This window comes from Miscanthus floridulus, chromosome 7 (assembly GCF_019320115.1).
Source record: "Miscanthus floridulus cultivar M001 chromosome 7, ASM1932011v1, whole genome shotgun sequence".
Classification (NCBI taxonomy): domain Eukaryota; kingdom Viridiplantae; phylum Streptophyta; class Magnoliopsida; order Poales; family Poaceae; genus Miscanthus; species Miscanthus floridulus.
The window spans coordinates 114420370-114474945 of NC_089586.1; the positions used below are offsets into that span (position 1 = coordinate 114420370).

Consider the following 54576-nt stretch of genomic DNA (forward strand, 5'->3'; position numbering starts at 1 on the left):
TCCTCTGCTTGACTTCCTCTCAGGTAATCGGCTCGGGCACCTCACGGGTCCCATTAGTATCCCCCCCTGAATTCATATGTAGGGTGTGCCCTCTCCTTGTTGGGCTCGCATCACTGAAAAGTAAAGTTTGTCGCCACTATGACCCCATCTACTCTCCTTCGGTCAATCAATGCCAGGAGCTCCCTCACTTGCTCCATTCCACTAGCACTAGGCCTCTCCGACCACCTGGCGTTGCTCATGGGAATCTGATCAATGTCGCATGCCACATAATATTCCCCTATGGCATGTAGAACCATCGTTGTGCCCAATACTTCATGTTTGTGTTCAACGAGGTAGTGATGTACTGCCCAACCATCCCATCCCGCAACTGCAAGTATGCGCTACCCACAACTCTAGATCCAGATCCCCCATGAGATTTCAAACAGAAAAAGTGGCGGAATGCCAAGATATGCTTCGTAGAAATGGATGAAGACAGAAATGTGGGAGAATGCCAAGATATGCTTCATAGAAATGGATGAAGACAGAAACATGAAGGATGGAGTTCAGGCCCAGATTGCAAAGACTAATGGCGTAATACTCAATCAATCCACGGAGGAACAGATGGATCGGAACACCAAATCCGCGATAGAAATGATCTTCAAACACGACCAATTCATCACCGTGGGGGTAGGAAAGCTCCCACCGCGAGCAGGACGCCATCATGCCATCACCATATCCGGCAGCATGCTGTCCACCACCAACTGATTGAGCATCACCTCGTTGCTAACGAAACACCCATTCCTCAGTGTGATTGAGCTCGCGCGATGCCCTGCTCGAGCTCCTGCGGTTTCTCATGGGCGCCATCTCACAGATCTGAGGAATGGTGGGAGATTACGAGCTTGCGGATGCTAAGATGGCGGAACGGTTGCTAGATGATGTGGTGCGGGCACATGGAAGAAGACGAAGCGGCGAGAGCAAGGTCGGGAATGTGTGCCAGGGCTGAGGCACTTTATAATAGTTTGACCCCGACCCTTTGCCTTCTAGGGATTTTGGGAAACCATGCCCAAAACGCCGCATTCCCTCCTGAAACCGCCGCACGCCGATGGGCTACCAAATGCGCAAGGTGGGCCACGGTGTTGAATCGCGTTAAATACGGAATGACAAAATGAATCTCCAGACTCGGCACTGGATCAATGGAATTCGTTATGCATCTATGCCAAGATATTTTTCCTTCACCCTGCTACAAGATTTCTTCATCATCTTCCAGCAGGCTTGGGAACTAAGTGTGTACACTTCACCTCGCGGTGAATATATTGGTTCCCTGATTACTCGATCTTTCGGCAATGATGGGGATTGCATAATTTTCTTTAAGCCTACTACAAGATTCCTTTATCATCTTTCAGCAGGCTCGGGGACTACATTGTGTACAATGCACCTTGCGGTGCATGTACTTTTTCTTCTTCACGGTGTTTCAACTTTGTCAAGTCTCCTCCTATGCTCTGCCCTGATGACCACGTCGTCAGGACCATCGCAATTAGCACTTAAGTGTGTACACTTCACCGACCAAGACTTCAATTTTTTACTTAAGCTCCTTACATCCTTATGGCAAACCACGACGTCGAGTGAGTCCGAGCTTGACGCCCAATTAAACTAGTCGGATGCCTATCTCAGTTGCTCGGACACCCACTTCGACAGCTCGGACGCTTGTTTGAACTGCTTGGACGCTTGCTTTAACAGCTCGGCCCCTATTCAATCTGGTTGGAAGACTGATCCCGATGAGTTGCTGCAAGTTGGACAGCTCAGATACGATGCAAGATGGTGTTGCACAACGGATGCAGGGTGCTCGGGGACTAGCTAGGGGAGGCCCAGCCCACAAAACTATGCACGGGTCGCTCCACTGGTCGAGGCCTAGCTCACAAGACAACGCCAAGTGAAGTATGCTATAGGACGACGTGCTTCACAAGGCAACATAAAGATTCTTGGTGATCTACGAAATCTGCTCGGATATGATATATATTGTACGATCTGTAACTTCCTATCTTGTAAACCGATCAGAATGGAAATAACCGATCTGTAACCCTACCCCCCAAGCTATATAAGGCGGGTAGGGACCCCTCGTTTTGACCTAGTCATACGCAATACAATGCATAAAGACACGGGACGTAGGGTATTACATTGAGCTGACGGCCTGAACCTGTCTAAATCATTGTCTTTTGCGTTCTGTGTCACCGTCCAATTCCCTCACGCGCACCTCCACCGATTCATCTATTACCGTGGGCATACCTCTCGATAGCCTGCCGACCAGATTCCATCGACATGATCCAGTGGGCTGATTCATTCGCCGAGCTGGCTACTTGGGAAGATGAAGATGACTTGCTCCGTAGGTTCTCGAAGTTCACGGCTTGGGGACAAGCTGTTGCTAATGGAGGGGGTGATGTCACGGTCCGGCACATCAACAAGCTACCTATCTCAAAGTGTCCAAGGCTGAAGAGGAAGAGGAGGCCCAATACAAGATACGATGGCCCTAAATGGGAGACCATCAAGCCCGTTGCATCGGGTGAGCCTGCTGTGTGACAACAGTCATAATCGAGAGAGGTTAAAAGACAGGGGAGGAACACAGATTCGTTTTGTCTTGGTTGGCGTCGGCAAACTGGCGGCGAGCTGCGGCTCGAGAGATCGCCGGCGACCTCCATTTCCACCATATCTGTAACCGAATACACATACTCGTTCTAATCCATACCTGTGCTATCTGCATTCCTAGTATCGTTACATGTGGTTGCTATCAGGCTATGTGAAACTCATATAACCCACCCCCTAGCTCCTCCCCATCCACTTCCAACTGTCTCCTATCGCTCTAATGGCTGCCTCGTGGCTATGTTGGCGTGCTCGGTTGCCCTCTGCAGGTGGCAATAGAACTGACAAAAGAGGGATGGACTACAAGGGGAGAGAGATGGAGAGAAGTTTTTTTTACAACTTTAACCTCAACGACCACCTAGGCAGCTGGCGGCTGGCGGTTGGCGGTGGCGGGTTTTGGACCTTTTAATCAAGCGCGGCAGTAGATTGAGAATTCAAATAATCACTTTTTTAGTTTAAAAATACAAGTGAGAATTAAAAGCAGATTGAGAACCTAAATGATCATCTTGTCCCAGAACATATCCATGTGAAATTTTAAAGAACTTTAGTCGGGTTCATTTTACTCTTTTACATTCTCAATATAACGTGGAGACTACTCTAGAATTTCTACGGTTACAATGACGAGCGATGTATCTTACTATATTACAATCATGAGCGATGTACCTAGACGCATCGTTGATCGAAGTGGACAAACTCTGGGATGATCCATCTATACATGGATCATGGATGACTAGAGCGTGTTTGATTGAACATTATTCACTGAAGTTTCCTTCAGGGGAAAGCCCTTCTTCCTGACAGTGATAGTGTACGTGTATAGTCAGTGACGGATGCAAAACATGATTAAAGAGGCTGGTCTCTTCTTCTTCCCTCCCTCTCTCTGTTTTTCTTCTTTCCTCCGCTTCTTCTTCTCCCTCACCCTCTCCATTTTGCAAAAGTCCTTCTTCCTGACCGTGATAGTGTACGTGTATAGTCAGTAACTGATGCAAAACATGATTAAAGAGGCTGATCTCTTCTTTTTCCCCCCTCTCTCTCTTTTTCTTCTTTCCTCCGCTTCTTCTCCCTCACCCTCTCCATTTTGCATCGATACACCAGCTGTAGGGGTCTAGAGCCTCCCCCTGTGTATAGTGACTAGTTAGCAGTGTGACTTCATCATACAACTGGAGTACGGAGTAGCAGTACACAACACGGACTTTACATGATGCGCCCGATTCATCGCACCTGGACAGAAGAACCTTTATACGATGATGAGCCTGGACACGTTTGCAGTCAGGTTCTAGCTACGCCTCGGCACGCCCACCGAAACATATATACTGCACGCCTATTGCCAACCGCAAGAGGGACCTGCTCGCCGGCACACACAATCCGCCACGGCCATAAAATTGGTTCTTGTCGTTCCACCAAGGCCTCGATCGGCATGGTGACAACGGAGTTCTCGGGTGCGTACAAGAAGGCAACAGCGGCGCTGGACGAGGCGGCGAGGGCGCGGCTACGGGGCCCGTTCATCGGCGACATCGCGCCCTCGTCCGGCCGTGCGGATGCCGACGACGATCTGATGAATTTGGTCGACGAGTTCTACAACGGATACGGCGAGCACGGCACGGACAGCGGCGGCGTCACCAAGGATGCTGTGGCGTCCCGGACCACGGAGTGGAACGAAACGGTGCGCTTGACACTGGCGGAAGCGGCCGCCGACGCGGCGGCCGTACGAATCCGCGCCGAGGCGGAACGCATTGTCCGAGGCGCTGGGCCAGCCGTCGCTGGCGGCGGCGGTACCAGGAAGCACCTTGTGGAGCGGCTCCGTGCGAGGGGTTACGACGCCAGTAATGTTCTACTGCTCTTCCGTTTTCAATAGCAAAATAGTGGGCACTCTAGTTTCCACCTCCCAATTCGACACGATAGATTAACAGCGCAAGATTACCAACTGGAGGCTGGAGGGGTCATTAACATTTATGCTGCTGTGATTGGGCATACATCCAGGTCTCTGCAGATCATCGTGGGAAAGAACCAGCAGCATCGCCGCGCCGGGCACGTACGAGTACGTGGACGTGACACTGGGTTCGCCGCCGCTGCCGTCTCGCTACATCGTGGAGGTCAGCGTTGCAGCCGAATTCGAGATCGCGAGGCCGAGCACCGAGTGCCAGGACCTGCTCTCCTCCCTGCCGCCGGTGCTCGTGGCGAGGCCGGGAGCTCTGAAGGAACTCGCCGCGGCAATGTGCGCCGCAGCGGCGGAGTCTATCCGCGGCGCGGGCATGCACGTCCCGCCGTGGAGGCGCGCGCCGTACGTGCAGGCCAAGTGGTCGGCGCAGTTCGAGAGAATGGAAGCCGCGGCGACGGTGGCGGCGACGGAGCCACGACCTGAAGGAGGACCGAGGGCGGCAGTGCATGCCCGGCGGCCCGGCGTGGGGAAGAATTGCGGAATGGAGATGGGACGCCGGCAGGGGGCCATGGGACGGGAGGCACTGGTGAGTGTCAGGCCTTGTTCAGAGGATTGTGAGTAGTGTGTGACTTGGGCAGGATCGCGGGAGGGAGGATTGTTCAGGCTTTCAGAGGCCACTTTGCTTTCCGCAGGCCGTAGCAGTATTCTTTTGGTGATTGTGCTCAATTTGCACGACTCATATTTTGGGGTGAGGGTTACAGAAACCATATTGAACTTACTGTACATGGCTGTACATTCTGGAACTGAATTTTGGTTCATTTGAAATGAAATGGAACTTTACAAAGATTGTACTTGTAGGTAATGCCAACCTGTATATGGGCTATGGTAAGGCATCTTTATATCCATTCTATTTGATAGAAATAGAAATTTTGATGAAAACTACCCTCTAATAAAAAGGTTCTTTAGTTATTTTCCACATATAGCCATTCTTATTTCGGATTTTTCACTAACCAAATATGAAGAACGAGAGTAAGCTTTATAGACTATGCACAAAATATAGATAAGCTGTCGGAGGAGAAAATATAAAGAACTATTTTATTTAAATGACTCTCTAAATAATGATTTATAGAGTGAGTTTAAAAAAACTCTTAAGGTTTCTTTGGAAAAACTCTTAAGGTTCCTTTGGATTGCAGTTTTTATCAAAACCAGCCTCGGTAAAACCTACCGCTAAAATCATGTTTGGATCTCCCAGCAAACTCCAGCACAAGATAAACTTCTTTTTTGCGCGAAACTAAAAAAATGAGTATTAGTAAAAACAGGTCCACATGGTTTTTAGTAGAATTGGTTTCTGATATCCACGATTTGGCAAGCCAATGTTACTTTGGGAACTTCTTTCAACATCACGCTTTCGAACCAGGCCTTGCCGCTAAACACGATATAAGAATTAGTGCCTAATTAATCAATCGAGATTGGAGAAATATTAGCACCAAACGGGATTTTATATGTGTTAACCAAATCCTCTCAAAACGTGTCTTTGGTAAAACCTTATTTTAGTTTAAGATATCCAAATAACCACTCAGACCATCTCCAAAAGTTTTCAAAAAAGCAATAGGTAAAACAACGAGTTTTTCAAGTGGCTAAAAAAAGGTTAAGAGCACATTTGTTGTGTTCTCCGGTCATTTTCAAAATTTCACTCCTAAAAATAAAAGATAATTTTGCATCAGAAATCCTGGCATGTTTCCAAATTACGCCTAACAACTTTTATACTTTATTTCTCTCTTATACATTTACACTGAGAACCCTATCCTTACTCTTCTACACGTCCTTCCACCTCTAGATTGGCCATTTGATATACACGCGTATATTTTTGCGTGATTGATTGATTTTTTTTCAAATGCGGATAGATTGGGAGTTAAGATAGGAAGTTGTTGGAGAGTTTTTTTTTAATCTTATCAAAAGATCGAGGGTCACTTTTGGAATTCTTGGAGATGTTCTTAGAGATGCTTTTAGTCCTGGTACTAGGACACGTCACGTGTAAGGTTTCACACGCTAACAACAAACTTACTACCGGGTGCGTTCCAAATTTATTATAATATATTTTGACTAATAATGTAGATACTTATTTTTACTATGTATTAGACATAGTGTATATCTAAGTGTACAAAAAAAATGTTATATACATAAAAAGGTCAAAACATACTGTAATTTAGAGCTACTGTAATTTAGAACTATAAAGGGAGTATTTTACCGGTTGACTCCGAGACCGACCGCCACGAGTACGCAGGCCTGGCCTTGGGGGGGTTCGAGTTGTGCCCACGCACAGGGCCCTTGAAGCCTAGGCCCAATCTCAAGTATGTGAGCTAGTTGACAATACTCTGGTGCAATAGGAAATATATATATATATATATATATATATATATATATATATATATATATGGCTCATAGGAAATACCAGGCGCGTAAGAAAGAGTCTGTCGATTTCCCTTCCGTCGCGGCCGCTCTCCTTCGTGGTTTTATCACGGCGCGCCTTCGCGTCTGCCGTCCGGCGTCACCGTCGCCGATCGGCCGTGCGCAGCGCACTGGCTACTCCGCTTGCTCGCTCCATAACTTCGTTCCCAGCCAAGGGAGTACGGCACTACGACTATACGAGACGTCCTTGTGTCCAGACGTGTTCAGGTAAAGTGCCGTGCCCAATTGCCCCTATTCCCTAAGCCCCTTTGTTGATTGTTTAATCAATGTTTAATTTGCCTAATTGCCTTTGCCCCCTGTCGTTATTCTTCAGAATATAAGACTCAGATCTAATTTGGGATTAGGGAATTCCTAATGGTGCAGGGCAGCGAATAATTATTATCCATGTTCTCCACTTGTCTCTCGCCAAAAAAATCCTTGGTAATTTATTAACACTCATTTTTATTTTAACGTTAAACTGAATCTAGTATTTCTAAAATTCCAGTGCACTCATGTTGACAAAAGGCACGCATTTATATAGAAGTGAAAAAAAATAGAGATGAATAGAATTTTTATGCATATTATTATAATTATAATAAAAGGCCCATCTCCCAGGCTTCACTCTAGATTTATAAATTGACAGGACCGGGCCTGCGAGTATGCAATTGGACTCTCGTGACTCTAGCCTCTTTAGATAACTTTATCTACACCAAACAAAACGGCGAACGTGGGTGCGTACCTGAATGCCTTGCTAGTGCTCGCTCCACTATACGAAGTTACGAACAAGACATTTCAACCTAGGCTGCTCGCCACTTCACCGGGAGAGACCAAGACCGATCTGGCAAACCACGCTTAAACACGTCAGATATTTTGGGCCTGCAACCGCGCTCACGTCAGCTATGTTTGGCCCTGCTCCACCACATGCAGACGGACCGGATGCATGCCAGCTGCAGGCCAGCTATCCACCGAGCCGTCCGGGCAAAACCAGCAAGCAAAACAAACCGCAAGAAGCGCGCATGTCAGCCTCGCGACACGCCCGCATCAGGTGGGGGATCGCCGGACGGGTGCTGGGCTGCTGGCGACGCCGGCGAAAGAAATCCGGAGTGCGCGTCCGCGCAGGGAAGGCGGGGCACGGGTGGGTCTGCGTCTCCAAGGCGATCGCGCCTTCCGGCCATGTACTCATGTCGCCGTCACGGCCCTGGCCCCCGGCGGCCCGGCCGCCAGCTCCAGCAAGATCCCAAAACCGCGTACTGGAAAGAAGGGATCGCCGAGCGGTAGATAAAGGTCTCCGTCAGGGGTGGGAAACAAGGTCCCCAGGTGCCGTGACGAATTGGGTGCCACATTTTGAGCTCTCTTTTCGGCGAAGAGGATGTCATGGGAAAGGAATCTGTTCGGTTGGTTGATTGAGTTCGTTCGTACCAGAAGACGAGTTTTGCTGAAACTTAAGGACCAAAACCCAAGGGCATTCCACAGCTGACGATGGAAGTTGAATCAAACTGACCTGATCGAGCCCATCCAAATTGACTGGTGTTATGTTGGATCACAGGTCAATTCGGTTGGCCTCGGCCAGTTGTATACTTGTATGCGCTTGGCTTGGGATCGATCATGCAAGGTGTCCGGTGCTGGGGGACCTACCGAAAGAATACCGTTCGCATCGCATCACATCGCATCGTGCTATCGTGCCCAAGTGCTGGCCGTGCCGGTGGAAAAGACACGGGCAGCAGTGACTACGCCAGTCCGTCTACCGCGAACCGCGCCAGATGACGAAGAATTCCACAGATTTCAACAGATGATGGGCTCGCCCTCCGGCGCACTCGCCCAGGTCTCGCGCGTTGCACCGCCGAGGACGGCGGCCCGATTTGTCCTCCTTATTTAGGCACCGTCTTTTGTCCCCATCCGAGCGGAACCAAGACGCCATGAGCTCCGCCGTGGTGCGCCGCGCACTCCTCTTGTCACTCCTCTGCGCCGGAGCGCTCGGTTTCTTGCCCTGCTCCCATGGCGCCGCGGTGGCGCCCGGGCCCGGCTACGTCACCGTCTCCGCCGCCAGCTTCGTGCCGTCCTCAACTTGCAGCGCCCCCGACCCAGGTACGCGGGTAGCGGCAGCCTGATCAGTCGCTTTGGTTTCTCTTTGCCGCGTGTGTGTTTGTTGGGACTGGGAGCTTCGATTTCGATAGTGTTGATTGATTCGCTGGCTGGAATTCGGTGATGTTTCAGTTGCGCCGCAGCGGCGGAAAGGCACGTCCGCCGTGCTGCGGCTGACGCACAAGCACGGGCCGTGCGCCCCCTCGCGGGCGTCCTCCCTGGCGACCCCGTCGGTCGCTGACACGCTGCGCGCGGACCAGCGCCGGGCGGAGTACATACTGAGGAGGGTGTCGGGGCGCGGCGCGCCTCAGCTGTGGGACTCCAAGGCGGCGGCGACGGTGCCGGCGAACTGGGGGTTGGACATCGGCACGTTCAACTACGTGGTGACGGTGAGCCTCGGCACGCCGGTCGTGGCGCAGACGCTGGAGGTGGACACCGGCAGCGACCTGTCGTGGGTGCAGTGCAAGCCGTGCGCGGCGCCGGCGTGCTACAGCCAGAAGGACCCGCTCTTCGACCCCGCCCAGTCGTCGTCCTACGCCGCCGTGCCGTGCGGAGGGTCCGTGTGCGAAGGGCTGGGCATCTACGCGTCCGCCTGCTCGGCGGCGCAGTGCGGGTACGTGGTCAGCTACGGAGACGGGTCCAACGCCACGGGCGTGTACAGCTCCGACACGCTGACTCTGTCGCCGAACGACGCGGTGCGGGGCTTCTTCTTCGGCTGCGGGCACGCGCAGAGAGGGCTGTTCACCGGCAACGACGGGCTCCTCGGCTTCGGCCGGGAGCAGACGTCGCTCGTGGAGCAGACGGCGGGCACGTACGGCGGGGTCTTCTCCTACTGCCTCCCGACGAAGCCGTCCACCACGGGGTACCTGACGCTGGGCGGGCCGTCCGGCGCGGCGCCGCCGGGCTTCTCCACGACGCAGCTGCTGTCGTCGCCGAACGCGCCGACCTACTACGTCGTGATGCTGACGGGCATCAGCGTCGGCGGGCAGCAGCTGAGCGTGCCCGCGTCGGTGTTCGCGGGCGGGACGGTGGTGGACACCGGCACGGTCATCACCCGCCTGCCCCCGACCGCGTACGCGGCGCTGCGGTCCGCGTTCCGCAGCGGCATGGCCTCGTACGGCTACCCGTCCGCGCCGCCGACAGGGATCCTGGACACGTGCTACAACTTCTCCGGGTACGGCGCGGTGACGCTCCCGAACGTGGCGCTCACGTTCAGCAGCGGCGCGACCGTGACCCTGGGCGCCGACGGGATCCTGTTGTTCGGCTGCCTCGCGTTCGCGCCCAGCGGCAGTGACGGTGGCATGGCCATCCTCGGCAACGTGCAGCAGCGGTCCTTCGAGGTGCGCATCGACGGCACCTCCGTCGGGTTCAGACCCAGCTCCTGCTGATCCATCCACTCACCGATTAACAGTCGGCGACGACTTCAGATTACTTGTAGTATAGCAAGTATATGCGTGTACGCACGTACGTACACGAGAGTACAGAGATACATGCTACTGTACATGATAGTACAGACAAACTACAGGAGAGCGTATACCATACACAGTAGCGGTGGAAGTTCTTTCGTTGGTGGAATTAAGGGGCTAACCAGAGACGTAAATAAACGTTCCAATTGATTCGGATTTGCTTTATACAAAGGTGGTCTATACACGACTCATGTCTCGCTGACCAACTGGACGACGGGCTGCTAATCGAGTTAGTGCAGTGTTAGGAGGGCGTGTGGGCCTACTCTGCCCTGTTCTTCTGTAGTGGTGTGTTCTCTGTAAGATTGGAGTGGTCACGAAATGGCGATCGATGTCACGCGCAGCCATCGCGGACAAGAGTCCCACGAGAAGGTGACCGATATGTTATAATGTTTCATTTGTGCATAACTTTAGATTTTGTTTTAACATTAGTTAATAATGATAATATGAGTGGATAATTTAGAAACATATATTATGACTATTTAAACATATTTATGTTGGTAATTTATATTTAGATTCAAGAAGATATTTTAGTTTGTTTTTTCACAATGGTGGAAGTGGTAATTGAGACATAAATTAAAAGGGACCAGTAAGATTATCTGTCATAGTAGCATGGTGGGTAATTTAGACATATGTAGATATGTAGATCTAGGGGTAACTAATATTATGTTTCACAAAAGCAACTCGACCAAAAGCCTAGCCTTAAAACCATAGCCTTCTTTTTAGCTCCCCTACTTGAGCGCATTGTTTTTCTGAGCTCAACTCCATCGGTTGCTCTCAAATCAGGGCTCTTACTTCTATTTCTCTTTTTTCTGCACATGTACTTTATGTCATATTTATTTGTCACTACCTAAATTGAAACTACAATATTGACTTGAATAATATTCAAATCCATGAATTCAAACGCGGTAAATTAAATTAAAACAACATGGTACATTGCATCACATAGACCATCATGATGTAGAGTCCACCAACATAAGAAATGTCAAACAAACTGTCTGTCGAACAAATTGACATAGATATTTCTCACAATTGACAAACAAAATGACATACCAAATGTTCTACAATTGTCAAACAGATTAGCACAGAAATTGACATAGCATTCACAATCAAACTCTCCAATTGCAAATAATTTGAAATATTTGGAACAATCCATTCGAATCTTGAAAACAATATTTGAGAAAAAATATTTAACATGGGGCAAGGTGCATAAGCCCGTGCATGGGGGCGAGCGACCTTGAGGTAAAGGAGCTTGGGCAAGGACTGCGTCCGAGAGGGTGAGCTCACAGTCCAAGAGGCCGACTAGGAGGGCAAGCTCACATCCAGTGAGGCTTGAAGGGAGGGGAGCTTGATCAGGGTGAGTTCGTAGTTGGGGGCGGCCTATTTGGAGGGCATTCTTAATGTCAAAGACCAACTAGGAGAGCAAATTCGTGGTCGGGAAGGTTAACGGGGAGGATGAGCTTTTGGTTAGAGCGTCCCACGAGTAGGACGAACTCACAGGTAAAACAACTTGCAGGGAAGGAGATCACTATCAGGGTAGCCCTCAAGGAAGATTGAAAGAAAGGGTGGCGACACTTAGATGAGATGGTCTGGGGGAAGGGCGGATGCATGACACTGGATTCAATGAGAGCTGAGTAGGTGTTCTGTTAGAGGTTGACGCTTTTATCACTAAGCCCTTAAAATTGGGATGTGGGCCAACTAGAGTGGCTCTAATAGTATTGGTGAGTAATTTTGAGGGCTACTTTACATTTTTCATAAGGACAAAGGTGTGTTATGTTTTAGAAGATATAATAGATCTAATAGTCACATTAGTGCCCATCGAATTAATGAAAAAAATCTTTCTGGTTTTATGAGAATTTCTATTATTTTTTTTCTTTTTTCTCAGTGCATCTAGTGAGAGTTAATATGGAGGCTTTTCATTAGAGACCTTCAATTGGTAATAGTATATCCAATAGGAGGAAGGGAGTATGAGCACTTTTAGGATTTTTTTTTCTTCTGTGTTTAGTGAGAATTAATCAGAGGTTTCGTTGGAGGGTGCCATTCGTTGGAAGACAATGCTGAGTAATCGATTATTTTATGAACATTCATCATAATCATAATAGATAGACCAATAATTGGTAGTATCATCACTCATTGTGAAAAGACATTCCATAATATAAAAAAACATTGTGAAAACAACGTAATACATTATTATTGTTTATTCATAAACTATGAGGATAAAATTACAATTATCTTTTGGTTGGTACTTTGCACACTTGCATTATCTTGCAATCACAAAAAAAAAAACAATCAAAATCGAAGTACTATAGCCTATAAGTGATGGTTTGGCCTCGCTTTCATGTCTGTGACTCCTAGCTGGCAGCAACAAACGAGCAGCCAACAACTCGTGAACGGTGAACCCCATAATGCCAGTGTCCTTGTGGTCCGCTGGGCGCCGATCAGCAAGCCCCTGCCCTGAAACCCACAGCACCACCTCCGACGTCGTACAGCACCTCGATCGTCCGCTGCTGCACGTTGCCGATGATGCCGAGAGAGCTGTCGTCACTGTTGGCCGCGAAGGCGAGGCAGAGGATGCTGCTGCTGGTCTGCAGCATGATCCCGTCGGAGGCGAGGTCGACGACGGCGCCCCCGGAGAAGACTAGTGCGACGGTCGGTATGCTGACGCTGGACTGGCCGCTGAAGTCAAAGCAAGTGTCGAGGATGCCGCTTGGCTGTGCCGGCGGGTACTGCTTCATCCCGGCCTTGAAAGCCGACGACAGCACCGAGTACGCGGTCGGCGGCAGCCTCGTGATGATCGTACCGGAGTCCATGACCGACCCGGCGGAGAAGACCGAGGTGGGTATGTTGAGCTGCTGACCTCTCACCCTGATGGCCTCAAGGAGCACGCCGTAGTACGTCGGGATCTGGGGGCTCCTGAGCATCGGCGTCTTCACGAAACCCGAGCTTCCCGCTCCAAGAGTGAGGAACCCGGAGGAGGCCGGAGTCGGCGGGAGGCAGTACGAGAAGGCCTTGCCAAAGGTCCCCGCCGTCTGGGACGCGAGAGACTGTGCGCCGCCGCCGAGCCCCATGAGCCCGTCGGTTTGGTCGTTGAAGCCGCCGGACTCTGACTGGCTGCACCCGAACTGGAAGCCCTTGATGGCGTTGGAGCCCAGCGTCAGGGTGTCGGAGCTGTAGGTCCCGGTCGTGCTCGAGCCATCGCCGTAGTTGACAATGTACTGGCACTGGGAGCTGGAGCACCCGTTCCCCTGCTGGCTTTGGCTGAGCTGCGCGCAGGCGGCGGAGCTGCAGGAGAAGGGCGAGTAGGTGCTCGACGCGCTGGGGTCGAAGAGCGAGTCCGCCTCGGAGTGGCACTGCGAACACGGCGTGCACTGCACCCACGACACGTCGCTGCCGGTGTCCATGGACATGGTCTGGGTCACGGCCGGCGACCCGATGCCGACGGTGATCACGTACTCCAACGTGCTCAGGGAGGTGCCCAGCGTGGTCGGCACGGTAGCGGCTTCCGATTGCTCGACGTCGCCACCCTTGGCGCCAGAGAACTTCCGTTTGATGTAGGCGGCTCGAAGCTGATCACGCCGGAGCCTCTCCTCCAAGGTGGGCATCTTCTTGGAGGGTACAGGCGAGCATGGGCCGTGCCGGTGGTGCAACGGCACCGTGACGCCGCCGCTGGATGATGGAGTCACTGAAACAACCAGTCCAAACATGGGAGACGATTACAACTGACACAAAAATGCTGTAACCTACTGGAATTGCAGGTGCGTTCATGGACATTACTGCACCTTTGGCCTCGGAGCAGGTAGCGGCAGACTTCAGAGAGCCAACGGACAGAACCTTGTGGCGGCGATCGTCTGCTGCGTGAGCAACGAGAGTGAGATAGCTGCACAGCAGGAGAAGCAGAAACTTCGAAATAGATGCCATGGCGTGCTGTTTCTTGAATTCTTGCTTCCCAGGCTGAGATGCAGTGAGATGCAGCTTCAGAATGTGAACCTGCTTATATAGAGAGGAGCAGCATGGCCCGGCACGAAGCCACGACGTCACGAACGCAACCAGGCTTGGCGACGAAGACTCGTGGTGGACTGGGTAACGGTGACGTGCATACATGGGGTCGACCTAAATCAGACCCAATGTGTATGTGTGTCGTCGCCTCTTCTAACAGTAAAATAAAGTAATGGACATTGCCGCCTAAAGAGACTCTTGAAGGAAGTGGACCTTACCTAAGTCTCCATGGTCTATTTATCTATTTGTTGATTTTGTTTCTAGCCAACGGACCTTACCTAAGTCTCCTTGCGAGCCATATATAGTGTTCAAAAATGTCTACCAAACCAGTAACCACACATGTAGGTTAATACCACTTTTCCACAATTTCTCATTCCGTATTTATTAACTGTAATAGCATGAACTAACTCGTTGGTTCATCACAAAATCAACCGTGTAGGTTATTCTTTCTGTTGGAATTAAGTGGTCTCGGGGTACGCGGTCAAGGACCGTTTCCCCCTAGCCGAGTTAGTCCGGGACCCGTGGGAAACCCCACACACGCGACGATCGGTAGCGCCCAAACCAACCGATGGTTGCGGCCCTGAGTCGAGCAGCGCCATATTAAAAGAGGTGGCCTGGCTTCTCCTTTGGCCAACGCACATTTGAGAAACAGACCACCCCGACATTTCTTTTCCCGATCATAAGAGGGCGCTAGATCGACCCGAAGGCCGCTGCCCTACTTCTCCGACTCCGACACCAACCAACGTGATTGGCCAGTGCCGCTGGCGTCCTAAAGGTCGACGCTACACCACCAAACAACACCGTCCTCGTCCTCACATCCCTACTCCACCGATGGCAGAACCCCAAGATCTATGTTTCATGATCGTGATGTGATCTTTTGACTAGGCTAAATCATCATTTGTGTTGATCTTGATCTAATATTGTGGCATCAAGAGCCGGTTAGTCTAGTCAGTGATCCGTCATTTTCAGATCTGCCTCGGTTTGGATAATTAGAGGTCGGTTTTGATCTAATTGCACCCTAATCACTTAATGTTAATGATGATTAGCCCTTAATTACACATGATTAGGTCTTAGTGATCATGATTAATGCTTTTGTCTCTGATATATGCCTATCTTGCGCGGGTAGAATGAAGTCATCATGATTAGGGCTAATTGTTTTGGTAATGATGTTTATGCCTCTGATTAACTCGGATTAGTCATGAATTTGGGCTAATTTATCCTATGTTCATGCTGATTTTATGATAATTTAATGCAATTCGGGGCTAGGGTTTCGGATCATGAAATTAGAAGGAGGGGATGAGCAAATCAGTTCAATTGCGATGAAATCCCCAAAATCCCGAAACCCTAGATGACGTTTTCCGCAAAATTTTTCCCCAAATCCTCATGGACAAACCCTAATTCCACTGAGATGGATTTGGCATGACGTTACCTGGGCCTGGGTCGCCGTTGCCCTCAAGTTTGGCACGACGGCGCCATTCGTGCGCCAACGGGAGGGCCACCGTCGGGCTGATACTCACCCGCGCGGCTTTGCCCCTTCGGCATGCTGGCAAGCCCGCGCGGATAAAATGTTGCAGGGTCGCCGCCGCCGCCGCGCTGTCGCACCAGAGCTCTCGCGTTGAGGCCATCGCGCACACTGCCTTCATGCCCTGGCCGCGCGCGTCGACGAAGCTCGCGACACTGCTTCTGCTCCATCCACTGCACCGCCACGATAAATTACCGCACACGCCGCCACCGTCATGGGCGTAGGCAAGAAGCCGCTTGGCAGAGGTGCGCGCTGGCCAGGCCACGCTCACGCTCCGACGAGGGGCCTCGCACCAGCGCCAACAGTCCAGCCACCGCCGCTCAAATTCACGCGACGCCGCTACCCTAATGGCCTGGTGGCGTGCGTGTTTTTCGGAGGTGAGGGAGCAGAATGAATTAGGGTTTGAGGTTTCATGTTTTTTGTTCCAAGCAGATGCCGCTGTAACTGTTCGATTCAGATGAACGGATGAGATTGTGTGGCCATAAGCTGGGTCTGCGAGTGAGCACGCGCATAGGGCAGAATGGTGGCCTAGGACTTTGGGCTTATGGTCCTTGCGGATGAAGGGGAGCCCTCCGATGGGCTAGGCCAAATGCGATCTGTGTTGGGTCGCCCTTTCATTTAATGATTTTATGAATTTTCAACTGGGCCACTGATGTTTATGGACCGAAAGCATTACGTTTATGGGCTTTAATATTTTCAGTGCATTATGAATTGCGTTAATTTTACGGCAGCACTTTTTTATGATTATTTATGCCTATGATGATGTTAATTTCCGCTGCAAATTATGTTTAAGCTCTCTGATTAAAATAGAACCAACGGAAAATTTTAATTGGAGAATTTAACTTAAGTGTGGCCTATGTATATATTTTCTGACCAACGTTGATTTTATATGCATGTGTCACAAATTTATGATTATGATTATGGGTTCTTTTTCGTTTCTGCCCAGCGGTGGTGCGAATTGTTGTCATTCATGTTTTTAAACAGATCAATGTAGGGTTATTTACATGCATGACATTATTTAATTGTTATTAATGTTGTGTTGGTTTATTTTATAAAGCTAATGGTTCGCCTCTCACCCGTTAGCTCACCAACTTCACCCCTCTCAATGGCACTAACTTCAAGTCATGGAAAGAGAAGCTTGAGATTTGGCTCGAGGTGAATGAATTGGACCTAGCATTACGTGAGGATGAGCCAGTTGCTCCTACAGCTGTGGGTGATAGTGATGCTACCCTAGCTGCTAGGACAACCAAGTATGAGGAAAAACTAGGGAAGTGAAAACGCTCCAACAGGTTGGCCGTAAAGGTCATGAAGAACAATATTACTCCTGCAATCAGGGGAGCTATTCCCACCTTAGATAATGCTAAGAAGTACCTAGCAAACATTGAAGAGTAGTTCAAGAGCTCTTCTAAGGCTGAGGCTAGTACTTTGATTATGAAAATGGTTTCAACTAAGTACTCAGGGTCCCGGCATTAGAGAACATATCATGATGATGGTTGATATGGTCGAAAAACTTAAGACCATGGATATGACCATCTCTAATAACTTCTTAGTGCGTTTTATCATGACTTCACTTCCTAGTCCCAAATTTGAGGTGTTTAAGGTCAACTACAACCTCCTAACGAAAACGTGGAATGTGAGTGAACTCATTGCTAAGTGTGTACAGGAAGAAGAGAGGCAGAAGGCTGATAACAAGAATCAAGTTAACCTTGTTGGCCAAGGCAAAAGAAGGAACCATGGGGATCCTAAATCTAAAAAGAAGTCAAACTTCCTCAAGGCAAAGAAGCATGACTTCAAAAAGACTAATACTACCAATGCTGAGGGAAGTACCAGCACTGATGGAGGTGCCAATGGGCCCAAGTGCCTCTTCTGCAAGAACTTTGGGCACATCCGAAAGGACTGTGATGGGTTCAAGAACTGGCTTGCCAAGAAAGGTACTCATGATGTAATTACTTTTGTGGATGAAACCCTTTATGCTAATGTTTCTCCTAATACATGGTGTATTGATTCTGGTGTCACCTTGCACATTACTAATTCATCATAGGGATTCCTTACCGTCCGGAGGCTGGCAAAGGGGGAGCGCAAGCTTAGAGTTGCTGACAGGCATGCGACTGATGCTGAGGCCTTCGGCACTCTCCCATTGCTTTTAAGTAGTGGTTTCATTCTTAACTTGAATAATGTGCTACTTGTTCCTATCATGAGAAGAAACCTTATTTCTATTTCTATGTTGGATGATGATGGTATTCATTGTAACTGTTTACACCAAAATTTGGAAGAAGAGTCGTAGGGACTCGAAAGCTCCTAAGATCATGTCATCAAAGAATCAATTGCATGTAGATCGAAACCAGCTAATTCAAATGCAGCACTAGAATCGGCTTTCTTCAGGCAGCGCTAGCAGATAACGACAGAAGCTACGATCGGCGTCGGGACAAGACATGTTGGACTCTATAAAAAGGGAAAGATTAGAGTCCAAGTTATCTTAAATTAGGAATGTTTTCTCTTAGGGCCAAAGATTGTGATGAGTCGTGCTTAGATAGGAGTCATGCGTAGGTCTCGGGTATAAATATCAAACCCCGGCTATTATAAAAGACACACAATCAATCAAATACAAGTTATTTACTTTTTTTGGCTCCGACCACCCCTTAGGAGTAGGAGTAGAGTAGATCTCGATGAGTTCTTCAGCAAGTATGGCTGCATTGATCTAGTCGACCTCCACTGCTTGTCTGTAAGTACCATTATGGCTTATACCTCTATTTGTACGGCTGCATCGATCCGGTAGACCTTCACTATGACTTTAGTATAAGTTAGTTATCGACTCTTATCTAGTTCAAGTACGACTGCATCGATCCAGTTGACCTCCACTGCTCGAACTAGATCAAGGTCAAGTTATCGGCTCTATCTAAGGGTGGCGTTCCTTTGGATAGATTCATTAAGTTATCGATGTTGCTTATTGCTTCCATTATTTATTTAATTACAGCAATATCACTTCGCCCGATTGGGATTGATCTAAATCGGCCTTATATCCTGTTTAACCCATTGTTTGTTAATCTAAATTGATCTAATCTGCACTTTAAATGATGAGTTGTGTTGTTTATCGGCTGGTTTATATCAATCTTGATCGTGCATAGCGTGCGGTTAAGGCATGTCTGATCTTGAGTAGATCTATTGGCTAGCGATAACTGTTCCATGGCCTATTATCACGGCCTGTGTGATTCTGCCTCACACCCCACAGTTAGCACTGTGGAGTGGGGATCGTTATTTGGTAGATCTGGTCCTGAGAGAGCATGACCTTAACTGTGTGTTATGCCTGAATCGGCTGTTTTAGCCGATATTGAGCGCTTTCACGAATAGTTCACATTACAAGATCGTTAAAGTAGAGATAGGTTGAAAGATGTGTTAGCCCCATGATCTTATTATTGTATTATGGCATGTATGATTCTGCCTCATGCCCTACTGATATTAGTAATAAGTTAGGGTCATCGAGTCTATTGTTGTTTCTACGGCCTGCATGATTCTGCCTCATGCTCCACTGGTCATAGCGATAGATGAGATCTAATATGTTCATTAGATTTATCTTTATTAAATGGTTAAATGATGATAAGCTATTTCATTTATACAAAAAGGGTTCGGTTACTTGCAGTTATTGGCTTAGCATAAACTAATTACTGTTGATATCTTTTTGCTAGTGACCAATATTTGTCTAAATAATGATATTCACCTAGAACGATAACCGATTCTTCTTACACAACCCCACGAGCTTTAACTGATTTATTCTTATGAATATGCTGGAATTGACTATTTAGTTGATCTCCTTTCATATCGGCTCTTAGAGCCGCACATTCGGGACTGTCTGGCAACACCGGCATGTTTCGCCCTAAATTACTGATAAACTTTCTCTCCTTGTCAATTGCAGGGTTAAATTGACTGGCACGTCTTGGGAGGAGTGCATAGGATCGACCATCCCTACGTTGAAGCTAGGCGGATCTCCAGCTCCATCGAGCGGACCCTTTCGGCTTACTCGTGTGTCCTCGACACGTGACAAAATTTCGTGTCAACATATGTTTCTGGCACGCCCGGTGGGACCCCACAATCATTAGGGCGGCTCACAACAACAATGACATCCTTATGATACATTATGAAGATCTTCCTGATGGAGATAAAGATGTCATCGGCAAAGCTACAAAAGAATTTTAGAGCAAATATTTGTTGTCCTACACCAAAACACATGACAACATAATTGTTTAGAAATTTCCACTACTAAGAGTCCTATTATACGAACAGACAGATACATCTAAAGTTGAAGACAGATGTTTCTTTACGGAAATTATAGACAAATCTATTCATGATGCCATATCAAGCCATAATGAAGCTTTCTTAGATACATTCCACAATGCCATGAAAGAAGCGATTCAAGGGTTTCCAGTTGGTCAAGGTGGACCGGCTTATTACAACATTCCAGATCCATCGACCTAAGGGACTAATCAAGTCAGTACCAGCCATCAAGAAGCAGCACCAGCTAGTAATGGTGATGTCCAGGCAATTCAGGGTTCATCTGAACAAGCTCAAGGTACTACTATGAATCAAATACAATATAATCCTAGACCGTCAGTACAGCATGTGCAACAGCCAGCGGGGCAAGGTTAGAACTAGATGATCAATTTTGACACATCAGGCCACATACCGTCGTTGGCTCAAAAAATAGCACCCTTAATTCAAAGGATCCATAGAGATATAGATCATTATGTCTATAATCAGAGACTTCAAGCAACAAGCCAACAAAGGACTCAGTAGGTAGAGATTTCACAAGGGTATCACAATAGCATAGATTATAACACCCTTCACATGATTCCAAATCTAGGGTACCAAGGCACACGGGATTTCAATCCACAGATAGGTTAGCAGGTGCAGAGAAACCCAAATTCAAATATTGATGAGTTGCTGCTGAAGGTGACCGAGATGATGAAGAATCAGTTCGGTCTAAAGCCAAAAGGGCTGACCTTCTTGTACAAACACCCATATCCAGAATAGTATGATTTGGTCGCTCTTCCCATAAATTATAGGCTCCCAGAGTTTGCTAAGTTCACTGGCCAAGACAGTACAAGCACGATAGAACATGTTAGTCGGTATCTTACATAGTTGAGTGAAGCATCAGTTGAGGATGCCCATTAAGTTCGTTTCTTCTCCATGTCCCTATTAGGGATGACCTTCACTTAGTTTTCATCATTACCAGTCAATTCCATTGCCAATTGGGTTGACCTAGAGAAGAAGTTTCATACACATTTTTACACTAGGACTAGTGAAAAGAAGATAACCAATTTAACAACTATAAGGCAGAAGACTAATGAATTGGGAACTAAATTTCTTCAGAGGTTCTGAGAGACTAGGAACTTGTGCTTCTCATTAAACTTGGCCGATGATCAACTAGCTGCTTTAGCTATTCAAGGAATACTGCCAATGTGGAAGGAAAAGCTGCTGGGATAAGAATTTGACAACTTAGGTCAATTGGCTCAACGAGTGGCAGCACTTAATAGCCAATTCTAGAGTATGCGCAGGGATACCCGATTTCAGAAGAGCACCACAATAGCCGAAGCTTAAAATCCATACTCAGTCGATGATAGCTATGGAGATGAAGAGGAAGAGGTTGCTGTGGTTGAATGGAATTGGGGCAAGAAAACAGTAATGGTGCCAAATCCTTTGGGAAGATGAGTTGAGGAGAGCTATGACTTTGATGTCACCAAATCAGACAAGCTCTTCGATTTATTACTTGAGAAGGGGCAAATCAGGTTGCCCGATGGTCATGTTATGTTGCCCCCTGATCAGTTGAAGAATAAGAAGTTCTGCAAGTTCCATAATGCTACCTCTCATTCCACTAATGAATGCATAATCTTCCGGCAGCATATACAGAGGGCTATATAGCAAGAAAAGCTCAAGTTTGATACGCCTCGGAAAATGAAAGTTGATGATCATCCTTTCTTAGGAGATCAAAATATGGTTGATGCTAGGCTACTTAAAGGAAAGACTAAGGTCCTAACATCAGCCAAATCGAGAGAGCTGGAACAGTCGATCCCAAGATGCAAATATCGACTAACGAGTATAGAAAAATTAGAAGACGTCGTGACAAGCAAAAGAGCCAATATGAGCAGGGAGAAACATCAAAAGCAGGGGCGATAAGGCCACGAGTTACATCTCAGATTCTGTTGAATGAGTGGCAGCGGTAGAAGAAAAAGGATTATCGGCGTTGGTTAAAGAATCAAGAATACCAGCATCAATTGGAAAAAAAGAGGTATGAAAAGAAACAAGCTGAGTCACATTGGAATTATCCTTTCTTTAGACATTGCTGGAATAAAGGTTTAAAGTTGCCTACCAGACATGACTGCCCAGAATGCAGCAATCAATATTGGGAGTTTAGGCAATCTTGAACCAACCGTCGGTCTATCTATGCTCAAGATGCATATCATCATAATAACATAGATCAGCGCTTAAAAAATGGAAGTATTCATAATTGGCTGGGAAAAAGAGTTATTAACCAAGACTGGGCTGATTATGGAGAAGAAGGCAATAAGAGGAAATATGTTTGGCAGGAAGGCCAATGGTGTCCAGGAAGTTTGACAAGAAGCCAGAAGAGAAGGGTGCAACACCTAAGGGATAAAGAGTTGGAACAGGCTCAGGCATCTGGCAAGCCTCCAGTATGGCGTGCTAAGCAAACAACCGATAGAAAGCAACCATCGGCTAATATCCAAATGACTTTTCTATTGCCATCGGAATTTAGAGTCAATGGTGAAAGCCAATAGCTGATCCAAGCAGTCGGCTTTAAAAATTTGTCTTAATGGATAATCCAATAGATGGTACATATGGCAAACTAGGACATGGCTTCATGTCTGCCGATGAATTGGAAGAAGTAGATATTGGTTCTGAAGATAGGCCTAGGCCGACGTATGTAAGTGCTAAGTTAGATCCAGAGTATAAGCGAGAATTAATTGATTTATTAAAGGAATTTAAAGACTGCTTTGCTTGGGAATACTATGAGATGCCTGGTTTAGACCGGTCAATTGTTGAACATCGGTTGTCAATCAAACCTGGATATTGGCCGTTTAAACAAGTTCCAAGGAGATTCAACCCAAACATGCTCGATGATATCAAAAAGGAGACTGAAAGGTTACTGGAAGCAAAATTTATCCGACCGTGCCGATATGCAGAGTGGATATCAAATGTTGTCCATGTATATAAGAAGAATGGAAAATTGAGAGTTTGCACCGATTTCAGGGATCTGAACAAAGCCACACCCATGGATGGTTATTCGATGCCGATAGCTGATATGTTAGTGGATGCAGTAGCCGGGCACAAGGTTATTAGCTTCATGGACGGCAATGCAGGATACAACCAAATTTTTATGGCTAAGGAAGACATAGCAAAGACCGCTTTTAGGTGCCCCGACATGTTCCGCCCTAAATTACTGATAAACTTTCTCTCCTTGTCAATTGCAGAGTCAAATTGACTGGCACGTCTCAGGAGGAGCGTGCAGGATCGACCATCCCTACGCTAAAGCTAGATGGATCTCCAACTCCATCGAGCGGACCCTTCCGGCTTGCTCATATGTCCTCAACATGGGACGAAATTTCGTGTCGACAGTAACTTTGGGAACAATGAATGTTTGCTTAAGTTTGATGATGAGATTGTTTATTATGCCCCCAGGCATGACAAACTTTATTTATTGCCTCTTAATGATTCCTTTGTGATGAATGTGCGTGATGTCACTAATAAGCGAAAGAGAAGCATCACTAATGAGACCTCGTCGAAATTATGGCACTGTCGTTTAGGCCACATTTCGAAGGGGAGAATGGAGTGTCTCATTAGAGAAGAGATACTTCATCCATTAGACTTCTCTGACTCAGAGCACTGTATTGATTGTATTAAGGGAAAATACGTGAAGCAAATTAAGAAAGGAGCAATATAGAGTTCGAGACTATTAGAATTAATTCATATCAATATATGCGGTCCCTTCTCTGTTACATTAGTTGATGGATTTAGTTACTTCTTTACCTTCACTGATGATTACTCCCATTATGAATACATCTTTCCAATACGCGAACGATCTAAAGCACTTGATAAGTTTAAGATATTTAAGGCTAGAGTTGAACATTAGCATAATTTAAAGATCAAAGTGGTAAGATCAGATCGTGGAGGGGAGTATTATGGGAGAGCTGCTCCATACGGACAAATCTCTGGTCTGTTTGCTCATTTCCTTCAGGAAAATGGCATAGTTGCCCAATATTCAACTCCTGGTGAACCTCAGTAAAATGGAGTAGCTAAGACGCGTAATCACACCCTAATGGATATGGTCTGAAGTATGCTAAGTAACTCTACGCTGCCAATGAGTTTGTGGATGGAGGCATTAAAGACAGTCGTGCATGTACTTAATCAGGTTCCTAGAAAATCAGTCCCTAAAACACCTTATGAGATATGGACTGGTAGAAAACCCAATATAAATTATTTGCGTGTGTGGGGCTGTCCAGCCAAAGCTAAATTATTTAATCAACATACTGGGAAGCTAGATCCTAAGACAGTAAGTTGTCATTTCATAGGGTATCCTGAAAGATCTAAGGGGTATTGCTTTTATTGTCTGGATCGTACCATGAAATTTGCAGACACTAGACATGCAGTCTTCTTAGAACATGATGGCTCAAGTGGGAGTTCTAAGCCTTGAAGCATTGATCTCAGAGAAATATGGGATAATGTACCATTACCGACATTCCACGAGAACTTTGTTTTTGTGCCTAAAATAATCACACCTCCAGCTGAGAATTTAGTTCCATATCCAGCTGAGGACTCTAGTGCTGCACCAGCAGTAGAAAATTCTGAGAGTGAGCACCCACTTGAAAATGTAGGGATAGATAGCTCAGCACCTTATGGTGAGGCGACTAATGAGGAAATTGGGCCTATGCAAACTGAGTAGATCCCTATGACAATTGGAGAACCTACAAGAAGGTCACAACGGCAGAGAAAATCCACCATTTCAAAAGACTATGCCATGTACATGTATGAAGATGTTAACGACATAGGACTGGCGGATGATCCTGGAACATATATAGAAGCCATGATGAGCCTAAACTCATCTAAATGGTTGGAGTCCATAGAGGATGAGCTAAGATCTATGAGCTCTAATAAAGTCTAGGACTTAGTAGAAATTCCTGATGGGGTCAAACCAGTAGGCAACAGATGGGTCTACAAAGCTAAATATGACTCCAAAGGAAAGGTGGAAAAGTTCAAGGCAAGGCTTGTAGCAAAAGGCTTTACGTAGATAGAAGGGATTCATTATAATGACACTTTCTCTCCCGTCTCATCAAAAGATTCACTAAGAATTGTCATGGCGCTTGCTGCTCATTATGATTTAGAGCTGCATCAGATGGACGTTAAGACTACATTCCTTAATGGTGACTTACATGAAGATGTATACATGGCTCAACCGGAAGGTTTTGTTGTGGAAGGCAAGGATCATATGTGTTGTAGACTAAAGAAATCTATCTATGGACTTAAACAAGTGTCTAGACAGTGGTACATTAAGTTTGATAATGTGATTCAGAATTTTAGCTTTACTGAAAATAAAAGGGATAATTGCATATGTATTAAGGTCAAGGGGAGCAAATTTATTATCCTAGTACTTTATGTGGATGATATTCTATTAGGAAGCAGTGATAAGAACATGTTGCAAGAAACTAAGCGGTTCCTCTCATCTAACTTTGATATGAAGGATCTCGATGAAGCCTATTATGTTCTAGGCATTGACATGCACCGAGATAGGTCCAAAGGTGTGTTAGGTTTGTCTCAAACTTCATACATTAAGAAAGTACTTGAGAGATATAACATGAGTAAATGTTCACTTACGGTTGCACCTGTTGTGAAGGGTGATAAGTTTGGTGACTATCAATGTCCCAAAACTAAGATACAATATGATTAGATGAAGTTTATTCCTTATGCTTTTGCTATCAGAAGCCTTATGTATGCACAAGTATGCACACACCCTGACTTAGCCTATATAACCGAGATGCTTGGTAGATTTCAGTCAAATCCAGGAATGGACCACTAGAAGGCTGTTAAGAAAGTTTTATGTAATCTATAAGGGACTAAGCATTACATGCTCACGTATAAGAAGTCTGACAGCTTTGAAGTTATTGGCTATGCAGACGTTGATCGCACTGGTTGTGTTGATAGTAGAAGGTCAACATCAGGATACGTCTTCACACTAGCAGGAGGAGCCATTTTGTGGCAGAACCGCCCAAAATAGCACGCTTCTAGGGGTGCTCGTCTTCCACTAGACACTAAGCACCTCGAAAGTTGGCTACAACGGACGGTCTCATCGAGCACACCCTAAGGGAGAACTCGAATAATCCACATTTTTCACCCAGGATCCAATAATGAGAACGAGTTTACATCACTTAGTCCATTTCATACAACAATAGTTCTCAAAAATACATTATTATAATACCAAGTTCAGAGTGTAGAATTTAGACAGCGGAATTCAAAGAACATTTAACGATAAGATACAATGATCCATCTATGCCCACCAAAAGAATCCTCCACACAACAGCCATTCCTCAAGCTATACCTACAACAGGGTAAATAAACCCTGAGTACACAATGTACTCGCAGGACCTGCCCAACTAGTGGGAATAATTTCCTGACTCCAAAGGGTATGATAAGCTTTATGGTTTGCTGGGTTTCTTTTTTACAAAAAGCATTACTAGTAGTGAATCCTTATGTATGTATTTTATTAGCAGCCATAATTAGTTCATTAGGTAACCATTCTATGTAAGCACCTATTCTACTTTCAAGCAAGAGTTGAGCAATCAGATCCATTCATTCCCTTTCATCTTCCAGCTCTTACTACGGTGCTAGATCATAGACAAGTCGTACCATATCACATGGTGATTCGTGAACCAATATATTCTAGCTGGGTACTCTGAAACACACGCCCCACTTGTACCCCAGGCATAAGCAAGACCAAACCACCACTCTCCTGTTAAGGGGTCCAGGTCCCCGTCCAAACTTGGACTCCAAGCCCGACTCCTAAGTCCCAGACTCAGTGTGGTGCTTAGACCTCCACTATCCCCGCCTCCAATTAGTCAGTTCGACAAGAGCCAGAGCCCACGATAAGAGAGCAATGAGCCTTCTGAAAGGTCCTAATGGCTAGAGGGGGGTGAATAGCCTATTAAAATTTCAACAGCAACACATAACAAACCGGTTAGACAATTATGAGGCGAAGCAAGTGTTGCGCTAGCCTACTAAAAATACAAGCTACCTACCACAATTCTAGTTTGTATAGTTTCTATCCACACAATGGCTATGGCACTACACTAAGTTAGTGTGCTCTCAAAAGCTAACTAAAGAGCCACACTAACCAAACTAACAACCTCTCACAACTAGCTACACTAAAGAGCTTGACAACTAGTTTGCGGTAATGTAAAGAGAGAGAGCAAGATAGTTATACCGTCGTGTCGAGGAGTGAACCAATCAATCACAAGGATGAATACCACTAAAGACAAATCACCTCGGAATCAAATAATGACACAATGATTTTTTACTGAGGTTCACTTGCTTACCGGTAAGCTAGTCCTTATTGTGGCGATTCACTCACTTAGAGGTTGATGCGCTAATTGGCATCACACGCCAAACCCTAAATAGGGTGCCGCACAACCAATACAAGATGAGGATCACATAAGCCACGAAAAAACCACTAGAGTAACTTTTGGCTCTCCACCGGGGAAAGGTCAAAAACCCCTCACAATCACCATGATCATAGCCAGAGACAATCACCAACCTCCGCTCGATGATTCTCGCTGCTCCAAGCCATCTAGGTGGTGGCAACCACCAAGAGTAATAAGCGAATCCCATAGCGAAACACGAACACCAAGTGCCTCTTAGATGCAACACTCAAGCAATGCACTTGGATTCTCTCCCAATCTCACAAAGATAATGAATCAATGATGGAGATGAGTGGGAGGACTTTGGCTAAGCTCATAAGGTTGTTATGTCAATGCAAATGGCCAAGAGAGTGAGCTTGAGCCGGCCATGGGGCTTAAATAGAAGCCCCCGTGAAATAGAGCCATTGTACCCCTTCACTGGGCACAACACGGGGTGACCGGACGCTCTGGTCATATCGACCGGACGTAGGACCCTAGCGTCTGGTCATGCGATGCACGCTACGTGTCTCCTCTCTTCAAATATTGAGCGTCTGATCCCAATGGTCAAGAGATGACTAGACACGCTGCTGCGAAGTGACCAGATGTTGGACTTCAGTGTTCGGTCATTTCTAGTAAGTATCTAGAAGCGAGAAATCACAACCGGACACGTCCGATCATGCTCGACCAGACTCACCCAGCATTTGGTCACATGGCATCTCCTCTGTGCGCTGACACATCAGCAGGACCGGACGCACCCCGTCAGCGTCCGGTCACTAAGTGACCTAGTGTCCGATCAAAGACTGACGCCAGCGTCATCACGCTTCCACTGACCAGACATGCTGGTCCTACCGAGACCAGCATCTGGTCACTTACAGTGACCTCCATCTTTTCTATATAGAGCGCCGGTGGCACCGTCGAACTATCCGCACTCTACGGGCGAACACTCCATTGGTGAAGTTTCTTACCCTTGCTCAAATGTGCCAACCATCAAGTGTATCACCTTGTGCATATGTGTGTTAGCATATTTTCACAAACATTTTCAAGGGTGTTAGCACTCCACTAGATCTTAAATGCATATCCAATGAGTTAGAGCATCTAGTGGCACTTTGATAATCGCATTTCGATACGAGTTTCACCCCTCCTAATAGTATGGCTATCGATCCTAAATGTGATCAAACTTACTAAGTGTCTTGATCACTGAAACAAAATGGCTCCTATCATTTATACCTTTGCATTGAGCCTTTTGTTTTTCTCTTTCTTCTTTTCAAGTCCAAGCGCTTGATCATCACCATCATCATGTCATGATCTTCATTTGCTTCACCACTTGGAATGTGCTACCTATCTCATGATCACTTGATAAACTAGGTTAGCACTTAGGGTTTCATCAATTCACCAAAACCAAACTAGATCTTTCACCTTCCCACTCCCATAAGCAAGTATGTGATCAGGATAATAAGTCTGTGACCTGACTAGAATGCAATATAACGGCCGGTCCTTAACCGACATAGATAGGGAAAATAGTGTAACCAAGCTATGCCTCGTTGGTCACGGGACACAACCTATTACACCTACCAATACCCGTACTATATCCCTGTCCGGTCTCCATTTCCTTTTCACCATTTTATCATAAGAGTGATAATAATAATCACCTATTGTGAGTAACGGCAGGTTACTCATGCTACCGATAGCCTAAGCATAGCAGCTACTCGACCTATGCTAGTAGGACTCATAGGTAAGTTTATCTATGCATGTAGTTTCAATATAAATCCTTTAACGTAAATGCACATCACATATATATATATATATCCAGTGATTATTCAAAATAAGAGTTATGCACCGGGGCTTGCCTTGGGTAGGCGAATTGTCAGCTAAGTCAGTCAGTGATAGCACCGGACCTCCTCCTGCACGAGGATCTCCTCCTCGTACACCTCGATCACCTCCTCATACTCGTGATCGCCAATGGTCACGATCTCCACCAACTCATTCTCTACATGCATGCAATGGTGATGCAACACCTAGTATTTATGCAATAGCAGCTCTAAAAATAAGAATACACATGCTAAGCTGCTAAGCTACCTCTAATGACTAAGGTACTAAGCTAACTATCATCTTTACCAAATAGATTCTAAGCTCACCGTACAAGTGCTTAATTTTTATAAACCAATATCATGCCATTATCTATTTAGCCTTAATGGGTATTTAACTACCATATTAAATAGTCTATTTTAGGGCTACAAAGATTACAGTGAACACATAATAATACAATAAAGCTACTATAAAAAATTTAGGATTTTTGCTATCACCAATCTACCACAAAAATTCCTACAATAATTAACTTAATAATATTGAGCACTCTCAAATGATTTAATAGCTCCTAGTATCAACAAGTATATATATGAACTAAATACACTAACCGATAGAGCACAATTTTAGAAACTTAACAAAATTAGTTTTACAATTTTTGGATACCTATATTATTTTATATGATTTACCAAAGATCAGCTCAAAAATTATATTAGAAAACAATTCCTATTTCCTAATGAAAAAGAAAAATGTATTCTCTCATGCGACCCACACGCGCAGCCTATGTGAAGCAGCGCGCGCATGAGCGCGGCGGCCCACATGGCATCAGCCCAAGCACGTGAGGCGGCCCACGGCGAGGAAGCCCGTGCGCGCTGACACTCTTGCAAAAATGCCCTCGCATTATCAGACAATAGCGCGAACACATCACGTACTATTTCTATAGACAGCGACTTTGTAACTCATCAATTCCTCGAATATTTTCACCTTCGCACCGGAGAGGTCCTCGGGACGCCCCGCGCTCACCGGCGCGGTGAGCGGTGGCACTAGGCGGTACGTCGGCCACCCAAGACCCTTGAAGACCTAGCTAGGGGACCAATGCTCACCTATGGGCCGACGCGCGACGATGAGCGGTGGTTGCACAAATGGGGGTAAAGCAGAGCGGGCTCTCCCTGACGGTGGTGACCTATAATGGCGGCAACCACATTCTGGTGAGCCACAGCACTAACAAGATGATAGAGATAGGAGATAAGCACCATGGGCACACAGCGAATCTGGCCAAAGTGGTGGTTTGGCCCACGACTACCTAAGTAGTGTAGGCCACATGCGCATGACGAGCACGGCGACGAGCCACGATGAACATGGCCACGTCAGCGACAATGGGAAGGCTGTAGCACTCCCACTGGTGTGTGCACAGTGTAGAGGAAGCCAAGGCGAGCTAGTGGTGTAGAGAAATTTACGCGAGGTGAAGTGGTGGAGGCTGGCCACGACGTGGGCGGTGACGGTTCATAATGGCACGGTGGTGGGCAAAGCTCCAAAAATTGGAGCTCGGTCTGGCCATAATCAAGGCGGGGTGGGGTCGGCTGGAGAAGGGATATGAAGGCGGAGACATAAGCAAGAGGAATTGATGAGAGGTGCTCGCTCTCTAGCTCACCGTGACATGACTCGACGACGGTGGAAAACACAGGGAGAAAGAGGAAAAGAGGGAGATGGCGCAGCAGGTGGGCTCGGCTCCTCCACGCCTTGGCAAGATGCGGCTGATCAGACCTAAGACGGCGTCTGTGCACCCGCTACACAATAATGTGGCCAGCCACATGTGCACAGAGGCAGGTGGGGTCATGGCATGCGTGGCTGTAGCGTCATTAAGGCGAGGCAACAGCGCGGGGCAGCCGAGACAGCCCACGTGCGTGCTAGGACAAGGCGAGCTGCAGCGCAGCACATCGTCGCAATGGCATTGGTAGCGGTAGTGTCGCGATGCGAGAAGGGTCGGCGGTGCAGACGTGACGGCAGTGCAGCGCGACCGCGGCGGCACCCAAGATGGCAGCGCGAAGCAGAGCAGTAGGGCGCGGGGCCAACGGCTCACTACGACTAGCCTCGGCCAAGCTCGGGTGGCCCGACCGACCTAGCGTGGCAGCGTAGAGCGACCACATGAGGCGTGACCATTTGCGCGACATCAGGAGGCCACGCGGTGACCGCGCACCTGGCTCCAACCAACCCGAGACAGTGGCGCGCACAAATTTTAAAGCGCTCAACACGACCAAATGGTTGCTTTAGGACCTAAACCATCTTCACCATGCTCAAGATGGCACATGAGGCTACCAAATCGAGCTATAACACTACACCACTCCTTAACACAATCTCTCACAATAAATTGCTAAACATAGCAATGTCTAGTTATTGATAGACTTGAAAATTTCTAAGTTTTTGAGCTGAAGTTTATTTCCATTTGTGATTTCTAAGCTAGCGGAAATATGAGCTAGTAATATCATTTTCGACCACAAGTATTTCACTGTCATCTATAAAGTTTGTACCTCCAACTTTATTAAGGTGACACATATGTGTTCTATAGCATTTTTGCTTTATAAAAATTGGTTTTCAACCTTAAGTGATATAACATGACTATTGAATCAACTTTTGTTTCGCATTTTTGTTGATTGTTTTGAGTTACGAAAATTGATCTGCGCACTTTATTACATGTATTAACACATAAACATGATGCTCATGACATGTTTTAGTAAATGATTTATGGTGTAATACACATTTCATGGAAAAGCTATAAGCAGCCCATAGCAATAAGATCAACCATGCATGTAGAATTTTTGGCATGTTATGAAGCTGTTGGGCAAGCATATGGTTAAAGAATTTTATTCCCAAACTTAGAGTGATTGATAGCATTTCAAAACCAATTACGATACATTGCGATAATAAGGTTGCAGTGTTTCTTTCGAGTAACAACAAGTCAAGTGGTGCTACCAAACACATTGACATTAAGTATTTTGTTGTGAAAGATAGAACCCAGGATCAAACTATTGATATGGTGCACATTAGTATGACAATGATGTTAGCGGATCCCCTAACAAAAGTCTTACCACCCAAAATTTTTAATGAACATGTTGTCGGCATGGGTTTAATGGATAGCCTCTAATGATCCTAGATGAGGGCCATAACACAACCAACTCCCATTATGTTTAAGTTTCATCCTATCGAGGTAGTTTGGTGTACTGTTGATACTTGTGTTGCAGTGGCATTTTTCTTGACCGTTGTATCACATTATTTCGGTACATTATTCTACTAAGTCTAGACTTATGATGATGCCATTTGATCAAAGGGGAGAATGTTGGAATTAAGTGATCTCTAGCTCGAGCCGTTACGAAGGGGTACGCGGTCAAGGACCATTTCCCCTGGCCGAGTTAGTCGGGGACTTGTGGGAAACCCCACACGCACGACGATCGTTAGCGCCCAAACCAACCAATGGTTGTGGCCCCGAGTCGAGCAGCGCCATATTAAAAGGGGTGGCTTGGCTTCTCCTTTGGCCAACGCACATTTGAGAAATAGACCATCCCGACGTATCTTTTCCCGATCCTAAGAGGACGTTGGATCGACCCGAAGGCCATCGCCCTTCTTCTCCGACTCCAGCACTAGCCAACGTGATTAGCCAGTGCCACTGGCATCTTGAAGGTCGACGCTACACCACCAAACAGCACCATCCTCATCCTCACATCCCTACTCCACCGATGGCAAAACCCCAAGGTCTATGTTTCATGATCGTGATGTGATCTTTTGACTAGGCTAGATCATCATTTGTGTTGACCTCGATCTAATACTTTCAACTAATGCATGTGGTGGCTTCTTTTAATGTTATGGTTTGAGTTGTTTCTAAGAAAATTATGTAGTACTTCATTCGAGGACAAACTCAAGAAGTGCTCAGTAAGGGCACATAGCCTACTTAACTTCTAAGTTTAAGTGGATTTGGACCTAGTTTTTTAAGCCCATGAAGACTTAATAAAGAGAAGGTACTCTCTCCACTCCTACTTTAATCTATCCAGTGGCAGATGCAGCTTACTGCAAGGGGGACTTGATTCTTTCTCTCATGTCTTCTCTTGCCTACTGAGTTCTTCCTTTCTTCCTCACCCATCATCTTCTTTCTTCTTCTAAAAAGAGGCTCACCCGAGGTGTTCAATCATACAAGAGGCTATACAAGGGGGTGCTCTAGCCCCACTAGCCGGGATGCACCCCTAAATCTATCTATCTCTTAGTTATATAAGTAAAGAAAGCCTAACAGTGATGTCAACATCGCCAAGGGAGCAGAACCGGAGTCAGCCACCAACCAGGAGGACAACAGAGGACCACCGAACTAGACCAAACCTAAACCAAGGAGAAGCAGCCGAGTTTGATGCGCCAGTGTGCGGTTTGGTGGTCATGACTCATGAGTGGGTGTGAATCATAGACTAGACATAGGTGCGCCTGTGTGATTCACGTCGTGGGCCAAGGTCCTATATACATACGAACACAGAGAGAGAGAGGGACAAACATATCTAAACTAGAAAATAGAATACGAAGCTTCCTTCTCCTGTATCTAACGAGTTTCCTCTCTGCTACCTTCTTCTTCCCCAATCCTTCCCCTTGGATGCTTACAATTGGTATCCAGAGCCTTCTGATTCTTTTTCGCATTCCCTTCCTCTACTCTGATTCATAATTTGTCGTGGTTGGTTGATATTGTCACGTCGTAGTTGGTTGTCGTAGCGCGATTGAGTTCCTATAAATCCCTGGATTCGTGAATCGAGTTGAGAGCACGTGACCTGGATCGATCACCACCGCCACCACCACCACCACCACCAAAGCCCTCGACCCGTTTCCATTATACTCGTTCCGCCAAATGTCTGGGCACCATGAATTCAGATACCCAGCTCTTGTTGGCGGAGTTCCAAAAACTCACCACCGTGCAAGCCACCACCCAGAAGCAACTCACCGAGCAGAAGGATCTCCTTGAATGGTGATTCAGCGAAGCGGATGAAGTCCTAGACAAGCGCTTCTGGGAGGCCGACGTGGCGATTGAGCAGAGGATCATTGACTCCGAGCTTCGCCAGGACACACGCCTTAGCACCATTAAGAAGGCCACCTCAGATCTTACCTCATGGCGCTAGGAGCATGAAGGCATCGTCGTCGACCTCCATCTTGTCATCGGCAAGCTCGACAAGTACTAGAACTAGTCCATGATTGAGTCAGCCACCACTCACTTCAAGCTGGCCATCCTCATCGAGCCACCAATCAAGTCAGAGTAGCACGCTGCATCTACATCTACTGGCTACAAGGCTGCTAGGCCCAATGGGCACGGCGTCGATCCTTACCACCGGGAGAATGAGTTTGGGGTTGTCACAACCTATACTCATTCCCTAGTCATGGGTATGGACAACTCCTCTGTGAATCCCCTAAGTTTCATGGCACTGCATATGACTTAGTATTATCCCGCAACCGCCCACCCGAGCACCATCGTAACCCCACCGACAAGCTTCTAAAAATGACCTTCCCAACCTTTGATGGCACTGACCTTAAACTATGGATTACTTGCACTGAAGATTACTTTGACATGTACGCTATTGATCCCTCAGTCTGGATTCAATGCTCGCGCATGCAATTCCTTGGCCCTGCCAAACGCTGGATCCAATCAGTTACTGACAAACTAAAAACCATGACCTGGTCTGAATTTTGTCAAGCCTTGCATACCCGTTTTGATCACGATCAACATGAATTTCTCCTTCGCAAGATGAACCACATTCACCAAACTTCCTCTATGCAAGATTATGTTGACCATTTGTCTGAACTTGTTGACCAGCTCACAACCTATGATTCCTCCACAAATGCTTTGCATTACATCACTCGTTTCCTAGATGGCTTACATTCCAACATTCATACTGTCATTCTTGTTCAGCGCCCTAATTCTCTAGATACTGCGTACACTTTAGCGTTGTTGTAGGAAGAGGCTGCGGAGTCATCATGGAAACATGAATTCAAGCCATGGAATCAGAAGGCTGGCTATCCCCTTCCTCACCGACAAGATAATTTGCAAGCTAGGACAGTGGACAAGTCTATTTTGAATCAGAAACCATTGGACAAGAAGCTAGCTAATCTCAAGGCTTACCGGCGTGCCCGTGGCTTGTGTGATCACTATGGAGAGAAGTGGAATCATGACCACAAGTGTGCACAGCAGGTGGGACTTCATGTCCTGGACGAGCTCTATGCGCTTTTCTCTGAAGAAATGGTAGATGGTCCGACAACAGATGGCACTGAGGGACCGGAGCCAGAAGAAACCTGTTGTTGTCTCTCTTCTGACACTATAGCACAATCGGGTGTCAAGATATTGCAATTCCAAGGCATGTTATAGTAGCAGCCGATCTTGATCCTACTGGACTCAGGTAGCTCCACATCATTTATCAGTCAGCAGTTACTGTCTCACCTGTCAATCAATCCAGTTCAATGTCCTTCACTAGCTGTTAAAGTTGCCAATGGTGAGTTGATGCAGTGTTTTGCTCAGTTGCCAGCAGCAGTATGGAGTATTCAGCAGTATCAGTTTACTCATGATTTCAAGGTTTTGCCCATCACCCACTATGATATGATCCTTGGGCATGGATTGGTTGCAGCTTTTCAGTCCAATGAAGGTGGATTGGTTGCACCGCTGGTTAGACATTCCTTATAGGGGTACAACTATCAGGTTATAGGGCAATCTACCATTAGAGGTTACTAGGGATGATGAATTGTTGGTGCAGATCTTCAGTATCACTCCGCAATCCACTGTTTTTGGGGTTCAATTACCTCAAGCCATCAGTGCCTTACTGCATGAGTTTCCTTTAGTGGTTTGTCCACCTGACCAACTACCACCTAAGAGGGACTGTGATCATGTTATACCATTGATTGAAGGTGCTAGGCCTGTCACAGAGCGACCATACCGCTACCCACCAGCCCTTAAGGATGAAATTGAATCTCAGGTTGACTCTATGCTGCAACAGGGCATCATCCAACCTAGCACTTTGCCATTCAACTCGCCTATGTTGCTGGTATGTAAAAAGGATGGCTCCTGGAGATTTTGTGTGGACTATCGCTACCTCAATGCCCTCACTATCAAGACTGCCTTTCCTATTCCAGTGTTTGAACAACTGATGGATGAGCTAGCAGGTGCTCGATATTTCTCCACTCTGGACCTCCTATCAGGCTATCACCAGATACGGTTACATGAAGGTGAAGAGCATAAAACTGTGTTCTCCACTCATGTGGGTCATTATGAATTCAAGGTCGTCGTCTTTGGGCTTTTTGGTGCACCCAACACTTTCCAAGGCGCCATGAATAGTACTCTGAATCCTTGCCTCCGCTGGTGTGCTATTGTCTTCTTTGATTATACACTTATTTATAGCAAGTCCTTTGAGGAGCATCTCGACCATCTGCGTCTGGTTTTTTCCTTGCTGGCCCAAGATTAGTGGCACATCAAATTATCAAAGTGCAAGTTCGCGCAGACTAAGATCTCTTATTTAGGTCATGTCATCAGTGCCAATGGTGTGGCTACAGATCCGGCTAAGATTGAGGCAGTGGTTTCCTGGCTAACGCTGACTATAGTCAAGGCACTTCATAGCTTTCTTGGCTTTGTCGGTTTCTACTGCCGTTTTGTTCGCCACTATGTAGTAATCTCAAAGCCACTGACATCATTGTTGAAGAAACACTCGTTGTTCATTTGGTCTACTGAACATAAGACAGCATTCCAAACTCTGAAGAAGTGTTTGAGCTCAGCTCCCGTGTTGGCACTACCTGATTTCAATCGGCAATTCTGTATCGAGACTGATGCTTCTCACTATGGGGTCGGTGCGGTGCTCCTTCAGGAGGGGCATCCACTCGCTTTCCTGAGTCGAGCTCTTGGACCCAAGAATCAAGGGTTGTCAGCCTACGAGAAAGAGTACATGGCTATCATCATTGTTGTTGATCAGTGGCATTCCTATTTGCAGTTGGGTGAGTTTGTCATTTTTACCGATCACAAGAGCCTCATCCATTTGAGTGATTAGCGCCTTCACACTGCATGGCAACAAAAGGTTTTCACTAAATTGTTGGGCTTGCAATACAGAATAGTCTATAAACTTGGCACATACAATCGAGTTGCTGATGCACTGTCTCACCTTGGCCACCTAGAGGAGCTATCTGCAGTTTCAGCCCCAGTGCCTTCCTAGATCGACGCCATCATCCAAAATTATGCATCTGATGCTCGGGCTCAAGAACTGATAACTAAGTTAGCTGTCTCTACAAACTCTGAAACTAACTTCTCTATGCACCAAGGGCTACTTCGGTACAAGGGACGTATTTGGGTTGGGACTGATGTGATGCTCCAACACAAGATTATTGAGGCTTTTCATTCTTCACCAGTGGGTGGTCACTCGAGATTTCCTACCACCTATCAACGCATCAAGCCTCTCTTTGCCTGGATGGGTCTGAAAGCCTCAGTTCATCAGTTTGTGGCTGCATGTCCTACTTGTCAGCAAGCCAAGCCTGATCGCGCCAGGTACCCGGGTCTACTTCAGCCTTTATCGGTTCCCACTATGGTGTGGCAAAGCATTTTGATGGACTTTGTGGAGGGCCTTCCACCGTCTGGGAGCAAGAACTGTATTCTGGTGATTGTGGATCGTTTTTCCAAGTATGCATATTTCATTCCAATGGCTCATCCATTTACTGCTCTTAAAAGGTGGCAAAGACCTTTATCACCAATGTGTACCACCTCCATGGTCTGCCATTGTCCATTGTTTCGGACCACGACAAGGTTTTCACCAGTCAGCTATGGCAAGAGCTCTTCCATTTGGCCGACGTCACTCTCAGGATGTCTTCAGCTTACCATCCTCAAACCGACGGGCAAACGGAGTGCATGAATCAATGCATGAAAACATTCTTGCGTTGCTTTGTCAGTTCATGTCCAGCTAAGTGGCTCAATTGGATTTATCTGGCTGAATATTGGTACAACACCAAATGGCATTCTTCACTGAGCTATTCACCATTTTTTGTTCTCTATTGTCATCACCCTCGGCACTTTGGGATCTCTGAAGACAGTATAGTTTCCTCAGTTCCTCTTCATAATTGGATGAAGGAAAAGTCCATGATGAACACACTCATTCAGCAGCACCTTGTTCGGGCTCAGAAGCGCATGAAGACACAAGCTGATAAATCTCGCTCCGAATGCCAATTCATAGTTGGCGACTGGGTGTACCTCAAGTTGCAGCCATATGTCCAAACATCTTTGGCTCCGCGCGCTAATCAAAAGCTAGCTTTCAAATTCTTTGGCCCGTTTCAGGTCATCGGGCGTGTGGGCGACGTCGCGTACAAGCTCAAGCTTTCGGAGACTTCAGCTATTCACCCCATCTTCCATAGTTCCATGTGTCCTAGCTCAAGATGGCAGTGCCTACATCTCATTCGGTGGCTGATCTTCCCCAAACTCTCGACGGGCTGTAGATACCACCGAAGGTCCTCCAGCGGCGCATCCACACCACTGACCACGACGTCGTGCCACAGGTGCTCGTGCAATGGTCAAATCTACATCGATCACTAGCCACCTGGGAAGACACTGAAGCTCTCCGGCAACGGTTTTCTCGCGCTCCTGCTTGGGGACAAGCAGGTCTTCGTCGGGGAGGGGATGTCAGCATCGCTAAGGGAGCAGAACCGGAGTCAGCCACCAACTAGGAGGACAACGGAGGACCACCGAACCAGACCAAACCTGAACCAAGGAGAAGCAGCCGAGTTCGACACGCCAGTGTGCGGTTCGGTGGTCACGAGTGGGTGTGAATCATAGACTAGACACAGCTGCGCCTGTGTGATTCACACCGTGGGCCAAGGCCCTGTATACATACGAAGAGAGAGAGAGGGACAAACATATATGAACTGGAAAACATAATACGAAGCTTTCTTCTCTCGTATCTGACGAGTTTCCTCTATGCTACCTTCTTCTTCCCCAATCCTTCCCCTTGGATGCTAACAAGTGAACATCCTAAATACATCAAAATTCTTTTTTTCGAGAACACGTTCGTTGACGCGTGTTTTATTAAGAGGGGATAAGGCCGAAAGAACAACATACATGACGCAGCTACGGGAGGTCTCATAGCGCAGATTATAAAACCGTGGAGGTAATTCTGTTCTAAGTTATATGTTACTTTATCTTTAACATTATAAGTTTTTTTTACACTAGCAAAAGTTAAAGAAAAACACATAACATCAAACTAATTTTAGTAGTCGAAGCAGTCATTGTTAAAGGATAAGCACTAATAATCAACGACTTTCATTAGTCACCTTCTAATTTTATGATGATATGATGGTCTGTTTTTTTAAAAACCAAAGTGCTCAAAAGATGAGTCTTTCAAGTGAGAGTTCTAATTTTATGATGATATATAATGGTCTGTTTTGTAAAAATCGAAGTGCTCAAAATCTGAGTCTTTCAAGTGGAAACGGGCCGGGGGTATGTTTGGGCAGCGGACTAGGACCGGTTTGTTAGATGTGAGTAGTACGGAATTATATAATGGGTGTCAGCATTATTTCCATCGTTTTCTCTTGTCCCGTCGTGTCATGCATATTATTCGCTTGGGGGGTCGCATTTCGTAGAAAGTCTCGGCCGGTTCGGCAACACGTCACATCGCGCGCCATCGTTAGAATCTATACGCACATCACGCTCTCTAGTGGATCAATCCCCGGCCTGTCCTTTCGAAGAAACTTCTTATTCTCCAGACGTTATGAACAAACACCCCAATCATTCGGTCAACAATGGAGCTAGGGTTGGATTATAGCTGGTTTCGAAGCACTGTGCACAACCCGTCAATCTCTCTCTATCACCCTGTTCGCTTGTTGGTTTCAGCCAGCTCAAACCAGTCAGCCAACAGTATTTTCCTCTCACAATAAACCAGCACCAGCCAGCCTAAACCAGCCTAGAAACCAACCAGCGAACAGGCCGTATATCCTTTCTTTCTATTTGACAAAATAAAAACGGGACATGAGCACTGCCAATCGTATTCTAGAAGTATAACGACCAAAAGAGATAGCTCTAGCAATGACGCAAATTCTGGTAGGGTGCACATATGTAGGCAAAAGGTCATCAATCTGTTATTCAAGTATAACTCATCGATGGATCTGCTGTTAGCAGTCCGCCGCCTGCCCACCTCTCCAGCTGTCTCTAAATGGACTTTGACCTATGACCGGCGACGCGCGCAATACCACAGTTGCTTCGTTGACGCATTGGCGACGTCGTTCTGTTATGCAGTTGGCGACGTCGTTGGGCAGACGTACTGTCTCGCGTGATACGGGGCCGGACTCCGGATATGTACTCATCAGAACTGTGGACAAAATAAACACGTACTAACAATTAATGAATCGTAAACGAATAATGAAAAATATACGGACATGCGAATCCAACGACGCTGTACGTGGGGACACATGTCTTTAGGGCACATTTAACTTTCGTTCATGTCATATTGCTTATCTGGGCATGTTCGCTTGAAGGAATTCGAGAGAAATTTGGATGATTTAGAGAAATAATGAAGAAATTTGTGAGAAAAAAACGTCGTTCCAGATAAAAAAAACGAATAAGCCAGCTAGGTTTAAAGGCACGCGAACAGGATCCTACTCCGTGTATCACAGTGGCATTTACCGGATGCAGCTGCTCGACCAAGCCAAGTATATATAATGCATTCCTGCCGGCCGACTGCCGTAGTGTTCCTCTTGCCGTGTGAGGACTGTGTCGTCGTGGAAATTAAAACGAGTCGTTTGTCACTGACTCAATGTGGAATTTGTGTGCACACCGAGCTTTCGTCTTAGCGTCTGTCAGCTGGACACTGGCCCTGGCTTCGGCTGCGCTCGGTTGTGCATTCGGCGGTTTTGTACTTTGCACCGGGGATTCCTTCCTACACAACTAGTGGAGCGTCTTTCGCCCTGTTCGCTGAACTTATAAGCCATACTTTTTCAGTTAATAAATAGTATTTTTTCTCTCACAATAAATCAACCAACAGTACTTTCAACCATGTCTTATCAGCCAAGCGAACAGGGCACGTATGCTACGTCTTGCTCTTGCCTCAACATAGTTTTCATTTAAAGATCCATCGCAGGCTTGTATATATATTATTATATACTATCTCCGTTTAAAAAAAAAATACAATTCTAGGTACATTATCGGTTAAAGTAGTTAAAGTTTGAATAAATATATAGATAAAAATATTAATGTTTATGATATCAAATTAATATATTATAAAAACATGTTTTATGACGAATCTAATGCTACGTATTTAGTATGATTAATACCTCTACCTTTTAATATAAAATTTGGTCAAATTTGGCATAATTTAATATAGCACTATTCTAAAATTATATATTTTTTTTTGAACGAGAGAGTATATTAACAAAAAGGGAAACAACACAATACAAGAGGCATGGAGACTGTTCACTCTAGGAGCACGATCTGCCTTACACGAGATTTTCATATTACTCGATCTAGATTTTACATGGTGTAAAAGCAGCCTATATAAGCATCTCACGTGGCTTAATGCTACTCCCTCTATTTTAAATTGTAAGATATTCTGACTTTTTTTTAGATATATGGTTTTTTTATAATTTATCTAGGCATGATATATATCTAAATACATAGCAAAAGCTACGTATCTCAAAAAATAAGAACGTCTTATAATTTAATTTAGTATGGAGGGAGTAATCTAGAGTCCCTCGAACCCATGAGCCGAGTCCCTTGTTCCAAGCGAAGCATGCCATGCTGTTCTCGCTTCATTTTTTATCCCGTTTCTTATTACTTCATGTGCTGTACGGATTCCTTCGCTGCGAGACTCTGCTGTTTCGTGCAACGTGGTTTTGTGATTACTCGTCGAGTGAACATCGTCATCTGTGCTACTGCGTTAGATATAGATTTTTGTTTTGAGAGGGGCATCAGATACCGTCCTTTTTTCTAGGTAGTTCTCGTTTCCCGAGAAATACAACGGAATCAACTTTAACTAAATATATAAAAAAATATTAATATTTACAGATTAGTATCATTAAATTTATTTTTATAATAAATTTATTTTAAAATATAAATGTTACTAATATTTTATATAAATCTAATCGAAGTTGATAAAGCTTAACTCGCACGCTTCCCAAAACGGAACAGGAGGGGCATGTGTGTATTGTCCGAGCATTTGCCCAGGCCCTACGACAAAGTACGGCCCCAAAATAAAACCTAACCTGGTAACACCAATTGAGCCCAAACCATTAGAAAGGCCCAACAATACAACAGTCCATCCCACAAGGCCTACTAACCCAGACGGCCAGACCCCAGTGCGCCAGCCGCGTCTTCCCCGAGCGACTCTGCGAGCGCGCCTGCATCGAGCGAGGGTTTGAGGGGTTGTGGCCAACGGCCTTCTCACTCAGCCCATCTGCCGCGTGCCCACCTCCCCCACTTCCCATTTCTTCCCTTTTTTTCTCACCCGGTCACCCCCTTGGCCCCTTCTGCATCCCTCGGTCTACAAATGCGGCGCAACCGCAGGCGCAGCAGCAGTCGGGGGACCGTACAGTGGGATACTCCTGCTTTCGCCCTCGCATCGCGCCTAGTTAAACACTCAAATCCGATTGCCGAGGGTGCGAGGAGGGTTGCAACGGCTAGTTGCGGCGGCCCAATGGACCAGTCGTACCATGGCGGCGCCGCCGCCGGTGGAAGCGCCGACTTCAATGGCCAAATGTGGGTGAGAGGGACTCGGGTCGTGTGTGTTCGTCATTCCGTGTCTTTCGGGGCTTGTCTCGTCTTGCGTTTGTTGCTGATCCGTGATTCGCGGGGGGCTTGGTCGGGGATTGGGGTGTGAGGTTTTGGTTCGGACCGATGCGCCGCTGTCGGATGATACGAGGCCTCGAGCAGGCTTGCCGGCCGGCCGATTTCGGCGGCTGTTGGCCGCCCATGTCGCCGATCTAACAGTAGAGGCATCCTAATGCGGCGACGATCTGACCTGGTGCTCGTTCCACGTTGAATTGAATTTGATCCGCTGATTGGGATTTCCTCTTGCAATAGTGCGCGCTCTGGAATGGGCGCGTGTGTGCTGTTCTCTATAATGCCTGATCGCTGATAATTAAGTTGTCGGGTCGTTTGTAAATAGTTGCTGGCCTTTGATTCTTTGTTTCATTGGCTAATCAACCTTAAATAGCTTCATGACCTGTCTTAATTGCCTGAATGCCCCGTTCAACTTGTACACTGGCTCGGTTGAGAGTGAGGCTAATGCCGAGGCCATAGCTTGGATGGGGGGAGGATATGGGCTGGAACAGGTGTGCGTAATGCTGTTCATTGTAATGCCTGATTGACCGCAATTAGTTTGGTGCATCACTTATGGGCGTTTGATTGTTCCTTTTAGTAGCTAATCGTCCTTACACGGCAAACTAAATCTGTTCAACATCCACACACACACACCCTACCAGAGTAGCTTCTTGGATTGTCTTCAGTTTGCGTGATTTAGCTTATGCCCTCTCAACTCTTCCCTGAACTGCATGCTTCTAAATTAACTTGCTGTTCCGGTGCACTACTTTTGTGGCAATCTATTATACTTGTACCTGATCTTGTAATGCTTTCGGCAGTCTCTGGGATTGGCAAACAGGAGAGCATTGCGAACCTAGAGATGGAAGTCATGGTACTTTCAGTCACATCCATAACCTATGTCACAAATGAACTCTAGAGTATCTGCTTGGACTTGCTATCCCATTATGTCTCACCCTTTTTTTACAGCAGATGCTACTAAATTCTTGTGGGATTGCCTCAATCAAGATGACGATGAGCTGCTGGGATTGTTTGGAAATCGAACCCCGCTGAGAGACTGCTGTGATTTCTTCGCCGACCTTGGTGGTATGAAGCTTTTTGTTCTGACAATCATCATTGCTGCCACTCTTGAATGCATCGCTTAAGTGTCAGTTACTTGAGTAGACATCACCTGCATGGAGACCCTGGACCTGGAGGAATCTCGGGAGTCAAAGCGGCGGCGCACATTGGAGTACCCTTCAGAGTCTAGTCAGTCAGAAGTTGCAAATCATGAAACCGGTTCTCCTTTTGTCACATCTGAGGTTTTTCGCTTGCTCCTAGTCCTTGTTATGTTTCAAATCCCTCTCTTTTGCTACTCTTTGCATATCGTAGTTACGTTTGTTCTGTTGATCCATTTTTCAGGTAGCAGAGGTTTCATTGCTCTGCACTGATGAACCAGAGAGCTTAAATTGTGATATGCAGTACGCTTCAAATAATTTAGGTTCATATTTTCATTATATATGCTTAAATAGTGTCTCTGTTTGCTAATTGAAATTTCACATCAGATTCGATAAATTCCGTGTCAAATGAAGCACCCTACGAGCAAGAAGATAACCATTTTGAACATTGCTCTTATGGAACCCCAGTGTACATCGAGCCTGATCAAGTGTTAGTTCCTCTCTTGTTGCACTTTGACCACTTTACTGGGCCTATGATTATTTGTCAATTGTGATTCATATCCTATTTGCTGTAGGCCTTGTAGCTGGGAGAGCATTGCAAATATTGATGATCAAGCTGGTATTTCAGGTCAGTGGGAAGCATTTTTTCTGTACCATTTGATAATCAATTTTCTATTTAGTTTTGCAAGTCAGCTTCCAACATATGTGTGAGTTTCCAGTTCCATTATATTCTTAAACTCTCACGTGATATCTGAAAGAGCATTCTAGTTTCCCATTTTCCTCTTCCACAATTGTGTATTGGCAGTTGCTGCAATGTACTATTATGACCAGTAGCCACACCGTTGAGTGCCTTCCTGGCACGATGGTTATGTATTTGTGGTTAGCAACTTATCTATTATTTCTATGCCCACAGGAACAAGCGAGATTGCACCGATGACAGAAAGTTTCATAATGCAGGAAACTAGGAAGCTTTCTACACTCAAAGTCTCTAAAGGTATTTCAGTTTGACAGTATATTATTTCTTGGAACACAAACCTCTAGCTTTATCTTTTGTCTAAAAAAACCTCTAGTTTTATCGGTGTTGTCATTTGGCTTCTTCTGGCTTGCTAGGCGCTTCAACAGTTAAGGTGAAGCAAAACGTAACTACATCAGTAGCATACCCTTTTACTCTCATCAAACCGTCTTGGGAGGAAGGTGATGTTACTCTTCACGATATAAACAAGCGAATCCATGCTCCCCCAAAGAAGGCCCCGAAGATCCTGGGAACTTCAGCTTTCTCTGGCAAGCCAGTGATCGGCAAGACAAGAATCAGAACAGAAGGGGGGAGAGGCAGCATCACAATTCTAAGAACAAAGGGCTGACCGGTTCTCTGGAAGCCTGAGAATGCTTTTGATCCTTTATTTATCTGCCACTCTCCATTTATCAGAAGAGAGGGGGGCAACTCCTTGGTAGTCAATTGTGCAGGCCTGAGAACCTGAGGGTGCCATTGATCCACAGCTCCTTGGTGGTCAATTGTGCAGGCCTGAGAACCTATGGTTGCCATTGATTCTTATTTATCTGCCATTCTCTCCATAGCTGTTCGGCACTTTGGTCAATGTGCAGGCCTCTGTTACTTTCCAATTATTACTTTTTATTCCTTTCAGTTTTGGTGTTGAATCACTGTAGATGCAGACTCTTTCTTCAAAGGTTCAGCATTCTTCCGGTGTATTTATGACATGTGGCTAAATGATATATACAAAAAAATTGAAATTAAAGGAATTAGTGCGTTAAATTCCATTTACTTCTCTTTGATGCTCCTCTGTGTCCTTGATAGCTGGTATGCATCCTGACAAGCATTCTGTACTGTGGGTTGTTGCTTGTATATTATATGTGGATATCACAAAGTATGATGAATCTTGATCCATAGGAGGATGTCCAACTAGTGGTAAACCGTACATCTAGAATCTAGAATTCTGTTAAAAATTGAAAGTTTTCATTGTGAGATTCGGAAAAAAATGAAACGTACGCGTCCATCCGAAAATGAGAGATTCCTGCACACTTGGAACAATCTTAAGAGTTATTCGCTATAGTAAATTGCAGTTGTTTACAGTTTACTGCAGTGGTTAACATTTGTGCTTCAGCAAAACTAGTGCATGATCCCAACCGTTTGACTGGGATTTGTCTGTACATGCTACGTCACAACATACAAGCGTACGTCAAGACTCAAGAGTGTGCAGAACAAAGGTCTCATGCAAGTTTCTACAACAACATACTCATCGGAGGAGCTAAACATGCTGGCAAATTTTACAAGCAATGTGATTCTTCAACTTACAACATCGACATGACCAATTCTACTGCACAAATTCCTTGTGTGATCACACTGACGATTATGCTTCACAGCAACAGAAGTGAGATCATGCTGTAATATATGCTACACCTTACAATTTACAAGCAGTACGAGGGTAAAAAGTACCGCTTTCTTTCACTACGTCTGTAGTTCGTTCCTATCCCGTGTAAAGTACAAGTCCTGGTCGTAACAAGAACAAATAAGTGGAGCAGGGATGCCACATGAAACTGGCAGTAATGGGAAGTCTCTGCAGAATTTGTCAGGCTTGCCCCTGCACTGTCCAATAAGATCACAGTGGAATCTATAAATGATACAGTATAGAGGTTAAACTGCCTGAATGATCCCTGCATCAGTGTAGCCGCATTTCGCATAGATGTCCTGTAGTATCGCTTACTGTTGTGGTATCATTAAGGGCACTGTAATTTTTCAGTGCCCATTTGCTACAAGAGGAAAGCCTGCTTTTCACTGATATATGGTCTTCAGTTCACAATATCCTCCCTCGGCAATCAAATGAATAATAATATCGTCCAAGTAGTATCATATTATTAACAAGCCAGTCTCTGATATATGGTCTTCCAGTTCTCTATTTCCTCCCTTGACAAGCAATAGAAATTAATTGTATTAGCATAGATGAGGGTAATACTAACAAACCTACACAGGTAGGTTAGGCAAATTTCAATAAACAAAGAAAATAGAAGGATTGAAACAAAGCATATCTAAGCTTATGACTAACCGCATGCAGCAACCAATAGAATCATAATGTAGAAGGGCAATCGGCTTGCGCTTTCCTGCAGTTCTATGGGCAACACCACGCTTAACTACAGGCAGTTGCTTTATCCCTCTGGCCTCCATAAGACTTTTTGCAGTGGTCAAATCAGTATCTGGAAAGCATGTTAACAATCCACGTTCACTCCCACGGTACTGGAATCCTCGAGTAAGACATGATGAAATGGAGGAAGAGTTGTCCTGCAAACAACCTTTGGATCAATACATTTTTCCAACAAGAAAGTTGTGAAAATTGTTTCTGTCTCCAGAAGCTAGGATGAATGCGCATATAGTAGACATCACAATTTGAGTTTATTGCTTACTGATTCCTTAAAAGACACGGTTAGCTTAAACAGTGTAAAAGTGGCCATGATAATTTGTTACTTGTTAGCATAGCCATATTTAGCAATAATTGTGTTTTCAATGGGCCAACTCTAGCATCCAGCTCATCCTAAGACAAATCCTTGAAGAGGCACACCTCTGGGGCCTTGCAGGCGCTAGAGGTCTTGCCCCACCTAGAGGTTGCTAATAGATAAGCTGGTGATTTTGTTGGGTCGGGTCATGGTTTGATGTAAGAGGCGCATTTATTTCTGGTAAAGCATGTGTGTGTGTGAGAAGAGAGAGCGTGGTGGGCGTATTCTAATTTATTTATCTCCTTAATGCAATGATATGTGGCTCTCCTGCATATTTGAGAAAAGAAAAAAAAATGTTACCCTGAGCTTTATTCAGTGCTAAATTAACATAAGCTCATTAGATTGTCAACCTTGGCCCAAACCTGTGCACTAAGTCTTTTATGCTGTATAAATTTTTCTTTCTTTCTTAATGTAAGGCAGTGCTCATGCCATATTTTCAAAAGGCACAGAAGTATTTAATGGGAAGAAAGAATTTTATTTCACCATATAAACATACATCAGCCTTGGGGTGATCTCCATCGATGAAACTTTCCATGTGTAACCCATATCCCATGCGCCGTATATCCCCTACTGTAATAATTCCTTCAAGAAAATCTTCAGGGTCCACAACCAGGGCACAATTTTGCTGTTTATCATGCAATAGCTTAAGAACTTCTGTTACTGTAGCAGATGTTAACACTTTGACATATATCTTTGACATGGCCTGGGAGACCTGATTAAAAAGGTACAAACAAATGAAACAACATAAACAACAGCACAATTACAACCTTGCAATTCTCAAGCATTATAAAGTACATCAATTGAATATGCTATATGTGGTAACAAGAGTTGGATATGGGTAAAATCTGCCAGAATAGAGGCTGACAAACCTTCAAATCATCCAGAAGCATTTCTTCATTATAAGTTCCATAGTTACTTATGTCAGTTTGTATAATACTGAGCTCAAGATCATCCACAACACCACCTTGCCTTGAGATACCATTTCTGTCTTCTGGTGAAATTGAAGAATAACCTCGCCTGGGTGTTCTAAACCCAGAAGGCTCAGTGTCGTTTGGCTGGTTTACTACTGAAGGAACCCATATTGCCAACCCAACTGCTCCCTGTTAAGAGCCAGGAAATAAAATGTGTATTAGTTTGAACATGCACTAGGAGGCGAAGGACATGACCTATATGTCCGCGGCATATGAAATGGTAATGAAAATAACTAGACAAATTTGTGTTCATATGTTGTGTAGCAAAAATATAGAAAGTGTACATTGACAGTTAACACTTACCATGAGAGGAAGCAAAATCCTGTAATCTTTTGTCAGCTCAAAGAGAAGCAGTACTGAAGTCAATGGGACTGAACAGACTGAGGCTAGTGTAGCAGCCATTCCGACCTACAGAAAATCAGAGCTAGTGCACATTATTACTTATCGCATTAGGGAAGGGAAAGTGGGTTGCAAAGCAACTTACCAGAGCATAAGCTTGTGGCTGTGCAACAGCAGCATTACCAGGTAAAGCTGAATTTATTAAATAAGCAGCTGAACCCCCAAAAACAGCTCCCACAGCAGCCCCAATCATCAGGCTTGGAGCATATAGCCCTCCCACAAGGCCAGAGCCCTTGCAGAGGGCAGTTGCAACTACCTTTGCAGCTGCCAGTTGAGTTAACAACCAGATACCAGGAGCAGAAGCACTTTTCCCAGTATGCAATATTTCTTCAACATTTGTGAAACCCCAGTATAAGATCCCTGGATATTTCAGAGCTATGATACCAGCTCCCAGCCCACCCAAAGCAGGGTACACTATAATAGGAAAATCAAACTTTTCCTTTATGCGCCCAAAGAATCTTGAAAACCATCCTACCAATCCATCAAATACCACACTCACTGCTCCACAGAGCATTCCTAAGATAAGGTACAGGGGTAGCTCTGCAAACAAGTTGAAGAGATTAGGACAAACCTAAAAAGCACACATTTCACATACACTTGAATTTACAAAATAGGAGAACAATGTTATGTGACCCAAGTCAACATCATAGAATAATGAGATTTCCAAAGGAAACTTGAAATTCATAACGAAAAGGTCAATCCTAACTTATGAGAAAAATTTGTTATTGACATTATGCCCATAACCTAAACAAATGGAATCGCGTATTTGGGCTTGATGAACTTAGAGAAACATTTTACAAGAGGTGCCCGAAACTTCATAAAAAGAAGGATAGCTACTAAAGTTACTGTAAGAAAAGATCAGAACAGTTACCGGCAGCAGATTTTAGCTCATATGCTGGCACTATAAAAGCTGGTCTTGCTCCAAGTAAAACATTTGAAACAGTAGATGATATAACAGATGCCAATATGATCATTGCAGTCGTAAATGGAGGTGAATTTTCTGCTTTAAGGGGCCTCAATACAGTTTCAATGGCAAAGAAGCACCCAGCAACTGCTGCATTGAAGCCTGAAAAGACACACATACCAAGAGCAGTATATTAGCTAACTTATATCATGAAAAAGAGTACAATTATAGATTAAAAGCTAAAACTAAGGGTTGTAGCTTTAAGGGCAGCATTGCGACTGATCCTTATTAGCTACTCCATTAAGGTTTATTTTTACAACACTTACAAATCTATGCTTACTCCTATTCCGTTATCTGCTGAATAATCATAGGCCATATCTTAAAAACCGAAAGTTGGCATGCCAAAAGCATCTAGCCGTTTCCCTGATCCAATTAAGATGAAATTTCCATTTTGTGATGTGTTATTGAATGAAAATTATACCTGAAGCAATGCCAGCAGCAGCACCAGCAGCAACAAGTGCAATACGCCTTTCCCGGTTACTCTCCATCATTTCTGAGCATGCATTTGCGCACGATTTGCCAATATCCACACTAGGACCTTCAGGCCCCAGGGAACAACCAGTCCCTAGGGTAACAGCAGCTTGGACAGCCTTTATGGTTGGGAAGATGGCTCCAACGAAGTTGATTCCTTGCCTCTGCCCTGATTTCACAAGTTTTAGCTGCTCAAATATCTCGAGCAACCCATGCATCATTCCTACAACCACACCTCCAGTAACCGGGATCAGCAGTATCCTGTGCCAAGTATCACCTAGCTTCTGCAGGCGGAGCCATGCTGCTCCTTCGTTGGGAGTACCTGCCCACGCCCATTCATGGATGACATGAACCTAGCAAAACCATTAAGGAATCAGTTGTTCAAGATGCAATCACAAAATCTCGGTTATTATCATGAAGATTTTGGTCACAGATAATTACACATTAGTGTAATGTGGTTAGTTTTTAGATAAAATTTGTTGCAATTGGACATCCATCATTTCAATCCCTCATAATATTTACTTAAATACTTAATAATATTATATCAATGAGTTACAAAATGTTAGCTCGGTATATACTATATATAGATCATTTAGGTTATTAGGTAGACATAGGGCATGTTTGGTTGCTTTAGTCACCCCTCTAAAGTTTAGTCAGCCCTCTAAAGTTTAGTGACCTTCTGTTTGGATCCATGTGCTAAAAGTGAAAAGGAGAGGAGAGAGAAAAAGAGTAAAGTCACCTGGGACCACTTTTAATTACTTTTAGCTACCCCTTGGTGACCGAAGCCACTAAACTTTAGTGACCCCTTTTAGTCAAGGTGTTTGGCATTTTAGTTAGCCTACCCCAATTTGTTTGGGACTTAAAAGCTTTGTTGTTGTTGTTGTTGTTTGGCATTTAAGTGACTAAAAGTGACTAAAGTTTAGTAACTAAATTTTAGGAGGGCTGAACCAAAACAGGCCCATAAATGGAACCAAATTTGCAGCATGGCACTAGCTTTTGCATGGCAGTTACACATTCCAAAAGTAGGCTAAAACGTTACTAAACCAAGTACACCCAAATACTAGAACACAGAGCTCACAAACCAAACCAATTTAAATTGTGCTACACTGCTACTACTCCTACACTCTACATGAATGTCCAACTTCCCAATTAGAAAGCACTGACTCACCCCGCGGTTAAACGCGGCGACGCAGATGCCGGTGGCGAGCCCGAGGAGGCAGCCGATGAGCAGCAGCGCCCACTCGGGCGGCGCCCCGTCCCCGAGCTCGTCGTCATCCCCCGCCGCCGCTCTCTCCCGCTGCCGCTGCGACGGCGTCGGGGACGGCGACTCGATCGCCACGGAGCGATCGAACTGCTGATAATGCTGGTGCTGGCGACGGCCAGGCCCAGATCCGCGTGCGGTCATGCGGCGTTCGAGGTTGCGCAGGAGGCCGCGCACGCCCCCGCCGCCGCCGCCGCTGGCGAGCCTCGGGAAGGCGGTGACGGTGGCCTCGTCCGCCTCGACGTCGGCGTGGTGCTGGTGCCCCGCCGGCCCAAGCGGCGAGGGGCAGGCCGGCGACGACGAGGCCCCGGCGTGGGATCTGAGGAGCGAGGCGTGGTCGTCGTCGCAGGAGGACATAGTGGCGTGGCTGGCGTCGCCTCGTCAGGTGTCAGGGGAGCGCCCGCCGCATCGAGATCTGGAGGCGGGAGGGAATGCGAGCGCGAGCGAGGGAGGCGAAGCGGAGGGGTTGACGAGTGCGAAGGCGGCGTGTCGGTTCTTATACGAGGAGGCTGGCGACGCCGACGCGGGAAGGCAGGAGAGCGAGTCGGCAAGACACCTCGCGAGCTCGAGCACGAGCACGAGCACGAGCACGGCAGTGTTGAAACGGAGACAAGGCCCGGCCGACCGACACCGACGGGTCGCGCGGACCTGCGACCTGCGCGCAGCGCGCTGGTCGTCCACTGGCGAGCGCTGCTGCAACGGCAACGGTGTCTTCTGACTGTCTGTGAACTAACCTGGCCGCTGGCGGTTGGACTGGGATTCCCCCGATCGCCGGTGCTTGCGTGCACAGCTTGTACATCTGCACGCGTGACGGCGTGAGGTGCACTGAAATTGTGGACTTTCTTTTGGTGTATTTTACATTGTTGGTGGTATTAAATTATCTTGGTGTACGTGTACCTCTATAGTATTCTAATATATCAAAGCAGAAGACTTTGGCCGCCTATGAGGCTATCTCTTTACTGTGTTCGTCATCATCCTCATTCACCCCCTCGTCCCCTCCATCGCCTGCGGCAGCGCTGCCTTCGCTCCTCCCTCCTCAGCCTTAGATTTGCTCTTTCCTTCCTCCCTCCCTCTCCCTCTTCCTGTGGTGCGCAGCCGCGGTGGCGCGGGGCCAGCGGCGCCACCCCCGGCGTGGCCGCGCGGCCCTGGCCCGCCCCTCGGCGCGGCCGTGCAGGACCGGCACGCCCTCTGGCGCGGGCGGCGCCCCCTGCCACGGCGTTGCGTAGCCAGCGCTACCTCCCTGGCGCAGCTAGACCCCACGTGGCAACTCGGACACGGTCCCCCAGCGCTCGTCAGCTCCAGCGCCAGAAGACACAGGCGAAGGTGGCCTCCCTACCTTACTGTCCTCCCTTTCCCTCGCCGATGCCAGGGTGCAGCGTCGATCTGTGCTTGTCAACCTTCTTTGCTAGGGTCGATCCGGGGCCTCCATGGCCAGATCCGCTCTTTTCCCCACCGGATCTTTGTAGAGCACCAACAGTGAAGCCCGAGGAGCCATGGACGACGGTGGCATGGGGGAGGGCTGCGCCGGCCACACGATGGCAGAGGACTGCCTAGGCAATGATGCTTCATGTGCTGCAATGATTTATTGTGTTCGTTTAAGATAAAATATTGCCTTTTCATTTTCATTTTGATGCGCAATTCCATTTCTCTTGCCTGCTCAGGTTTAGTACAGTTAGATTTTTTTCTTCAGGATGGTATATAATTCTAGTCTGTTGTTTTTCCACTTGATAACAGTTTTCATTATTTTCTAATATTATGGGTTCTAATTATATTCTTCAGATAAATTGGTTAATAATGTAGTGACCTTCCCAAGCTTACCGATGTCCTCCCATTCGGCTCTAAAATCAGAGCGATGGTTCAACTTAATACAATCAATTTCAACAACTATGTTTACTGGTCAACATCCTCACTGAGTTTCATTCATCGTTCTGTGGACAATAGTGCCTACATAATTTTTCAGGATACGTTCCACAGCACACTCTAAGTTTGAGTTGTTCTCCTTTTTACCTGATGATGTCTTTTGGCCTTGTAGGTGATTTCAATTGTAGATTAGCCATTTCCTTTATGAAGTAGTTGTTGCCTTTAGCTTGGTGAAAGCTACTTTTCTATCACTCTACCTTTATTCCAGTTTTCGCTACTATCTTTCAGTTACGATTCGTTCTAGATCATTAGCTGCAGTATTGTGTTCAGTATGGATTTATTTTGCTCACACATAAGGTTTTGTGTTCAGCTAGCCTATCGACGGTAGCACAAATTTTGCTAGCTGTTCCATTCATGTTCTGGCAGAAAATATCTGACCATGTCTCAATGCGCAGTGCTGCTGTTGTACTCTTTTTAGCATATATAGGCGTGTGCCTATGGTGCCTAGCGTGTTCAGATATTATATATATTCAATTAGCCTTGATGTCAACTAAATCTATCTTGCTTGCTCTACCACTCGGATATTTTAGCTACGGCAGAGAATGGTTTGGTATCGATGCCTTCACCCTGAATATTTTTCATACAATTGTTCCGTAGTTATTTATTTGGATATGAACATACATCGTGTAAGCATAGTATGCATTTTGTTTTGCAGAGATAAAAAATAGGCAATG

At 46.0% G+C, this 54576-nt stretch overlaps 5 protein-coding genes across 6 annotated transcripts; 3 read left to right on the forward strand and 2 right to left on the reverse strand.

Annotated features, from left to right (window-relative positions):
• The first annotated feature begins 3967 nt into the window (after nucleotides 1-3967).
• On the forward strand, nucleotides 3968-5373 carry LOC136467645 (uncharacterized). Its single transcript, XM_066466412.1, has 2 exons — nucleotides 3968-4433; nucleotides 4591-5373. Exons 1-2 carry the CDS (start codon nucleotides 4028-4030, stop codon nucleotides 5109-5111), a joined length of 927 nt encoding a protein of 308 aa, XP_066322509.1. The 5' UTR covers nucleotides 3968-4027; the 3' UTR covers nucleotides 5112-5373.
• A 3269-nt stretch (nucleotides 5374-8642) lies between these two features.
• LOC136467638 (aspartyl protease family protein At5g10770-like) lies at nucleotides 8643-10676 on the forward strand. The gene is made up of 2 exons (XM_066466398.1): nucleotides 8643-9022; nucleotides 9152-10676. The coding sequence occupies exons 1-2, from the start codon at nucleotides 8854-8856 to the stop codon at nucleotides 10405-10407; spliced, it is 1425 nt and encodes a 474-aa protein (XP_066322495.1). The 5' UTR covers nucleotides 8643-8853; the 3' UTR covers nucleotides 10408-10676.
• A 1978-nt stretch (nucleotides 10677-12654) lies between these two features.
• LOC136467644 (aspartyl protease family protein At5g10770-like) lies at nucleotides 12655-14470 on the reverse strand. Its single transcript, XM_066466411.1, has 2 exons — nucleotides 14262-14470; nucleotides 12655-14164 (listed from the first exon to the last, which is right to left on the reverse strand). The coding sequence occupies exons 1-2, from the start codon at nucleotides 14398-14400 to the stop codon at nucleotides 12921-12923; spliced, it is 1383 nt and encodes a 460-aa protein (XP_066322508.1). The 5' UTR covers nucleotides 14401-14470; the 3' UTR covers nucleotides 12655-12920.
• Nucleotides 14471-42974: 28504 nt separating this feature from the next.
• Nucleotides 42975-46186, forward strand: LOC136467641 (protein XRI1-like). Of its 2 annotated transcripts, none has more exons than XM_066466401.1 (9): nucleotides 42975-43195; nucleotides 44077-44129; nucleotides 44225-44341; nucleotides 44420-44556; nucleotides 44657-44735; nucleotides 44800-44902; nucleotides 44988-45040; nucleotides 45326-45406; nucleotides 45523-46186. In XM_066466401.1, the coding sequence occupies exons 1-9, from the start codon at nucleotides 42987-42989 to the stop codon at nucleotides 45771-45773; spliced, it is 1083 nt and encodes a 360-aa protein (XP_066322498.1). In that variant the 5' UTR covers nucleotides 42975-42986; the 3' UTR covers nucleotides 45774-46186. The 2 variants fall into 2 exon arrangements, with proteins under 2 accessions (XP_066322498.1, XP_066322499.1); XM_066466402.1 differs by having other exon boundaries at nucleotides 44228-44341.
• Nucleotides 46187-46641: 455 nt separating this feature from the next.
• Nucleotides 46642-52739, reverse strand: LOC136467632 (chloride channel protein CLC-f-like). The gene is made up of 9 exons (XM_066466394.1): nucleotides 51890-52739; nucleotides 50672-51074; nucleotides 50158-50352; nucleotides 49372-49826; nucleotides 49191-49295; nucleotides 48786-49016; nucleotides 48413-48628; nucleotides 47472-47704; nucleotides 46642-47332 (listed from the first exon to the last, which is right to left on the reverse strand). The coding sequence occupies exons 1-9, from the start codon at nucleotides 52337-52339 to the stop codon at nucleotides 47284-47286; spliced, it is 2337 nt and encodes a 778-aa protein (XP_066322491.1). The 5' UTR covers nucleotides 52340-52739; the 3' UTR covers nucleotides 46642-47283.
• Between the last annotated feature and the right edge of the window lie 1837 nt (nucleotides 52740-54576).

What these genes read in the sequence shown, in the direction of transcription:
- LOC136467645 (XM_066466412.1), top strand. Translation starts at nt 4,028, where the DNA reads ATGGTGACAACGGAGTTCTCGGGTGCGTACAAGAAGGCAACAGCGGCG. An exon ending in TGCGAGGGGTTACGACGCCA is followed by an intron (nt 4,434 to 4,590) that starts GTAATGTTCTAC and finishes GCATACATCCAG; the next exon opens with GTCTCTGCAGATCATCGTGG.
- LOC136467638 (XM_066466398.1), top strand. Translation starts at nt 8,854, where the DNA reads ATGAGCTCCGCCGTGGTGCGCCGCGCACTCCTCTTGTCACTCCTCTGC. An exon ending in TTGCAGCGCCCCCGACCCAG is followed by an intron (nt 9,023 to 9,151) that starts GTACGCGGGTAG and finishes GTGATGTTTCAG; the next exon opens with TTGCGCCGCAGCGGCGGAAA.
- LOC136467644 (XM_066466411.1), bottom strand. Translation starts at nt 14,400, where the DNA reads ATGGCATCTATTTCGAAGTTTCTGCTTCTCCTGCTGTGCAGCTATCTC. An exon ending in TACCTGCTCCGAGGCCAAAG is followed by an intron (nt 14,165 to 14,261) that starts GTGCAGTAATGT and finishes TGGTTGTTTCAG; the next exon opens with TGACTCCATCATCCAGCGGC.
- LOC136467641 (XM_066466401.1), top strand. Translation starts at nt 42,987, where the DNA reads ATGCGGCGCAACCGCAGGCGCAGCAGCAGTCGGGGGACCGTACAGTGG. An exon ending in ACCTAGAGATGGAAGTCATG is followed by an intron (nt 44,130 to 44,224) that starts GTACTTTCAGTC and finishes CTTTTTTTACAG; the next exon opens with CAGATGCTACTAAATTCTTG. An exon ending in TTTCTTCGCCGACCTTGGTG is followed by an intron (nt 44,342 to 44,419) that starts GTATGAAGCTTT and finishes TTACTTGAGTAG; the next exon opens with ACATCACCTGCATGGAGACC.
- LOC136467632 (XM_066466394.1), bottom strand. Translation starts at nt 52,339, where the DNA reads ATGTCCTCCTGCGACGACGACCACGCCTCGCTCCTCAGATCCCACGCC. An exon ending in AGCCACAAGCTTATGCTCTG is followed by an intron (nt 49,296 to 49,371) that starts GTAAGTTGCTTT and finishes GATTTTCTGTAG; the next exon opens with GTCGGAATGGCTGCTACACT. An exon ending in GGATTTTGCTTCCTCTCATG is followed by an intron (nt 49,017 to 49,190) that starts GTAAGTGTTAAC and finishes GGCTCTTAACAG; the next exon opens with GGAGCAGTTGGGTTGGCAAT.